The following is a 72089-nucleotide window of genomic DNA, read 5'->3' as shown; positions in this document are numbered from 1 at the left end:
ATGAACGACCATTTTCAATAATACCGTAGGCTAACACCTACGGATTTTTGACCAAGACATGGTCTCCACCAGAAATCCATGAATGTGATCTACGGCAAGGAAACATATGTGGGGTGAGGTTTATGAGCCTCTAATCGATGATAAATGGCCACACAACCCCCATTTTTTATGAAAATAGCAATGAGCGACCATTTTCAATAATACTAGAGGCTAACACCTACGGATTTTTGACCAAGAAATGGTCTCCACCATAAATCCAAGAATGTGATCTATGGCAAGGAAACATATGTGTAGTGAGGTGTATGAGCCTCTGGTCCAATATCAATGGCCACACAACCCCCATTTTTGTCGAAAATAGCCATGAACGACCATTTTCAATAGTTCCGAAGGCTAACACATTCGGATTTTTGACCAAGATATGGTCTCCACCAGAAATCAAAGAATGTGATCTATGGCAAGGAAACATTTGTGGGGTGAGGTGTACGATCCTTTGGTCGATGATCAATGTCCACACAACCCCCATTTTTGTCGAAAATAGCCATGAATGACCATTTTCAATAATACCGAAGGCTAACACCAACAGATTTTTGACCAAGAAATGGTCTCCACCAGAAATCCAAGAATGTGATATATGGCAAGAAAACATATGTGGGGTGAAGTGTACGAGCCTCTGGTCGATGATCAATGGCCACACAACCCCCATTTTTGTCGAAAATAGCCATGAACGACCATTTTCAATGACACTGAAGGCTAACACCTATGGATTTTTGACCAAGAAATGGTCTCCACCATAAATCCAAGAATTTGATCTATGGCAAGGAAACATATGTGGGGTGAGGTGTATGGGCCTCTGGTCGAAGATCAATGGCCACACAACCCCCATTTTTGTCGAAAATAGCCATGAATGACCATTTTCAAAAATACCGAAGGCTAACACATTCAGATTTTTGCCCAAGAAATGGTCTCCACCAGAAATCCAAGAATGTGATCTATGGCAAGGAAACATATGTGGGGTGAGGTGTACGAGCCTCTGGTCGATGATCAATGGCCACACAACCCCCATTTTGTCGAAAATAGCCATGAACGACCATTTTCAATAATACCGAAGGCTAACACGTACGAATTTTTTACCAAGAAATGGTCTCCACTAGAAATCCAAGAATGTGATCTATGGTAAGGAAACATATGTGGGTGAGGTTTACGAGCCTCTAGTCGATGATAGATGGCCACACAACCCCCATTTTTGATGAAAATAGCCATGAACGACCATTTTCAATAATACCAGAGGCTAACACCTACGAATTTTTTACCAAGAAATGGTCTCCACCAGAAATCCAAGAATGTGATCTATGGCAAGTAAACATATGTGGGGTGAGGTGTATGAGCCTCTGGTCGATGATAAATGGCCACACAACCCCCATTTTTGTCGAAAATAGCCATGAACGACCATTTTCAATAATACCAAAGGCTAACACCAACGGATTTTTGACCAAGAAATGGTCCCCACCAGAAATCCAAGAATGTGATCTATGGAAAGAAAACATATGTGGGGTGAAGTGTATGAGCCTCTGGTCGATGATCAATGGCCACACAAACCCCATTTTTGTCGAAAATAGCCATGAACGACCATTTTCAATGGCAATGAACGCTAACACCTACGGATTTTTGACCAAGAAATGGTCTCCACCATAAATCCAAGAATGTGATCTATGGAAAGGAAACATGTGTAGTGAGGTGTATGAGCCTTTGGTCGAATATCAATGGCCACACAACCCCCATTTTTGTCGAAAATAGTCATGAACGACCATTTTCAATAGTACCGAAGGCTAAAACATTCAGATTTTTGACCAAGAAATGGTCTCCACCAGAAATCAAAGAATGTGATCTATGGCAAGGAAACATATGTGGGGTGAGGTTTACGAGCATCTGGTCGATGATCAATGGCCACACAACCCCCATTTTTGTCGAAAATAGCCATGAACGACCATTTTCAATAATACCGTAGGCTAACACCTACGGATTTTTGACCAAGAAATGGTCTCCACCAGAAATCCATGAATGTGATCTACGGCAAGGAAACATATGTGGGGTGAGGTTTATGAGCCTCTAATCGATGATAAATGGCCACACAACCCCCATTTTTTATGAAAATAGCAATGAGCGACCATTTTCAATAATACTAGAGGCTAACACCTACGGATTTTTGACCAAGAAATGGTCTCCACCATAAATCCCAGAATGTGATCTATGGCAAGGAAACATATGTGTAGTGAGGTGTATGAGCCTCTGGTCCAATATCAATGGCCACACAACCCCCATTTTTGTCGAAAATAGCCATGAACGACCATTTTCAATAGTTCCGAAGGCTAACACATTCGGATTTTTGACCAAGATATGGTCTCCACCAGAAATCAAAGCATGTGATCTATGGCAAGGAAACATTTGTGGGGTGAGGTGTACGATCCTTTGGTCGATGATCAATGTCCACACAACCCCCATTTTTGTCGAAAATAGCCATGAATGACCATTTTCAATAATACCGAAGGCTAACACGTACGGATTTTTGACCAAGAAATGGTCTCCACTAGATATCCAAGAATGTGATCTATGACAAGGAAACATATGTGGGGTGAGGTGTATGAGCCTCTGGTCGATGATAAATGGCCACATAACCCCCATTTCAGTCAAAAATATCCATGAACGACCATTTTCAATAATACCGAAGGCTAACACCAACAGATTTTAGACCAAGAAATGGTCTCCACCAGAAATCCAAGAATGTGATATATGGCAAGAAAACATATGTGGGGTGAAGTGTACGAGCCTCTGGTCGATGATCAATGGCCACACAACCCCCATTTTTGTCGAAAATAGCCATGAACGACCATTTTCAATGACACTGAAGGCTAACACCTATGGATTTTTGACCAAGAAATGGTCTCCACCATAAATCCAAGAATTTGATCTATGGCAAGGAAACATATGTGGGGTGAGGTGTATGGGCCTCTGGTCGAAGATCAATGGCCACACAACCCCCATTTTTGTCGAAAATAGCCATGAATGACCATTTTCAAAAATACCGAAGGCTAACACATTCGGATTTTTGCCCAAGAAATGGTCTCCACCAGAAATCCAAGAATGTGATCTATGGCAAGGAAACATATGTGGGGTGAGGTGTACGAGCCTCTGGTCGATGATCAATGGCCACACAACCCCCATTTTGTCGAAAATAGCCATGAACGACCATTTTCAATAATAACGAAGGCTAACACGTACGAATTTTTGACCAAGAAATGGTCTCCACTAGAAATCCAAGAATGTGATCTATGGCAAGGAAACATATGTGGGGTGAGGTGTACGAGCATCTGGTCGATGATAAATGGCCACACAACCCCCATTTTTTATGAAAATAGCCATGAACGACCATTTTCAATAATACCAGAGGCTAACACCTACGGATTTTTACCAATAAATGGTCTCCACCAGAAATCCAAGAATGTGATCTATGGCAAGTAAACATATGTGGGGTGAGGTGTATGAGCCTCTGGTCGATGATAAATGGCCACACAACCCCCATTTTTGTCGAAAATAGCCATGAACGACCATTTTCAATAATACCGAAGGCTAACACCAACGGATTTTTGACCAAGAAATGGTCCCCACCAGAAATCCAAGAATGTGATATATGGAAAGAAAACATATGTGGGGTGAAGTGTATGAGCCTCTGGTCGATGATCAATGGCCACACAAACCCCATTTTTGTCGAAAATAGCCATGAACGACCATTTTCAATGACAATGAACGCTAACACCTACGGATTTTTTACCAAGAAATGGTCTCCACCATAAATCCAAGAATGTGATCTATGGAAAGGAAACATGTGTAGTGAGGTGTATGAGCCTTTGGTCGAATATCAATGGCCACACAACCCCCATTTTTGTCGAAAATAGTCATGAACGACCATTTTCAATAGTACCGAAGGCTAAAACATTCAGATTTTTGACCAAGAAATGGTCTCCACCAGAAATCAAAGAATGTGATCTATGGCAAGGAAACATATGTGGGGTGAGGTTTACGAGCATCTGGTCGATGATCAATGGCCACACAACCCCCATTTTTGTCGAAAATAGCCATGAACGACCATTTTCAATAATACCGTAGGCTAACACCTACGGATTTTTGACCAAGAAATGGTCTCCACCAGAAATCCATGAATGTGATCTACGGCAAGGAAACATATGTGGGGTGAGGTGTATGAGCCTCTGGTCAACGATCAATGGCCACACAACCCTAATTTTTGTCGAAAATAGCCATGAACGACCATTATCAATGACACTGAAGGCTAACACCTACGGATTTTTGACAAAGAAATGGTCTCCACCATAAATCCAAGAATGTGATCTATGGCAAGGAAACATATGTGTAGTGAGGTGTATGAGCCTCTGGTCCAATATCAATGGCCACACAACCCCCATTTTTGTCGAAAATAGCCATGAACGACCATTTTCAATAGTTCCGAAGGCTAACACATTCGGATTTTTGACCAAGAAATGGTCTCCACCAGAAATCAAAGAATGTGATCTATGGCAAGGAAACATTTGTGGGGTGAGGTGTACGAGCCTTTGGTCGATGATCAATGTCCACACAACCCCCATTTTTGTCGAAAATAGCCATGAATGACCATTTTCAATAATACCGAAGGCTAACACGTACGGATTTTTGACCAAGAAATGGTCTCCACTAGATATCCAAGAATGTGATCTATGGCAAGGAAACATATGTGGGGTGAGGTGTATGAGCCTCTGGTCGATGATAAATGGCGACATAACCCCCATTTCAGTCAAAAATATCCATGAACGACCATTTTCAATAATACCGAAGGCTAACACCAACAGATTTTTGACCAAGAAATGGTCTCCACCAGAAATCCAAGAATGTGATCTATGGCAAGAAAACATATGTGGGGTGAAGTGTAGGAGCCTCTGGTCGATGATCAGTGGACACACAACCCCCATTTTTGTCGAAAATAGCCATAAACGACCATTTTCAATGACACTGAAGGCTAACACCTATGGATTTTTGACCAAGAAATGGTCTCCACCATAAATCCAAGAATTTGATCTATGGCAAGGAAACATATGTGGGGTGAGGTGTATGGGCCTCTGGTCGAAGATCAATGGCCACACAACCCCCATTTTTGTCGAAAATAGCCATGAATGACCATTTTCAAAAATACCGAAGGCTAACACATTCGGATTTTTGCCCAAATAATGGTCTCCACCAGAAAGCCAAGAATGTGATCTATGGCAAGGAAACATATGTGGGGTGAGGTGTACGAGCCTCTGGTCGATGATCAATGGCCACACAACCCCCATTTTGTCGAAAATAGCCATGAACGACCATTTTCAATAATAACGAAGGCTAACACGTACGAATTTTTGACCAAGAAATGGTCTCCACCAGAAATACAAGAATGTGATCTATGGCAAGGAAACATATGTGGGGTGAGGTGTACGAGCATCTGGTCGATGATAAATGGCCACACAACCCCCATTTTTGATGAAAATAGCCATGAACGACCATTTTCAATAATACGAGAGGCTAACACCTACGGATTTTTTACCAAGAAATGGTCTCCACTAGAAATCCAAGAATGTGATCTATGGCAAGGAAACATATGTGGGGTGAGGTGTATGAGCCTCTGGTCGATGATCAATGGCCACACAAACCCCATTTTTGTCGAAAATAGCCATGAACGACCATTTTCAATGACACTGAACGCTAACACCTACGAATTTTTGACCAAGAAATGGTCTCCACCATAAATCCAAGAATGTGATCTATGGAAAGGAAACATGTGTAGTGAGGTGTATGAGCCTTTGGTCGAATATCAATGGCCACACAACCCCCATTTTTGTCGAAAATAGCCATGAACGACCATTTTCAATAGTACCGAAGGCTAAAACATTCAGATTTTTGACCAAGAAATGGTCTCCACCAGAAATCAAAGAATGTGATCTATTGCAAGGAAACATATGTGGGGTGAGGTTTACGAGCCTCTGGTCGATGATCAATGGCCACACAACCCCCATTTTTGTCGAAAATAGCCATGAATGGCCATTTTCAATAATACTGAAGGCTAACACGTACAGATTTTTGACCAATAAATGGTCTCCACCAGAAATCCAAGAATGTGATCTATGGCAAGGAAACATATGTGGGGTGAGGTGTACGAGCCTCTGGTCGATGATAAATGGCCACACAACCCCCATTTTAGTCGAAAATAGCCATGAACGACCATTTTCAATAATACCGAAGGCTAACACCAACAGATTTTTGACTAAGAAATGGTCTCCACCAGAAATCCAAGAATGTGATCTATGGCAAGAAAACCTATGTGGGGTGAAGTGTACGAGCCTCTGGTCGATGATCAATGGCCACACAACCCCCATTTTTGTCGGAAATATCCATGAACGACCATTTTCAATGGCACTGAAGGCTAACACCTACAGATTTTTTACCAAGAAATGGTCTCCACCATAAATCCAAGAATGTGATCTATGGCAAGGAAGCATATGTGTAGTGAGGTATATGAGCCTCTGGTCAAAGATCAATGGCCACACAACCCCCATTTTTGTCGAAAATAGCCATGAATGACAATTTTCAATAATACCGAAGGCCAACACATTCGGATTTTTGCCCAAGAAATGGTCTCCACTAGAAATCCAAGAATGTGATCTATGGCAAGCAAACATATCTGGGGTGAGGTGTACGAGCCTCTGGTCAATGATCAATGGCCACACAAGCCCCATTTTGTCGAAAATCGCCATGAACGATCATTTTCAATAATACTGAAGGCTAACACGTACGAATTTTTGACCTAGAAATGGTCTCCACCAGAAATCCAAGAATGTGATCTATAGCAAGGAAACATACGTGGGGTGAGGTGTACGAGCCTCTGGTCGATGATAAATGGCCACACAACCCCCATTTTTGATGAAAATAGCCATGAACGACCATTTTCAATAATACCGAAGGCTAACACCAACGGATTTTTGACCAAGAAATGGTCCCCACCAGAAATCCAAGAATGTGATCTATGGAAAGAAAACATATGTGGGGTGAAGTGTACGAGCCTCTGGTTGATGATCAATGGCCACACAAACCCCATTTTTGTCGAAAATAGCCTTGAACGACCATTTTCAATGACACTGAACGCTAACACCTACAGATTTTTGACCAAGAAATGGTCTCCACCATAAATCCAAGAATGTGATCTATGGAAAGGAAACATGTGTAGTGAGGTGTATGAGCCTTTGGTCGAATATCAATGGCCACACAACCCCCATTTTTGTCGAAAATAGCCATGAACGACCATTTTCAATAGTACCGAAGGCTAAAACATTCAGATTTTTTACCAAGAAATGGTCTCCACCAGAAATCAAAGAATGTGATCTATCGCAAGGAAACATATGTGGGGTGAGGTTTACGAGCCTCTGGTCGATGATCAATGGCCACACAACCCCCATTTTTGTCGAAAATAGCCATGAATGACCATTTTCAATAATACTGAAGGCTAACACGTACAGATTTTTGACCAATAAATGGTCTCCACCAGAAATCCAAGAATGTGATCTATGGCAAGGAAACATATGTGGGGTGAGGTGTACGAGCCTCTGGTCGATGATAAATGGCCACACAACCCCCATTTTAGTCGAAAATAGCCATGAACGACCATTTTCAATAATACCGAAGGCTAACACCAACGGATTTTTGACTAAGAAATGGTCTCCACCAGAAATCAAAGAATGTGATCTATGGCAAGAAAACCTATGTGGGGTGAAGTGTACGAGCCTCTGGTCGATGATCAATGGCCACACAACCCCCATTTTTGTCGGAAATATCCATGAACGACCATTTTCAATGGCACTGAAGGCTAACACCTACGGATTTTGGACCAAGAAATGGTCTCCACCATAAATCCAAGAATGTGATCTATGGCAAGGAAACATATGTGTAGTGAGGTGTATGAGCCTCTGGTCAAAGATCAATGGCCACACAACCCCCATTTTTGTCGAAAATAGCCATGAATGACAATTTTCAATAATACCGAAGGCTAACACATTCGGATTTTTGCCCAAGAAATGGTCTCCACTAGAAATCCAAGAATGTGATCTATGGCAAGCAAACATATCTGGAGTGAGGTGTACGAGCCTCTGGTCGATGATCAATGGCCACACAACCCCCATTTTGTCGAAAATAGCCATGAACGATCATTTTCAATAATACTGAAGGCTAACACGTACGAATTTTTGACCAAGAAATGGTCTCCACCAGAAATCCAAGAATGTGATCTATAGCAAGGAAACATACGTGGGGTGAGGTGTACGAGCCTCTGGTCGATGATAAATGGCCACACAACCCCCATTTTTGATGAAAATAGCCATGAACGACCATTTTCAATAATACCGAAGGCTAACACCAACGGATTTTTGACCAAGAAATGGTCCCCACCAGAAATCAAAGAATGTGATCTATGGCAAGAAAACATATGTGGGGTGAAGTGTACGAGCCTTTGGTCGATGATCAATGGCCACACAAACCCCATTTTTGTCGAAAATAGCCATGAACGACCATTTTCAATGACACTGAACGCCAACACCTACGGATTTTTGACCAAGAAATGGTCTCCACCATAAATCCAAGAATGTGATCTATGGAAAGGAAACATGTTTAGTGAGGTGTATGAGCCTTTGGTCGAATATCAATGGCCACACAACCCCCAGTTTTGTCAAAAATAGCCATGAACGACCATTTTCAATAGTACCGAAGGCTAAAACATTCAGATTTTTGACCAAGAAATTGTCTCCACCAGAAATCAAAGAATGTGATCTATCACAAGGAAACATATGTGGGGTGAGGTTTACGAGCCTCTGGTCGATGATCAATGGCCACACAACCCCCATTTTTGTCGAAAATAGCCATGAATGACCATTTTCAATAATACTGAAGGCTAACACGTACAGATTTTTGACCAATAAATGGTCTAAACCAGAAATCCAAGAATGTGATCTATGGCAAGGAAACATATGTGGGGTGAGGTGTACGAGCCTCTGGTCGATGATAAATGGCCACACAACCCCATTTTAGTCGAAAATAGCCATGAACGACCATTTTCAATAATACCGAAGGCTAACACCAACGGATTTTTGACTAAAAAATGGTCTCCACCAGAAATCCAAGAATGTGATCTATGGCAAGAAAACCTATGTGGGGTGAAGTGTACGAGCCTCTGGTCGATGATCAATGGCCACACAACCCCCATTTTTGTCGGAAATATCCATGAACGACCATTTTCAATGGCACTGAAGGCTAACACCTACAGATTTTTGACCAAGAAATGGTCTCCACCATAAATCCAAGAATGTGATCTATGGCAAGGAAACATATGTGTAGTGAGGTGTATGAGCCTCTGGTCAAAGATCAATGGCCACACAACCCCCATTTTTGTCGAAAATAGCCATGAATGACAATTTTCAATAATACTGAAGGCTAACACATTCAGATTTTTGGCCAAGAAATGGTCTCCACTAGAAATCCAAGAATGTGATCTATGGCAAGCAAACATATCTAGGGTGAGGTGTACGAGCCTCTGGTCGATGATCAATCGCCACACAACCCCCATTTTGTCGAAAATAGCCATGAACGATCATTTTCAATAATACTGAAGGCTAACACGTACGAATTTTTGACCAAGAAATGGTCTCCACCAGAAATCCAAGAATGTGATCTATAGCAAGGAAACATACGTGGGGTGAGGTGTACAAGCCTCTGGTCGATGATAAATGGCCGCACAACCCCCATTTTTGATGAAAATAGCCATGAACGACCATTTTCAATAATACCGAAGGCTAACACCTACGGATTTTTGACCAAGAAATGGTCTCCACCAGATATCCAAGAATGTGATCTATGGAAAGGAAACATATGTGGGGTGAGGTGTATGGGCCTCTGGTCGTTGATCAATGGCCACACAACGCCCATTTTTTGTCGAAAATAGCGATCAACGACCATTTTCAATAATACAGAAGGCTAACACGTATGGATTTTTGACCAAGAAATGGTCTCCACCAGAAATCCGAGAATGTGATATATGGCAAGGAAGCATATGTGGGGTGAGGTGTACAAGCCTCTGGTCGATGATCAATGGCCACACAACCCCCATTTTTGTCGAAAATAGCCATGAACGACCATTTTCAATAATACCGAAGGCTAACACATTCAGATTTTTGCCCAAGAAATGGTCTCCACCAGAAATCCAAGAATGTGATATATGGCAATGAAACATATGTGGGGTGAGGTGTACGAGCCTCTGGTCGATGATCAACGGCCACACAACCCCCATTTTTGTCGAAAATAGCCATGAACGACCATTTTCAATAATACCGAAGGCTAACACCTATGGATTTTTGACCAAGAAACGGTCTCCACTGGAAATCCAAGAATGTGATATATGGCAAGAAAACATATGTGGGGTGAGGTGTAGGAGCCTCTGGTCGATGATCAATGGCCACACAACCCCCATTTTTGTCGAAAATAGCCATGAACGACCATTTTCAAAAATTCCGACCAAAGGCTCATACACCTCACCCCACATATGTTTCCTTTCCATAGATCACATTCTTGGATTTCTGGTGGAGACCATTTCTTGGTCAAAAATCCGTAGGTGTTAGCCTTCGGTATTATTGAAAATGGTCGTTCATGGCTATTTTCATCAAAAATGGGGGTTGTGTGGCCATTTATCATCGACCAGAGGCTCGTACACCTCACCCCACATATGTTTCCTTGCTATAGATCACATTCGTGGATTTCTGGTGGAGACCATTTCTTGGTCAAAAATTCGTACGTATGTGGGGTGAGGTGTATGGGCCTCTGGTCGTTGATCAATGGCCACACAACACCCATTTTTTTGTCGAAAATAGCGATCAAGGACCATTTTCAATCATACAGAAGGCTAACACGTATGGATTTTTGACCAAGATATGGTCTCCACCAGAAATCCGAGAATGTGATATATGGCAAGGAAACATATGTGGGGTGAGGTGTACGAGCCTCTGGTCGATGATCAATGGCCACACAACCCCCATTTTGTCGAAAATAGCCATAAACGACTATTTTCAATAATACCGAAGGCTAAGGAAACATATGTTAGCCTTCAGTATTATTGAAAATGATCGTTCATGGCTATTTTCGACAAAATGGGGGCTGTGTGGCCATTGCTCATCGACCAGAGGCTCGTACACCTCACCCCACATATTTTTCCTTGCCATAGATCACATTCTTGGATTTCTAGTGGAGACCATTTCTTGGGCAAAAATCAGAATGTGTTAGCCTTCGGTATTATTGAAAATTGTCATTCATGGCTATTTTCGACAAAAATGGGGGTTGTGTGGCCATTGATCTTTGACCAGAGGCTCATACACCTCACTACACATATGTTTCCTTGCCATAGATCATATTATTGGATTTATGGTGGAGACCATTTCTTGGTCAAAAATCCGTAGGTGTTAGCCTTCAGTGTCATTGAAAATGGTCGTTCATGGCTATTTTCGACTAAAATGGGGGTTGTGTGGCCATTTATCATCGTCCAGAGGCTCGTACACCTCACCCCACATATGTTTCCTTGCCATAGATCACATTCTTGGATTTCTGGTGGAGACCATTTATTGGTCAAAAATCTGTACGTGTTAGCCTTCAGTATTATTGAAAATGGTCATTCATGGCTATTTTCGACAAAAATGGGGGTTGTGTGGCCATTGATCGTCAACTAGAGGCTCGTAAACCTCACCCCACATATGTTTCCTTGCCATAGATCACATTCTTTGATTTCTGGTGGAGACCATTTCTTGGTCAAAAATCTGAATGTTTTAGCCTTCGGTTCTATTGAAAATGGTCGTTCATGGCTATTTTCGACAAAAATGGGGTTTGTGTGGCCATTGATCATCGACCACAGGCTCGTACACTTCACCCCACATATGTTTTCTTGCCATAGATCACATTCTTTGATTTCTGGTGGGGACCATTTCTTGGTCAAAAATCCGTTGGTGTTAGCCTTCGGTATTATTGAAAATGGTCGTTCATGGCTATTTTCGACAAAAATGGGGGTTGTGTGGCCATTTATCATCGACCAGAGGCTCATACACCTCACCCCACATATGTTTCCTTGCCATAGATCACATTCTTGGATTTCTGGTGGAGACCATTTCTTGGTAAAAAATCCGTAGGTGTTAGCCTCTGGTATTATTGAAAATGGTCGTTCATGGCTATTTTCATCAAAAATGGGGGTTATGTGTCCATTTATCATCGACTAGAGGCTCGTACACCTTACCCCACATATGTTTCCTTGCCATAGATCACATTCTTGTATTTCTGGTGGAGACCATTTCTTGGTCAAAAATTCATACGTGTTAGCCTTCGGTATTATTGAAAATGGTCGTTCTTGGCTATTTTTGATAAAATGGGGGTTGTGTGGCCATTGATCATCGACTAGAGGCTCGTACACCTCACCCCACATATGTTTCCTTGCCATAGATCACATTCTTGGATTTCTGGTGGAGACCATTTCTTGGGCAAAAATCCGAATGTGTTAGCCTTCGGTATTTTTGAAAATGGTCATTCATGGCTATTTTCGACAAAAATGGGGGTTGTGTGGCCATTGATCTTCGACCAGAGGCTCATACACCTCACTACACATATGTTTCCTTGCCGTAGATCAAATTCTTGGATTTATGGTGGAGACCATTTCTTGGTCAAAAATCCATAGGTGTTAGCCTTCAGTGTCATTGAAAATGGTCGTTCATGGCTATTTTCGACAAAAATGGGGGTTGTGTGGCCATTGATCATCGACCAGAGGCTCGTACACTTCACCCCACATATGTTTTCTTGCCATAGATCACATTCTTGGATTTCTGGTGCAGACCATTTCTTAGTCAAAAATCTGTTGGTGTTAGCCTTCGGTATTATTGAAAATGGTCGTTCATGGCTATTTTCGACTGAAATAGGGGTTGTGTGGCAATTTATCATCGACCAGAGGCTCATACACCTCACCCCACATATGTTTCCTTGCCATAGATCACATTCTTGGATTTCCGGTGGAGAACATTTATTGGTCAAAAATCTGTACGTGTTAGCCTTCAGTATTATTGAAAATGGTCATTCATGGCTATTTTCGACAAAAATGGGGGTTGTGTGGCCATTGATCATCGACCAGAGGCTCGTAAACCTCACCCCACATATGTTTCCTAGCCATAGATCACATTCTTTGATTTCTGGTGGAGACCATTTCTTGGTCAAAAATTTGAATGTTTTAGCCTTCGGTACTATTGAAAATGGTCATTCATGGCTATTTTCGACAAAAATGGGGGTTGTGTGGCCATTGATATTCGACCAAAGGCTCATACACCTCACTACACATATGTTTCCTTGCCATAGATCACATTCTTGGATTTATTGTGGAGACCATTTCTTGGTCAAAAATCCGTTGGTGTTAGCCTTCAGTGTCATTGAAAATGGTCGTTCACGGCTAGTTTCGACAAAAATGGGGTTTGTGTGGCCATTGATCATCGACCATAAGCTCGTACACTTCACCCCACATATGTTTTCTTGCCAGAGATCACATTCTAGGATTTCTGGTGGAGACCATTTCTTGGTCAAAAATCCGTTGGTGTTAGCCTTCGGTATTATTGAAAATGGTCGTTCATGGCTATTTTCGACTAAAATGGGGGTTGTGTTGCCATTTATCATCGACCAGAGGCTCATACACCTCACCCCACATATGTTTCCTTGCCATAGATCACATTCTTGGATTTCTGGTGGAGACCATTTCTTGCTCAAAAATCCGTACGTGTTAGCCTTTGGTATTATTGAAAATGGTCATTCATGGCTATTTTCGACAAAAATGGGGGTTGTGTGGCCAATGATCATCAACCAGAGGCTCGTAAACCTCACCCCACATATGTTTCCTTGCCATAGATCACATTCTTTGATTTTTGGTGGAGACCATTTTTTGTCAAAAATCCGAATGTGTTAGCCTTCAGTGTCATTAAAAATGGTCGTTCATGGCTATTTTCGACAAAAATTAGGGTTGTGTGGCCATTGATCATCGACTAGAGGCTCGTACACCTCACCCCACATATGTTTCCTTGTCGTAGATCACATTCTTGGATTTCTGGTGAAGACCATTTCTTGGTCAAAAATCCGTAGGTGTTAGCCTTCGGTGTTATTGAAAATGGTCGTTCATGGCTATTTTCGACAAAAATGGGGGTTGTGTGGCCATTGATCATCAACTAGAGGCTCATACACCTCACCCCACATATGTTTACTTGCCATAGATCACATTCTTGGATTTCTGGTGGAGACCATTTGTTAGTCAAAAATATGTAGGTGTTAGCCTCTAGTATTATTGAAAATGGTCGCTCATGGCTATTTTCATCAAAAATGGGGGTTGTGTGGCCATCTATCATCGACTAGAGGCTCGTAAACCTCACCCACATATGTTTCCTTACCATAGATCACATTCTTGGATTTCTAGTGGAGACCATTTCTTGGTAAAAAATTCGTACGTGTTAGCCTTCGGTATTATTGAAAATGGTCGTTCATGGCTATTTTCGACAAAATGGGGGTTGTGTGGCCATTGATCATCGACCAGAGGCTCGTACACCTCACCCCACATATGTTTCCTTGCCATAGATCACATTCTTGGATTTCTGGTGGAGATCATTTCTTGGGAAAAAATCTGAATGTGTTATCCTTCGGTATTTTTGAAAATGGTCATTCATGGCTATTTTCGACAAAAATGGGGGTTGTGTGGCCATTGATCTTCGACCAGAGGCTCATACACCTCACTACACATATGTTTCCTTGCCATAGATCACATTCTTGGATTTATGGTGGAGACCATTTCTTGGTCAGAAATCCATAGGTGTTAGCCTTTAGTGTCATTGAAAATGGTCGTTCATGGCTATTTTTGACAAAAATGGGGGTTGTGTGGCCATTGATCATCGACCAGAGGCTCGTACACTTCACCCCACATATGTTTTCTCGCCATAGATCACATTCTTGGATTTCTGGAGGAGACCATTTCTTGGTCAAAAATCTGTTGGTGTTAGCCTTCGGTATTATTGAAAATGGTCGTTCATGGCTATTTTCGACTAAAATGGGGGTTGTGTGGCCATTTATCATCGACCAGAGGCTCGTACAATTCACCCCACATTTGTTTCCTTGTCATAGATCACATTCTTGTATTTCTGGTGGAGACCATTTCTTGGTCAAAAATCCGTATGTGTTAGCCTTCGGTATTATTGAAAATGGTCATTCATGGCTATTTTCGACAAAAATGGGGGTTGTGTGGCCATTGATCTTCGACCAGAGGCTCATACACCTCACTACACTTATGTTTCCTTGCCATAGATCACATTCTTGGATTTATGGTGGAGACCATTTCTTGGTCAAAAATCCATAGGTGTTAGCCTTCAGTGTCATTCAAAATGGTCGTTCATGGCTATTTTCGACAAAAATGGGGGTTGTGTGGCCATTGATCATCGACTAGAGGCTCGTACACTTCACCCCACATATGTTTTCTTGCCATAGATCACATTCTTGGATTTCTAGAGGAGACCATTTCTTGGTCAAAAATCTGTTGGTGTTAGCCTTCGGTATTATTGAAAATGGTCGTTCATGGCTATTTTTGACTAAAATGGGGGTTGCGTGGCCATTTATCATCAACCGGAGGCTCTTACAGTTCACCCCACATATGTTTCCTTGCCATAGATCACATTCTTGGATTTCTGGTGGAGACCATTTCTTGGTCAAAAATCCGTACGTGTTAGCCTTCGGTGTTATTGAAAATGGTCATTCATGGCTATTTTCGACACAAATGGGGGTTGTGTGGCCATTGATCTTCGACCAGAGGCTCATAAACCTCACTACACATATGTTTCCTTGCCATAGATCACATTCTTTTATTTATGGTGGAGACCATTTCTTGGTCAAAAATCCATAGTTGTTAGCCTTCAATGTCATTGAAAATGGTCGTTCATGGCTATTTTCGACAAAAATGGGGGTTGTGTGGCCATTGATCATCGACTAGAGGCTCGTACACTTCACCCCACATATGTTTTCTTGCCATAGATCAGAATCTTGGATTTCTCGTGGAGACCATTTGTTGGTCAAAAATTCGTAGGTGTTAGCCTTCAGTGTCATTGAAAATGGTCATTCATGGCTATTTTCGACAAAAATGGGGGTTATGTCGCCATTGATCATCGACCAGAGGATCGTACACCTCACCCCACATAAGTTTCCTTGCCATATATCACATTCTTGGATTTCTGGTGGTGACCATTTCTTGGTCAAAAATCCGTAGGTGTTAGCCTTCGGTATTATTGAAAATGGTCGTTCATGGCTATTTTCGACAAAAATGGGGGTTGTGTGGCCATTGATCATCGACCAAAGGCTCATACACCTCACCCCGCATATGTTTCCCTGCCATAGACCACATTCTTGGATTTCTGGTGGAGACCATTTGTTGGTCAAAAATCCGTTGGTGTTAGTTTTCGGTATTATTGAAAATGGTCGTTCATGGCTATTTTCATCAAAAATGGGGGTTGTGTGGCCATTTATAATCGACCAGAGGCTCGTACACCTCACCCCACATATGTTTCCTTGCCATAGAGCACACTCTTGGATTTCTAGTGGAGACCATTTCTTGGTCCAAATTTCGTACGGGTTAGCCTTCGGTATTATTGAAAATGGTTGTTCATGGCTATTTTCGACAAAATGGGGGTTGTGTGGCCATTGATCATCGACCAGAGGCTCGTACACCTCACCCACATATGTTTCCTTGCCGTAGATCACATTCTTGGATTTCTGGTGGAGACCATTTCTTGGTCAAAAATCTGTACGTGTTAGCCTTCGGTATTATTGAAAATGGTCGTTCATGGATATTTTTGACAAAATAGAGGTTCTGTGGCCATTGATCATCGACCAGAGGCTCATACACCTCACCCCACATATTTTACCTTGACATAGATCACATTTTTGGATTTCTGGTGGAGACCATTTCTTGGGCAAAAATCCGAATGTGTTAGCCTTCGGTATTATTGAAAATGGTCATTCATGGCTATTTTCGACAAAAATGGGGGTTGTGTGGCCATTTATCTTCAACCAGAGGCTCATACACCTCACTACACATATGTTTTCTTGCCATAGATCACATTCTTTGATCTATGGTGGAGACCAGTTCTTGGTCAAAAATCCATAGGTGTTAGCCTTCAGTGTCATTGAAAATAGTCGTTCATGGCAATTTTCGACAAAAATGGGGGTTGTGTGGCCATTGATAATCGACCAGGGGCTCGTACACCTCACCCCACATATGTTTCCTTGCCATAGATCACATTCTTGGATTTCTGGTGGAGACCATTTCTTGGCCAAAAATCCGTAGGTGTTAGCCTTCGGTATTATTGAAAATGGTCGTTCATGGCTGTTTTCGACAAAAATGGGGGTTGTGTGGTCATTGATCGTCGACCAGAGGCTCGTACACCACACCCCAAATATGTTTCCTTGCCATAGATCATATTCTTGGATTTCTGGTGGAGACGATTTCTTGGTCAAAAATCGTAGGTGTTAGCCTTCGGAATTATTGAAAATGGTCGTTCATGGCTATTTTCGACAAAAATGGGGGTTGTGTGGCCATTGATCATCGATCAGAGGCTCGTAACCTCATCCCACATATGTTTCCTTACCATAGATCACATTCTTGGATTTCTGGTGGAGACCATTTCTTGGTCAAAAATCTATAGGTGTTAGCCTTCGGTATTATTGTAAATGGTCGTTCATGGCTATTTTCAACAAAAATGGGGGTTGTGTGGCCATTGATCATCGACTAGAGGCTCATACACCTCACCCCACATATGTTTCCTTGCCATAGATCACATTCTTGGATTTCTGGTGGGGAACATTTCTTGGTAAAAAATCCGTACGTGTTAGCCTTCGGTATTATTGAAAATGGTCATTCATGGCTATTTTCGACACAAATGGGGGTTGTGTGGCCATTGATCTTCGACCAGATGCTCATACACCTCACTACACATATGTTTCCTTGCCATAGATCACATTCTTGGATTTATGGTGGAGACCATTTCTTGGTCAAAAATCCATAGGTGTTAGCCTTCAGTGTCATTGAAAATGGTCGTTCATGGCTATTTTCGACAAAAATGGGGGTTGTGTGGCCATTGATCATCGACCAGAGGCTCGTACACTTCACCCCACAAATGTTTTCTTGCCATAGATCACAATCTTGGATTTCTCGTGGAGACCATTTGTTGGTCAAAAAATCGTTGGTGTTAGCCTTCAGTGTCATTGAAAATGGTCGTTCATGGCTATTTTCGACAAAAATGGGGGTTGTGTGGCCATTGATCATCGACCAGAGGCTCGTACACTTCACCCCACAAATGTTTTTTGCCATAGATCACAATCTTGGATTTCTCGTGGAGACCATTTGTTGGTCAAAAAATCGTTGGTGTTAGATTTCAGTGTCATTGAAAATGGTCGTTCATGGCTATTTTCGACAAAAATGGGGGTTGTGTCGCCATTGATCATCGACCAGAGGCTCGTACACCTCACCCCACATAAGTTTCCTTTCCATAGATCACATTCTTGGATTTCTGGTGGAGACCATTTCTTGGTCAAAAATCCATAGGTGTTAGCCTTCAGTGTCATTGAAAATGGTCGTTCATGGCTATTTTCGACAAAAATGGTGGTTGTGTGGCCATTGATCATCGACCAGAGGCTCATACACTTCACCCCACATATGTTTTCTTGCTATAGATCACATTCTTGTATTTCTGGTGGAGACCATTTCTTGGCCAAAAATCTATAGGTGTTAGCCTTCGGTATTATTGAAAATGGTCGTTCATGGCTGTTTTCGACAAAAATGGGGGTTGTGTGGCCATTGATCATCGACCAGAGGCTCATACACCTCACCCCAAATATGTTTCCTTGCCATAGATCATATTATTGGATTTCTGGTGGAGACGATTTCTTGGTCAAAAATTCGTAGGTGTTAGCCTTCGGAATTATTGAAAATGGTCGTTCATGGCTATTTTCGACAAAAATGGGGGTTGTGTGGCCATTGATCATTGATCAGAGGCTCGTACACCTTAGCCCACATATGTTTCCTTGCCATAGATCACATTCTTGGATTTCTGGTGGAGACCATTTCTTGGTCAAAAATCTATAGGTGTTAGCCTTCGGTATTATTGTAAATGGTCGTTCATGGCTATTTTCAACAAAAATGGGGGTTGTGTGGCCATTGATCATCGACCAGAGGCTCATACACCTCACCCCACATATGTTTCCTTGCCATAGATCACATTCTTGGATTTTTGGTGGAGAACATTTCTTGGTAAAAAATCCATACGTGTTAGCCTTCGGTATTATTGAAAATGGTCATTCATGGCTATTTTCGACACAAATGGGGGTTGTGTGGCCATTGATCTTCGACCAGAGGCTCATACACCTCACTACACATATGTTTCCTTGCCATAGATCACATTCTTGGTTTATGGTGGAGACCATTTCTTGGTCAAAAATCCATAGGTGTTAGCCTTCAGTGTCATTGAAAATGGTCGTTCATGGCTATTTTCGACAAAAATGGGGGTTGTGTGGCCATTGATCATCGACCAGAGGCTCGTACACTTCACCCCACAAATGTTTTCTTGCCATAGATCACAGTCTTGGATTTCTCGTGGAGACCATTTGTTGGTCAAAAAATCGTTGGTGTTAGCCTTCAGTGTCATTGAAAATGGTCGTTCATGGCTATTTTCGACAAAAATGGGGGTTGTGTCGCCATTGATCATCGACCAGAGGCTCGTACACCTCACCCCACATAAGTTTCCTTGCCATAGATCACATTCTTGGATTTCTGGTGGAGACCATTTCTTAGTAAAAAATCCGTAGGTGTTAGCCTTCGGTATTATTGAAAATGGTCGTTCATGGCTATTTTCTACAAAAATGGGGGTTGTGTGGAAATTGATCATCGACCAAAGGTTCATACACCTCACCCCACATATGTTTCCTTGCCATAGACCACATTCTTGGATTTCTGGTGGAGACCATTTCTTGGTCAAAAATCCGTAGGTGTTAGCCTTCGGTATTATTGAAAATGGTCGTTCATGGCTATTTTCATCAAAAATGGGGGTTGTGTGGCCATTTATTATCAACCAGAGGCTCGTACACCTCACCCCACATATGTTTCCCTGCCATAGATTACATTCTTGGATTTCTAGTGGAGACCATTTCTTGGTCAAAAATTCGTATGTGTTAGCCTTCGATATTATTGAAAATGGTCGTGGTCGTTCATGGCTATTTTCGACAAAATGTGAGTTGTGTGGCCATTGATCATCGACAGAGGCTCGTACACCTCACCCCACATATGTTTAATTTCCATAGATCATAATCTTGGATTTCTCGTGGAGACCATTTCTTGGTCAAAAATCCGTACGTGTTAGCCTTCGGTATTATTGAAAATGGTCGTTCATGGCTGTTTTCGACAAAAATGGGGGTTGTGTGGCCATTGATCATCGACCAGAGGCTCGTACACCTCACCCCAAATATGTTTCCTTGCCATAAATCATATTCTTGGATTTCTGGTGGAGACGATTTCTTGGTCAAAAATCCGTAGGTGTTAGCCTTCGGAATTATTGAAAATGGTCGTTCATGGCTATTTTCGACAAAAATGGGGGTTGTGTGGCCATTGATCATCGATCAGAGGCTCGTACACCTCAGCCCACATATGTTTCCTTGCCATAGATCACATTCTTGGATTTCTGGTGGAGACCATTTCTTGGTCAAAAATCTGTAGGTGTTACCCTTCGGTATTATTGTAAATGGTCGTTCATGGCTACTTTCAACAAAAATGGGGGTTGTGTGGCCATTGATCATCGACCAGAGGCTCATACACCTCACCCCACATATGTTTCCTTGCCATAGATCACATTCTTGGATTTCTGGTGGAGAACATTTCTCGGTAAAAAATCCGTACGTGTTAGCCTTCAGTATTATTGAAAATGGTCATTCATGGCTATTTTCGACACAAATGGGGGTTATGTGGCCATTGATCTTCGACCAGAGGCTCATACACCTCACTACACATATGTTTTCTTGCCATAGAACACATTCTTGGATTTATGGTGGAGACCATTTGTTGGTCAAAAATCCATAGGTGTTAGCCTTTAGTGTCATTGAAAATGGTCGTTCATGGCTATTTTCGACAAAAATGGGGGTTGTGTGGCCATTGATCATCGACCAGAGGCTCATACACTTCACCCCACAAATGTTTTCTTGCCATAGATCACAATCTTGGATTTCTTGTGGAGACCATTTGTTGGTCAAAAAATCGTAGGTGTTAGCCTTCAGTGTCATTGAAAATGGTCATTCATGGCTATTTTCGACAAAAATGGGGGTTGTGTCGCCATTGATCATCGACCAGAGGCTCGTACACCTCACCCCACATAAGTTTCCTTGCCATAGATCACATTCTTGGATTTCTGGTGGAGACCATTTCTTGGTCAAAAATCCGTAGGTGTTAGCCTTCTGTATTATTGAAAATGGTCGTTCATGGCTATTTTCGACAAAAATGGGAGTTGTGTGGCAATTGATCATCGACCAAAGGCTCATACACCTCATCCCACATATGTTTCCTTGCCATAGACCACATTCTTGGATTTCTGGTGGAGACCATTTCTTGGTCAAAAATCCATAGGTGTTAGCCTTCAGTGTCATTGAAAATGGTCGTTCATGGCTATTTTCGACAAAAATGGGGGTTGTGTGGCCATTGATCATCGACCAGAGGCTCGTACACCTCACCCCACATATGTTTTATTGCCATAGATCAAAATCTTGGATTTCTCGTGGAGACCATTTCTTCGTCAAAAATCCGTATGTGTTAGCCTTCGGTATTATTGAAAAAGGTCGTTCATGGCTATTTTCGACAAAAATGGGGGTTGTGTGGCCATTGATCATCGACAAGAGGCTCGTACACCTCACCCGACATATAATTCCTTGCCATAGATCATATTCTTGGATTTCTGGTGGAGACGATTTCTTGGTCAAAAATCCGTAGGTGTTAGCCTTCGGTATTATTGAAAATGGTCGTTCATGGCTATTTTCGACAAAAATGGGGGTTGTGTGGCCATTGATCATCGACCAGATGCTCGTACACCTCACCCCACATATGTTTCCTTGCCATATATCAAATTCTTGGATTTCTGGTGGAGACCATTTCTTGGTCAAAAATTTGTAGGTGTTAGCCTTCGATATTATTGTAAATGGTCGTTCATGACTATTTTCGACAAAAATGGGGGTTGTGTGGCCATTGATCATCGACCAGAGGCTCATACACCTCACCCCACATATGTTTCCTTGCCATAGATCACATTCTTGGATTTCTGGTGGAGACCATTTCTTGGTCATAAATCTGTAGGTGTTAGCCTCTGGTATTATTGAAAATGGTCGTTCATGGCTATTTTGATAAAAAATTGGGGTTGTATGGCCATTTATCATCGACCAGAGGCTCGTACACCTCACCCCACATATGTTTCTTGCCATAGATCACATTCTTGGATTTCTGGTGGAGACCATTTCTTGGTCAAAATTTCGTACGTGTTAGCCTTCGGTATTATTAAAAACGGTCGTTCATGGCTATTTTCGACAAAATGGGGGTTGTGTGGCCATTGATCATCGACCAGAGGCTCGTACACCTCACCCCACATATGTTTCCTTGCCATAGATGACATTCTTGGATTTCTGGTGGAGACCATTTCTTGGGCAAAAATCCGAATGTGTTAGCGTTCGGTATTTTTGAAAATGGTCATTCATGGCTATTTTCGATAAAAATGGGGGTTGTTTCGCCATTGATCTTCGACCAGAGGCTCATACACCTCACTACACATTTGCTTCCTTGCCATATATCACATTCTTGGATTTATGGTGGAGACCATTTCTTGGTCAAAAATCCATAGGTGTTAGCCTTCAGTGTCATTGAAAATGGTCGTTCATGGCTATTTTCGACAAAATAGAGGTTCTGTGGCCATTGATCATCGACCAGAGGCTCATACACCTCACCCCACATATGTTTCCTTGCCATAGATCACATTCTTGGATTTCTGGTGGAGACCATTTCTTGGTCAAAAATCCGTAGGTGTTAGCCTTCGGTATTATTGAAAATGGTCATTCATGGCTATTTTCGACAAAAATGGGGGTTGTGTGGCCATTTATCTTCAACCAGAGGCTCATACACCTCACTACACATATGTTTTTTGCCATATATCACATTCTTGGATCTATGGTGGAGACCAGTTCTTGGTCAAAAATCTGTAGGTGTTAGCCTTCAGTGTCATTGAAAATAGTCGTTCATGGCTATTTTCGACAAAAATGGGGGTTGTGTGGCCATTGATAATCGACCAGAGGCTCGTACACCTCACCCCACAAATGTTTCCTTGCCATAGATCACATTCTTGGATTTCTGGTGGAGACCATTTCTTGGTCAAAAATCCATAGGTGTTAGCCTTCGGTATTATTGAAAATGGTCGTTCATGGCTATTTTCGACAAAAATGGGGGTTGTGTGGCCATTTATCTTCGACCAGAGGCTCGTACACCTCACCCCACATATGTTTCATTACCATAGATCACATTCTTGGATTTCTCGTGGAGACCATTTCTTGGTCAAAAATCCGTACGTGTTAGCCTTCTGTATTATTGAAAATGGTCGTTCATGGCTAGTTTCGGCAAAAATGGGGGTTGTGTGGCCATTGATCATCGACTAGAGGCTCGTACACCTCACCCACATATGTTTCCTTGCCATAGATAATATTCTTGGATTTCTGGTGGAGACGATTTCTTGGTCAAAAATCCGTAGGTGTTAGCCTTCTGTATTATTGAAAATGGTCGTTCATGGCTATATTCGACAAAAATGGGGGTTGTGTGGCCATTGATCATCGACTAGAGGCTCGTACACCTCACCCCACATATGTTTCCTTGCCATAGATCACATTCTTGGATTTCTCGTGGAGACCGTTTCTTGGTCAAAAATCCGTAGGTGTTAGCCATCGGTATTATTGAAAATGGTCGTTCATGGCTATTTTCGACAAAAATGGGGGTTGTGTGGCCATTGATCATCGACCAGAGGTACACAAACCTCACCCCATATATGTTTCCTTGTCATAGATCACATTCTTGGATTTCTGGTGGAGACCATTTCTTTGTCAAAAATTCGTAGGTGTTAGCCTCTGGTATTATTGAAAATGGTCGTTCATTTTTTACCAAGAAATGGTCTCCACCAGAAATCCAAGAATGTGATCTATGGCAAGGAAACATTTGTGGGGTGAGGTGTACGAGCCTCTGGTCGATTATCAATGGCCACACAACCCCCATTTTTGTCGAAAATAGCCATGAACGACTATTTTCAATGACACTGAAGGCTAACACCTACGGATTTTTGACCAAGAACTGGCCTCCACCATAGATCCAAGAATGTGATATATGGCAAGAAAACATATGTGTAGTGAGGTGTATGAGCCTCTGGATGAAGATAAAAGGCCACACAACCCCCATTTTTGTCGAAAATAGCCATGAATGACCATTTTCAATAATACCGAAGGCTAACACCTACGAATTTTTGACCAAGAAATGGTCTCCACCAGAAATCCAAGAATGTGATCTATGGCAAGGAAACATATGTGGGGTAAGGTTTATGAGCCTCTGGTCAATGATCAATGGCTACAGAACCTCTATTTTGTCGAAAATAGCCATGAACGATCATTTTCAATGACACTGAAGGCTAACACCTATGGATTTTTGACCAAGAAATGGTCTCCACCATAAATCCAAGAATGTGATATATGGCAAGGAAACATATGTGTAGTGAGGTGTATGAGCCTCTGGTCGATGATAAATGGCCACACAACCCCCATTTTTATCAAAAATAGCCATGAATGACCATTTTCAAAAATACTGAAGGCTAACACATTCGGATTTTTGCCCAAGAAATGGTCTCCACCAGAAATCCAAGAATGTGATCTATGGCAAGGAAACATATGTGGGGTGAGGTGTACGAGCCTCTGGTCGATGATCAATGGCCACACAACCCCCATTTTGTCGAAAATAGCCATGAACGACCATTTTCAATAATACCGAAGGCTAACACGTACGAATTTTTGACCAAGAAATGGTCTCCACCAGAAATCCAAGAATGTGATCTATGGAAAGAAACATATGTGGAGTGAGGTGTACGAGCCTCCGGTCGATGATAAATGGCCATACAACCCCCATTTTTTATCAAAATAGCCATGAACGACCATTTTCAATAATACCAGAGGCTAACACCTACAGATTTTTGACCAAGAAATGGTCTCCACCAGAAATCTAAGAATGTGATCTATGGCAAGGAAACATATGTGGGGTGAGGTGTATGAGCCTCTGGTCAATGATCAATGGCCACACAACCCCCATTTTTATCGAAAATAGCCATGAACGAAAATTTACAATAATATCGAAGGCTAACACCTACGGATTCTTGACCAAGAAATGGTCTCCACCAGAAATCCAAGAATTTGATCTATGGCAAGGAAACATATGTGGGGTGAGGTGTACGAGCCTCTGGTTGATGATCAATGGCCACAGAACCCCCATTTTTGTCAAAAATAGCCATGAACGACCATTTTCAATAATACCGAAGGCTAACACCTACGGATTTTTGACCAAGAAATCGTCTCCACCAGAAATCCAAGAATATGATCTATGGCAAGGAATTATATGTCGGGTGAGGTGTACGAGCCTCTGGTCGATGATCAATGGCCACACAACCCCCATTTTTGTCGAAAATAGCCATGAACGACCATTTTCAATAATACAGAAGGCTAACACGTACGAATTTTTGACCAAGAAATGGTCTCCACGAGAAATCCAAGATTTTGATCTATGGCAATAAAACATATGTGGGGTGAGGTGTACGAGCCTCAGGTCGATGATCAATGGCCACACAACCCCCATTTTTGTCGAAAATAGCCATGAACGACCATTTTCAATAATACCGAAGGCTAACACCTACGGATTTTTGACCAAGAAATGGTCTCCACCAAAAATCCAAGAATGTGATCTATGGCAAGGAAACATATGTGGGGTGAGGTGTATGAGCCTCTGGTCGATGATCAATGGCCACACAACCCCCATTTTTGTCGAAAATAGCCATGAACGACCATTTACAATAATACCGAAGGCTAACACCTACGGATTTTTGACCAAGAAATGGTCTCCACCAGAAATCCAAGAATGTGATCTATGGCAAGGAAACATATGTGGGGTGAGGTGTACGAGCCTCTGGTCGATGATCAATGGCCACACAACCCCCATTTTTGTCGAAAATAGCCATGAACGACCATTTTCAATAATTCCGAAGGCTAACACCTACGGATTTTTGACCAAGAAATCGTCTCCACTAGAAATCCAAGAATGTGATCTATGGCAAGGAAACATATTTGGGGTGAGGTGTACGAGCCTCTGGTCGATGATCAATGGCCACACAACCCCCATTTTTGTCGAAAACAGCCATGAACGACCATTTTCAATAATACCGAAGGCTAACACGTACGGATTTTTGACCAAGAAATGGTCTCCACGAGAAATCCAAGATTGTGATCTATGGCAATTAAACATATGTGGGGTGAGGTGTACGAGCCTCTGCTCGATGATAAATGGCCACACAACCCCCATTTTTGTCGAAAATAGCCATGAACGACCATTTTCAATAATATCGAAGGCTAACACCTACGGATTTTTGACCAAGAAATGGTCTCCACCAGAAATCCAAGAATGTGATCTATGGCAAGGAAACATATGTGGGGTGAGGTGTACGAGCCCCTGGTCGATTATCAATGGCCACACAACCCCCATTTTTGTCGAAAATTGCCATGAACGACTATTTTCAATGACACTGAAGGCTAACACCTATGAATTTTTGACCAAGAACTGGTCTCCACCGAAGATCCAAGAATGTGATCTATGGCAAGAAAACATATGTGTAGTGAGGTGTATGAGCCTCTAGTTGAAGATAAATGGCCACACAACCCCCATTTTTGTCAAAAATAGCCATGAATGACCATTTTCAATAATACCGAAGGCTAACACATTCGGATTTTTGCCCAAGAAATGGTCTCCACCAGAAATCCAAAAATGTGATCTATGTCAAGGAAACATATGTGGGGTGAGGTGTATGAGCCTCTGGTCGATGATCAATGGCCACAGAACCTCTATTTTGTCAAAAATAGCCTTGAACGACCATTTTCAATAATATCGAAAGCTAACACCTACGGATTTTTGACCAACAAATGGTCTCCACCAGAAATCCAAGAATGTGGTCTATGGCAAGGAAACACATGTGGGGTGAGGTGTATGAGCCTTTGGTCGATGATCAATGGCCACACAACCACCATTTTTGTCGAAAATAGCCATGAACGACCATTTTCAATAATACCGAAGGCTAACACCTACGGATTTTTGACCAAGAAATGGTCACCCCCAGAAATCCAAGAATGTGGTCTATGGCAAGGAAACACATGTGGGGTGAGGTGTATGAGCCTTTGGTCAATGATCAATTGCCACAGAACCCCCATTTTTGTCGAAAGTAGCCATGAACGACCATTTTCAATAATACCGAAGGCTAACACCTACGGATTTTTGACCAAGAAATGGTCTCCACCAGAAATCCAAGAATGTGATATATGGCAAGGAAACTTATGTGGGGTGAGGTGTACGATCCTCTGGTCGATGATCAATGGCGACACAACCCCCATCTTTGTCGAAAATAGCGATGAATGACCATTTTCAATGACACTGAAGGCTAACACCTACGAATTTTTGACCAACAAATGGTCACCACGAGAAATCCAAGATTCTGATCTATGGCAAGAAAACATATGTGGGGTGAAGTGTACGAGCCTCTAGTCGATGATCAATGGCCACACAACCCCCATTTTTGTCGAAATAGCCATGAACGACCATTTTCAATGACACTTAAGGCTAACACCTATGGATTTTTGACCAAGAAATGGTCTCCACCATAAATCCAAGAATGTGATCTATGGCAATGAAACATAAGTGTAGTGAGGTGTATGAGCCTCTGGTTGAAGATCAATGGCCACACAACCCCCATTTTTGTCGAAAATAGCCATGAATGACCATTTTCAATAATACCGAAGGCTAACACGTACGGATTTTTGACCAAGAAATGGTCTCCACCAGAAATCCAAGAATTTGATCTATGGCAAGGAAACATATGTGGGGTGAATTGTACGAGCCTCTGGTCGATGATAAATGGCCACACAACCCCCATTTTAGTCGAAAATTGCCATGAACGACCATTTTCAATGACACTAAAGGCTAACACCTATGGCAAGGAAACATATGTGGGGTGAGGTTTACGAGCCTCTGGTTGATGATCATTGTCCACACAACCCCCATTTTTGTTGAAAATAGCCATGAATGACCATTTTCAATAATACCGAAGGCTAACACGTACTGATTTTTGACCAAGAAATGGTCTCCACCAAAAATCCAAGAATGTGATCTATGGCAAGGAAACATATGTGGGGTGAGGTGTATGAGCCTCTGGTCGATGATAAATGGCCACACAACCCCCGTTTTAGTCGAAAATAGCCATGAACGACCATTTTCAATAATACCGAAGGCTAACACCAACGGATTTTTGACCAAGAAATGGTCTCCACCAGAAATCCTAGAATGTGATCTCTAGCAAAAAAAAATGTGGGGTGAAGTGTACGAGCCTCTGGTCGATGATCAATGGCCACACAAACCCCATTTTTGTCAAAAATAGCCATCAACGACCATTTTCAATGACACTGAAGGCTAACACCTACGGATTTTTGACCAAGAAATGGTCTCCACAATAAATCCAAGAATGTGATCTATGTCAAGGAAACATATGTGTAGTGAGGTGTATGAGCCTTTGGTCGAATATCAATGGCCACACAACCCCCATTTTTGTCGAAAATAGCCATGAACGACCATTTTCAATAGTACCGAAGGCTAAAACATTCAGATTTTTGACCAAGAAATGGTCTCCACCAGAAATCAAAGAATGTGATCTATGGAAATGAAACATATGTGGGGTGAGGTTTACGAGCCTCTGTTCGATGATCAATGGCCACACAACCCCCATTTTTTGTCGAAAATAGCCTTGAATGACCATTTTCAATAATACTGAAGGCTAACACGTACAGATTTTTGACCAATAAATGGTCTCCACCGGAAATCCAAGAATGTGATCTATGGCAAGGAAACATATGTGGGGTGAGGTGTACGAGCCTCTGGTCGATGATCATTGGCCACACAACCCCCATTTTTGTCGAAAATAGCGATGAATGACCATATTCAATAATACCGAAGGCTAACACGTACGGATTTTTGACCAAGATATGGTCTCCACCAGAAATCCAAGAATGTGATCTATGGCAAGGAAACATATGTGGGGTGAATTGCACGAGCCTCTGGTCGATGATAAATGGCCACACAACCCCCAGTTTAGTCGAAAATAGCCATGAACGACCATTTTCAATAATACCGAAGGCTAACTCCAACAGATTTTTGACCAAGGAACGGTCTCCTCCAGAAATCCAAGAATGTGATCTATGGAAAGAAAACATATGTGGGGTGAAGTGTATGAGCCTTTGGTCGATGATCAATGGCCACACAACCCAATTTTTTGTCGAAAATAGCCATTAACGGCCATTTTCAATGACACTAAAGGCTAACACCTATGGATTTCTGACCAAGAAATGGTCTCCACCATAAATCCAAGAATGTGATCTATGGCAAGGAAACATATGTGTTGTGAGGTGTATGAGCCTCTAGTCGAAGATCAATGGCCACACAACCCCCATTTTTGTCGAAAATAGCCATGAATGACCATTTTCAAAAATACCAAAAGCTAACACATTCAGATTTTTGCCCAAGAAATGGTCACCACCAGAAATCCAAGAATGTGATCTATGGCAAGCAAACATATGTGGGGTGAGGTGTACGAGCCTCTGGTCGATGATCAATGGCCACACAACCCCCATTTTGCCGAAAATAGCCATGAACGACCATTTTCAATAATACCGAAGGCTAACACGTACGAGTTTTTGACCAAGAAATGGTCTTCACAAGAAATCCAAGAATGTGATCTATGGCAAGGAAACATATGTGGGGTGAGGTTTATGAGCCTCTAGTCGATGATAAATGGCCACATAACCCCTATTTTTTATGAAAATAGCCATGAGCGACCATTTTCAATAATACTAGAGGCTAACACCTACGGATTTTTGACCAAGAAATGGTCTCCACCAGAAATCCAAGAATGTGATCTATGGCAAGGAAACATATGTGGGGTGAGGTGTACAATCCTCTGGTCGATGATCAATGGCCACACAACCCCCATTTTGTCGAAAATAGCCATGAACGACCATTTTGAATAATACCGAAGGCTAACACATACGAATTTTTGACCAAGAAATGGTCTCCACCAGAAATCCAAGAATGTGATCTATGGCAAGGAAACATATGTAGTGTGAGGTGTACGAGCCTCTGGTCGACGATCAATGGCCACACAACCCCCATTTTTGATGAAAATAGCCATGAACGACCATTTTCAATAATACCAGAGGCTAACACCTGGATTTTTTACCAAGAAATGGTCTCCACCAGAAATCCAAGAATGTGATCTATGGCAAGGAAACATATGTGGGGTGAGGTGCATGAGCCTCTGGTCGATGATAAATGGCCACACAACCCCCATTTTTGTCGGAAATAGCCATGAACGACCATTTTCAATGACACTGAAGGCTAACACCTACGGATTTTTTGACCAATAACTGGTCTCCACCATAAATCCAAGAATGTGATCTATGGCAAGGAAACAGATGTGTAGTGAGGTGTATGAGCCTCTGGTCAAAGATCAATGGCCACACAACCCCCATTTTTGTCGAAAATAGCCATGAATGACAATTTTCAATAATACCGAAGGCTAACACATTCGGATTTTTGCCCAAGAAATGGTCTCCACTAGAAATCCAAGAATGTGATCTAAGGCAAGGAAACATATGTGGGGTGAGGTGTACGAGCCTCTGGTCGTTGATCAATGGCCACACAACCCCCCATTTTGTCGAAAATAGCCATGAACGATCATTTTCAATAATACTTAAGGCTAACACGTACGAATTTTTGACCAAGAAATGGTCTCCACCAGAAATCCAAGAATGTGATCTATAGCAGGGAAACATATGTGGGGTGAGGTGTACGACCCTGTGGTCGATGATAAATGGCCACACAACCCCCATTTTTGATGAAAATAGCCATGAACGACCATTTTCAATAATACCGAAGGCTAACACCTACGGATTTTTGACCAAGAAATCGTCTCCACCAGAAATACAAGAATGTGATCTATGGAAAGGAAACATATGTGGGGTGAGGTGAATGAGCCTCTGGTCGATGATCAATGGCCAAAGAACCCCCATTTTTGTCAAAAATAGCCATGAACGACCATTTTCAATAATACCGAAGGCTAACACCTACGGATTTTTTACCAAGAAATGGTCTCCACCAGAAATCCAAAATGTGATCTATGGCAAGGAAACATATGTGGGGTGAGGTGTACGAGCCTTTGGTCGATGATCAATGGCCACATAACCCCCATTTTTGTCGAAAATAGCCATGAACGACCATTTTCAATGACACTGAAGGGTAACACCTACGGATTTTTGACCAAGAAATGGTCTCCACCATAAGTCCAAGAATGTGATCTATGACAAGGAAACATATGTGGGGTGAGGTGTATGGGCCTCTGGTCGTTGATCAATGGCCACACAACGCCCATTTTTTGTCGAAAATAGTGATCAACGACCATTTTCAATAATACAGAAGGCTAACACGTATGGATTTTTGACCAAGAAATGTTCTCCACTAGAAATCCGAGAATGTGATATATGGCAAGGAAACATATGTGGGGTGAGGTGTACGAGCCTCTGGTCGATGATCAATGGCCACACAACCCCCATTTTTGTCGAAAATAGCCATGAACGACCATTTTCAATGACACTGAAGGCTAACACCTACGGAATTTTGATGAAGAAATGGTCTCCACCATAAATCCAAGAATGTGATCTATGGCAAGGAAACATATTTGTAGTGAGGTGTATGAGCATCTGGTCGAAGATCAATGGCCACACAACACCCATTTTTATCGAAAATCGCCATGAATGACCATTTTCAATAACACCGAAGGCTAACACATTCAGATTTTTGCCCAAGAAATGGTCTCCACCAGAAATCCAAGGATGTGATCTATGGAAATGAAACATATGTGAGGTGAGGTGTACGAGCCTCTGGTCGATGATCAATGGCCACACAACACCCATTTTTGTCAAAAATAGCCATGAACGACCATTTTCAATGACATTGAAGGCTAACACTCACGGATTTTTGACCAAGAAATGGTCTCCACCATAAATCCAAGAATGTGATCTATGGAAAGGAAACATATGTGTAGTGAGGTGTATGAGCCTCTGGTCGAATATCAATGGCCACACAACACTTATTTCTGTCGAAAATAGCCATGAACGACCATTTTCAATAGTACCGAAGCTAACACATTCGGATTTTTGACCTAATGGTCTCCACCAGAAATCAAAGAATGTGATCTGTGGCAAGGAAACATATGTGGGGTGAGGTTTATGAGCCTCTGGTCGATGATCAATGGCCACACAACCCCCATTTTTGTCAAAAATAGCCATGAATGGCCATTTTCAATAATACCGAAGGCTAACACGTACGGATTTTTGACCCAGAAATGGTCTCCACCAAAAATCCAAGAATGTGATCTATGGCAAGGAAACATATGTGGGGTGAGGTGTACGAGCCTCTAGTCGATGATAAATGGCCACACAACCCCCATTTTAGACGAAAATAGCCATGAACGACCATTTTCAATAATACCGAAGGCTAACACCAACGGATTCTTGACCAAGAAATGGTCTCCACTAGAAATCCAAGAATGTGATCAATGGCAAGAAAACATATGTGGGGTAAAGTGTACGAGCCTCTGGTCGATGATCAATGTCCACACAACCCCCATTTTGTCAAAAATTGCCATGAACGACCATTTTCAATGACACGGAAGGCTAACACCTACGGATTTTTGCCCAAGAAATGGTCTCCACCATAAATCCAAGAATGTGATCTATGGCAAGTAAACATATGTGAGGTGAGGTGTATGAGCCTCTGGTCGATGATAAATGGACACTTTTTACGAAAATAGCCATGAACGACCATTTTCAATAATACCGAAGGCTAACACCTACGGATTTTTGATCAAGAAATGGTCTCCACCAGAAATCCAAGAATGTGATCTATGGCAAGGAAACATACATGGGGTGAGGTGTATGAGCCTCTGGTCGATGATCCATGGCCACACAACCCCCATTTTTGTCGAAAATAGCCATGAACGACCATTTTCAATAATAGCGAAGGCTAACACCTACGGATTTTTGACCAATAAATGTTCTCCACCAGAAATCCAAAATGTGATCTATGGCAAGGAAACATATGTGGGGTGAGGTGTACGAGCCTCTGGTCGATGATCAATGGCCACACAACCCCCATTTTTGTCGAAAATAGACATGAACGACCATTTTCAATGACACTAAAGGCTACCACCTACGGATTTTTGACCAAGAAATGGTCTCCACTAGAAATCCAAGAATGTGATCTATGGCAAGAAAACATATGTGGGGTGAGGTGTATGGGCCTCTGGCCGATGATCAATGGCCACACAACGCCCATTTTTATCGAAAATAGCGATCAACATCGGCCCTTCGGTATTATTGAAAATGGTCGTTGATCGCTATTTTCGATAAAAATGGGCGTTGTGTGGCCATTAATCATCGGCCAGAGGCCCATACACCTCACCCCACATATGTTTTCTTGCCATAGATCACATTCTTGGATTTCTAGTGGAGACCATTTCTTGGTCAAAAATCCGTAGGTGTTAGCCTTCAGTGTCATTGAAAATGATCGTTCATGTCTATTTTCGACAAAATTGGGGGTTGTGTGGCCATTGATCATTGACCAGAGGCTCGTACACCTCACTCCACACATGTTTCCTTGCCATAGATCACATTTTGGATTTCTGGTGGAGAATATTTCTTGGTCAAAAATCCGTAGGTGTTAGCCTTCGGTATTATTGAAAATGGTCGTTCATGGCTATTTTCGACAAAAATGGGGGTTGTGTGGCCATTGATCATCGACCAGAGGCTCATACACCTCACCCCACGTATGTTTCCTTGCCATAGATCACATTCTTGGATTTCTGGTGGAGACCATTTCTTGATTCCGTAGGTGTTAGCCTTCGGTATTATTGAAAATGGTCGTTCATGGCTATTTTCGTAAAAAACGGGGGTTGTGTGGCCATTTATCATCGACCAGAGGCTCATACACCTCACCTCACATATGTTTCCTTGCCATAGATCACATTCTTGGATTTATGGTGGAGACCATTTCTTGGGCAAAAATCAGCAGGTGTTAGCCTTCCGTGTCATTGAAAATGGTCGTTCATGGCAATTTTCGACAAAATGGGGGTTGTGTGGCTATTGATCATCGACCAGAGGCTTGTACACTTTACCCCATATATGTTTTCTTGCCATTGATCACATTCTTGGATTTCTGGTGGAGACCATTTCTTGGTCAAGAATCCGTTGGTGTTAGCCTTCGGTATTATTGAAAATGGTTGTTCATGGCTATTTTCGTCTAAAATGGGGGTTGTGTGGCCATTTATCATCGACCAGAGGCTCGTACACCTCACCCCACATATGTTTCCTTGCCATAGATCACATTCTTGGGTTTTTGGTGGAGACCATTTCTGGGTCAAAAATCTGTACGTGTTAGCCTTCGGTATTATTGAAAATGGCCATTCATGGGTATTTTCGACAAAAATGGGGGTTGTGTGGCCATTGATCATCGACCAGAGCCTCATAAACCTCACCCCACATATGTTTCCCTGCCATAGATCACATTCTTTGATTTCTGGTGGAGACCATTTCTTGGTCAAAAATTCGAATGTGTTAGCTTCAGTACTATTGAAAATGGTCGTTCATGGCTATTTTCGACAGAAATAAGGGTTGTGTGGCCATTGATATTCGACCAGAGGCTCATACACCTCACTACACATATGTTTCCTTGCCATAGATCACATTCTTGGATTTATGGTGGAGACCATTTCTTGGTCAAAAATCAGTGAGTGTTAGCCTTCAGTGTCATTGAAAATGGTCGTTCATGGCTATTTTTGACAAAAATGGGGGTTGTGTGGCCATTGATCATCGACTAGAGGATCGTACACCTCACCTCACATATGTTTCATTGCCATAGATCACATTCTTGGATTTCTGGTGGAGACCATTTCTTGGGCAAAAATCTGAATGTGTTAGCCTTTGGTATTATTGAAAATGGTCATTCATGGCGATTTTCGACAAAAATGGGTGTTGTGTGGCCATTGATCTTCGACCAGAGGCTCATACACCTCACAACACATATGTTTCCTTGCCATAGATCACATTCTTGGATTTATGGTGGAGACCATTTCTTCGTCAAAATTCCGTAGGTGTTAGCCTTCAGTGTCATTGAAAATGGTCGTTCATGGCTATTTTCGACAAAAATGGGGGTTATGTGGCCATTAATCATCGACCAAAGGCTGGTACACCTCACTACACATATGTTTCCTTGCCATAGATCACATTCTTGGATTTCTGGTGGAGACCATTTCTTGGTCAAAAACTCGTACGTGTTAGCCTTCGGTATTATTGAAAATGGTCGTTCATGGCTATTTTCGGCAAGATGGGGGTTGTGTGGCCATTGATCATCGACCAGAGGCTCATACACCTCACCCCACATATTTTTCCTTGCCATAAATCACATTCTTGGATTTCTGGTGGAGACCATTTCTTGGGCAAAAATCCGAATGTGTTAGCCTTTGGTATTTTTGAAAATGGTCATTCATGGCTATTTTCGACAAAAATGGGGGTTGTGTGGCCATTGATCTTTGACCAGAGGCTCATACACCTCACTACACATATTTTTCCTTGCCATAGATCACATTCTTGGATTTATGGTGGAGACCATTTCTTGGTCAAAAATCCGTAGGTGTTAGCCTTCAGTGTCATTGAAAATGGTCGTTGATGGCTATTTTCGACAAAAATTAGGGTTGTGTGGCCATTGATCGTCGACCAGAGGCTCATACACCTCACCCCACGTATGTTTCCTTGCCGTAGGTCACATTCTTGGATTTCTGGTGGAGACCATTTCTTGGTCAAAAATCCGTAGGTGTTAGCCTTCGGTATTATTGAAAATGGTCATTCATGGCTATTTTCGACAAAAATGGGGGTTGTGTGGCCATTGATCATCGACCAGAGGCTCATACACCTCACCCCACATATGTTTACTTGCCACAGATCACATTCTTGGATTTCTGGTGGAGACCATTTCTTGGTCAAAAATCCGTAGGTGTTAGCTTCTAGTATTATTCAAAATGGTCGCTCATGGCTATTTTCATAAAAAATGGGGGTTGTGTGGCCATTTATCATCGACTAGAGGCTCATAAACCTCACCCCACATATGTTTCCTTGCCATAGATCACATTCTTGGATTTCTGGTGGAGACCATTTCTTGGTCAAAAACTCGTACGTGTTAGCCTTCTGTATTATTGAAAATGGTCGTTCATGGCTATTTTCGGCAAAATGGGGGTTGTGTGGCCATTGATCATCGACCAGAGGCTCGTAAACCTCACCCCACATATGTTTCCTTGCCATAGATCACATTCTTGGATTTCTAGTGGAGACCATTTCTTGGGCAAACATCCGAATGTGTTAGCCTTTGGTATTTTTGAAAATGGTCATTCGTGGCTATTTTCGACAAAAATGGGGGTTGTGTGGCCATTGATCTTCGACCAGAGGCTCATACACCTCACTACACATATGTTTCCTTGCCATAGATCACATTCTTGGATTTATGGTAGAGACCATTTCTTAGTCAAAAATCCGTAGGTGTTAGCCTTCAGTGTCATTGAAAATGGTCGTTCATGGCTATTTTCGACAAAATTTAGGGTTGTGTGGCCATTGATCGTCGACCAGAGGCTCATACACCTCACCCCACATATGTTTCCTTGTCGTAGATCACATTCTTGGATTTCTGGTGGAGACCATTTCTTGGTCAATAAACCGTAGGTGTTAGCCTTCGGTATTATTGAAAATGGTCGTTCATGGCTATTTTCGACAAAAATGGGGGTTGTGTGACCATTGATCATCGCCAGAGGCTCATACACCTCACCCCACATATGTTTCCTTGCCATAGATCACATTCTTGGATTTCTGGTGGAGACCATTTCTTGGTCAAAAATCCGTAGGTGTTAGCCTCTAGTATTATTGAAAATGGTCGCTCATGGCTATTTTCATAAAAAATGGGGATTGTGTGGCCATTTATCATCGACTAGAGGCTCATAAACCTCACCCCACATATGTTTCCTTAAAATAGATTACATTCTTGGATTTCTGGTGGAGACCATTTCTTGGTCAAAAACTCGTACGTGTTAGCCTTCGGTATTATTGAAAATTGTCGTTCATGGCTATTTTCGGCAAAATGGGGGTTGTGTGGCCATTGATCATCGACCAGAGGCTCGTACACCTCACCCTACATATGTTTCCTTGCCATAGATCACATTCTTGGATTTCTGGTGGAGACCATTTCTTGGGCAAAAATCCGAATGTGTTAGCCTTTGGTATTTTTGAAAATGGTCATTCATGGCTATTTTCGACAAAAATGGGGGTTGTGTGGCCATTGATCTTCGACCAGAGGCTCATACACCTCACTACACATATGTTTCCTTGCCATAGATCACATTCTTGGATTTATGGTGGAGACCATTTCTTGGTCAAAAATCTGTAGGTGTTAGCCTTCAGTGTCATTGAAAATGGTCGTTCATGGCTATTTTCGACAAAAATTAGGGTTGTGTGGCCATTGATCGTCGACCAGAGGCTCATACACCTCACCCACATATGTTTCCTTGCCGTAGATCACATTCTTGGGTTTCTGGTGGAGACCATTTCTTGGTCAAAAATCCGTAGGTGTTAGCCTTCGGTATTATTGAAAATGGTCGTTCATGGCTATTTTCGACAAAAATGGGGGTTGTGTGACCATTGATCATCGCGAGAGGCTCATACACCTCACCCCACATATGTTTCCTTGCCATAGATCACATTCTTGGATTTCTGGTGGAGACCATTTCTTGGTCAAAAATTCGTAGGTGTTAGCCTCTAGTATTATTGAAAATGGTCGCTCATGGCTATTTTCATAAAAATGGGGGTTGTGTGGCCATTTATCATCGACTAGAGGCTCATAAACCTCACCCCAAATATGTTTCCTTGCCATAGATTACATTCTTGGATTTCTGGTGGAGACCATTTCTTGGTCAAAAACTCGTACGTGTTAGCCTTCGGTATTATTGAAAATGATCGTTCATGGCTATTTTCGGCAAAATGGGGGTTGTGTGGCCATTGATCATCGACCAGAGGCTCATACACCTCACCCCACATATGTTTCCTTGCCATAGATCACATTCTTGGATTTCTGGTGGAGACCATTTCTTGGGCAAAAATCCGAATGTGTTAGCCTTTGGTATTTTTGAAAATGGTCATTCATGGCTATTTTCGACAAAAATGGGTGTTGTGTGGCCATTGATCTTCGACCAGAGGCTCATACACCTCACTACACATATGTTTCCTTGCCATAGATCACATTCTTGGATTTCTGGTGGAGACCATTTCTTGGTCAAAAATCCGTAGGTGTTAGCCTTCGGTATTATTGAAAATGGTCGTTCATGGCTTTTTTTGACAAAAATGGGGGTTGTGTGGCCATTTATCATCGACCAGAGGCTCGTACACCTCACCCCACATATGTTTAATTACCATAGATCAAAATCTTGGATTTCTCATGGAGACCATTTCTTGGTCAAAAATTCGTACGTGTTAGCGTTCGATATTATTGAAAATGGTCGTTCATGGCTGTTTTCGACAAAAATGGGGGTTGTGTGGCCATTGATCATCGACCAGAGGCTCGTACACCTCACCAAAAATATGTTTCCTTGCCATAGATCATATTCTTAGATTTCTGGTGGAGACGATTTCTTGGTTAAAAATCCGTAGGTGTTAGCCTTCAGAATTATTGAAAATGGTCGTTCATGGCTATTTTCAACAAAAATGGGGGTTGTGTGGCCATTGATCATCGATCAGAGGCTCGTACACCTCACCCCACATATGTTTCCTTGCCATAGATCACATTCTTGGATATCTGGTGGAGACCATTTCTTGGTCAAAAATCCGTAGGTGTTAGCCTTCGGTATTATTGTAAATGGTCGTTCATGGCTATTTTCGACAAAAATGGGGGTTGTGTGGCCATTGATCATCGACCAGAGGCTCATACACCTCACCCCACATATGTTTCCTTGCCATAGATAACATTCTTGAATTTCTGGTGGAGACCATTTCTTGGTCAAAAAATCTGTACGTGTTAGCCTTCGGTATTATTGAAAATGGTCATTCATGGCTATTTTCGACAAAATGGGGGTTGTGTGGCCATTGATCTTCGACCAGAGGCTCATACACCTCACTACACATATGTTTCCTTGCCATAGATCACATTCTTGGATTTATGGTGGAGACCATTTCTTGGTCAAAAATCCATAGGTGTTAGCCTTCAGTGTCATTGAAAATGGTCGTTCATGGCTATTTTTGACAAAAATGGGGGTTGTGTGGCCATTGATCATCGACCAGAGGCTCGTACACTTCACCCCACATATGTTTTCTTGCCATAGATCACAATCTTGGATTTCTCGTGGAGACCATTTGTTGGTCAAAAATTCGTAGGTGTTAGCCTTCAGTGTCATTGAAAATGGTCATTCATGGCTATTTTTCGACAAATATGGGGGTTGTGTCGCCATTGATCATCAACCAGAGGCTCGTACACCTCACCCCACATAAGTTTCCTTGCCATAGATCACATTCTTGGATTTCTGGTGGAGACCATTTCTAGGTCAAAAATCCGTAGGTGATAGCCTTCGGTATTATTGAAAATGGTCGTTCATGGCTATTTTCGACAAAATGGGGGTTGTGTGGCAATTGATCATCGACCAAAGGCTCATACACCTCACCCCACATATGTTTCCTTGCAATAGACCACATTCTTGGATTTCTGGTGGAGACCATTTCTTGGTCAAAAATCCATAGGTGTTAGCCTTCAGTGTCATTGAAAATGGTCGTTCATGGCTATTTTCGACAAAAATGTGGGTTGTGTGGCCATTGATCATCGACCAGAGGCTCATACACTTCACCCCACATATGTTTTCTTGCTATAGATCACATTCTTGGATTTCTGTTGGAGACCATTTCTTGGTCAAAAATCTGTTGGTGTTAGCCTTCGGTATTATTGAAAATGGTCGTTCATGGCTATTTTCGACTAAAATGGGGGTTGTGTGGCCATTTATCATCGACCAGAGGCTCGTACACCTCACCCACATATGTTTACTTGCCATAGATCACATTCTTGGGTTTCTGGTGGAGACCATTTCTTGGTTAAAAATGCGTACGTGTTAGCCTTCGGTATTATTGAAAATGGTCATTTACGGCTATTTTCGACAAAAAATGGGGGTTGTGTGGCCATTGATTATCGACCAGAGGCTCGTACACCTCACCCCACATATGTTTCCTTGCCATAGATCACATTCTTGGATTTCTGGTGGTGACCATTTCTTGGTCAAAAAACTGTAGGTGTTAGCCTTCGGTATTATTGAAAATGGTCGTCCATGGCTATTTTCGACAAAAATGGGGGTTGTGTGGCCATTGATCATCAACCAAAGGCTCGTACACCTCACCCCACATATGTTTTATTGCCATAGATCAAAATCCTGGATTTCTCGTGGAGACCATTTCTTGGTCAAAAATCCGTACTTGTTAGCCTTCGGTATTATTGAAAATGGTCGTTCATGGCTATTTTCGACAAAAATGGGGGTTGTGTGGCCATTGATCATCGACCAGAGGCTCGTACACCTCACCCGACATATAATTCCTTGCCATAGACCATATTCTTGGATTTCTGGTGGAGACGATTTCTTGGTCAAAAATCTGTAGGTGTTAGCCTTCGGTATTATTGAAAATGGTCGTTCATGGCTATTTTCGACAAAAATGGGGGTTCTGTGGCCATTGATCATCGACCAGAGGCTCGTACACCTCAACCCACATATGTTTCCTTGCCATAGATCAAATTCTTGGATTTCTGGTGCAGACCATTTCTTGGTCAAAAATCCGTAGGTGTTAGCCTTCGATATTATTGTAAATGGTCGTTCATGGCTATTTTCGATAAAAATGGGGGTTGTGTGGCCATTGATCATCGACCAGAGGCTCATACACCTCACCCAACATATATTTCCTTGCCATAGATCACATTCTTGGATTTCTGGTGGAGACCATTTCTTGGTCAAAAATCCATAGGTGTTAGCCTTCAGTGTCATTGAAAATGGTCATTCATGGCTATTTTTGACAAAAATGGGGGTTGTGTGGCCATTGATCATCGACCAGAGGCTCATACACCTCACCCCACATATGTTTCCTTGCCATAGATCAGATTCTTGGATTTCTGGTGGAGACCATTTCTTGGTCAAAAAACTGTAGGTGTTAGCCTTCGGTATTATTGAAAATGGTCGTCCATGGCTATTTTCGACAAAAATGGGGGTTGTGTGGCCATTCATAATCGACCAGAGGCTCATACACCTCACCCCACATATGTTTCCTTGCCATAGATCAGATTCTTGGATTTCTGGTGGAGACCATTTCTTGGTCAAAAAACTGTAGGTGTTAGCCTTCGGTATTATTGAAAATGGTCGTCCATGGCTATTTTCGACAAAAATGGGGGTTGTGTGGCCATTGATCATCAACCAAAGGCTCGTACACCTCACCCCACATATGTTTTATTGCCATAGATCAAAATCCTGGATTTCTCGTGGAGACCATTTCTTGGTCAAAAATCCGTACTTGTTAGCCTTCGGTATTATTGAAAATGGTCGTTCATGGCTATTTTCGACAAAAATGGGGGTTGTGTGGCCATTGATCATCGACCAGAGGCTCGTACACCTCACCCGACATATAATTCCTTGCCATAGACCATATTCTTGGATTTCTGGTGGAGACGATTTCTTGGTCAAAAATCTGTAGGTGTTAGCCTTCGGTATTATTGAAAATGGTCGTTCATGGCTATTTTCGACAAAAATGGGGGTTCTGTGGCCATTGATCATCGACCAGAGGCTCGTACACCTCAACCCACATATGTTTCCTTGCCATAGATCAAATTCTTGGATTTCTGGTGCAGACCATTTCTTGGTCAAAAATCCGTAGGTGTTAGCCTTCGATATTATTGTAAATGGTCGTTCATGGCTATTTTCGATAAAAATGGGGGTTGTGTGGCCATTGATCATCGACCAGAGGCTCATACACCTCACCCAACATATATTTCCTTGCCATAGATCACATTCTTGGATTTCTGGTGGAGACCATTTCTTGGTCAAAAATCCATAGGTGTTAGCCTTCAGTGTCATTGAAAATGGTCATTCATGGCTATTTTTGACAAAAATGGGGGTTGTGTGGCCATTGATCATCGACCAGAGGCTCATACACTTCACCCCACATATGTTTTCTTGCTATAGATCACATTCTTGGATTTCTGGTGGAGACCATTTCTTGGTCAAAAATTTGTTGGTGTTAGCCTTCGGTGTTATTGAAAATGGTCGTTCATGGCTATTTTCGACTAAAATGGGGGTTGTGTGGCCATTTATCATCGACCAGAGGCTCGTACACCTCACCCCACATATGTTTACTTGCCATAGATCACATTCTTGGATTTCTGGTGGAGACCATTTCTTGGTTAAAAATCCGTACGTGTTAGCCTTCGGTATTATTGAAAATGGTCATTTATGGCTATTTTCGACAAAACTGGGGGTTGTGTGGCCATTGATTATCGACCAGAGGCTCATACACCTCACCCCACATATGTTTCCTTGCCATCGATCACATTCTTGGATTTATGGTGGTGACCATTTCTTGGTCAAAAATTCGTAGGTGTTAGCCTTCGGTATTATTGAAAATGGTCGTTCATAGCTATTTTCGACAAAAATGGGGGTTGTGTGGCCATTGATCATCGACCAAAGGCTCATACACCTCACCCCACATATGTTTCCTTGCCATAGACCACATTCTTGGATTTCTGGTGGAGACCATTTGTTGGTCAAAAATCCGTAGGTGTTAGCCTTCGGTATTATTGAAAATGGTCGTTCATGGCTATTTCATCAAAAATGGGGGTTGTGTGGCCATTTATCATCAACTAGAGGCTCGTACACCTCACCCCACATATGTTTCCTTGCCATAGATCACATTCTTGGATTTCTAGTGGAGACCATTTCTTGGTCAAAAATTCGTACGTGTTAGCCTTCGGTATTATTGAAAATGGTCGTGGTCGTTCATGGCTATTTTCGACAAAATGGGGGTTGTGTGGCCATTGATCATCGACTAGAGGCTCGTACACCTCACCCACATATGTTTCCTTGCCGTAGATCACATTCTTGGATTTCTGGTGGAGACCATTTCTTGGTCAAAAATCCATACGTGTTAGCCTTCGGTATTATTGAAAATGGTCGTTCATGGCTATTTTCGACAAAATAGAGGTTCTGTGGCCATTGATCATCGACCAGAGGCTCATACACCTCACCCACATATGTTTCCTTGCCGTAGATCACATTCTTGGATTTTTGGTGGAGACCATTTCTTGGGCAAAAATCCGAATGTGTTAGCCTTCGGTATTATTGAAAATGGTTATTCATGGCTCTTTTCGACAAAAATGGGGGTTGTGTGGCCATTTATCTTCAACCAGAGGCTCATACACCTCACTACACATACGTTTTCTTGCCATAGATCACATTCTCGGATCTATGGTGGAGACCAGTTCTTGGTCAAAAATCCATAGGTGTTAGCCTTCAATGTCATTGAAAATAGTCGTTCATGGCTATTTTCGACAATAATGGGGGTTGTGTGGCCATTGATAATCGACCAGAGGCTCATACACCTCACCCCACATATGTTTCCTTGCCATAGATCAGATTCTTGGATTTCTGGTGGAGACCATTTATTGGTCAAAAATTCGTAGGTGTTAGCCTTCGGTATTATTGAAAATGGTCGTTCATGGCTATTTTCGACAAAAATGGGGGTTGTGTGGCCATTGATCATCGACCAGAGGCTCGTACACCTCACGCCACATATGTTTTATTGCCATAGATCAAAATCTTGGATTTCTCGTGGAGACCATTTCTTGGTCAAAAATCCGTACGTGTTAGCCTTCGGTTTATTGAAAATGGTCGTTCATGGCTATTTTGGACAAAAATGGGGGTTGTGTGGCCATTGATCATCGACCAGAGGCTCGTACACCTCACCCGACATATAATTCCTTGCCATAGATCATATTCTTTGATTTCTGGTGGAGACGATTTCTTGGTCAAAAATCCGTAGGTGTTAGCCTTCGGTATTATTGAAAATAGTCATTCATGGCAATTTTCGACAAAAATGGGGGTTCTGTGGCCATTGATCATCGACCAGAGGCTCGTACACCTCACCCGACATATGTTTCCTTGCCATAGATCAAATTCTTGGATTTCTGGTGGAGACCATTTCTTGGTAAAAAATCCGTAGGTGTTAGCCTTCGATATTATTGTAAATGGTCGTTCATGGCTATTTTCGATAAAAATGGGGGTTGTGTGGCCATTGATCATCGACCAGAGGCTCATACACCTCACCCCACATATGTTTCCTTGCCATAGATCACATTCTTGGATTTCTGGTGGAGACCATTTCTTGGTCAAAAATCTGTAGGTGTTAGCCTCTAGTATTATTGAAAATGGTCGTTCATGGCTCTTTTGATAAAAATGGGGGTTGTATGGCCATTTATCATCGACTAGAGGCTCGTACACCTCACCCCACATATGTTTCTTGCCATAGATCACATTCTTGGATTTCTGGTGGAGACCATTTCTTGGTCAAAAATTCGTACGTGTTAGCCTTCGGTATTATTGAAAATGGTCGTTCATGGCTATTTTCGACAAAATGGGGGTTGTGTGGCCATTGATCATCGACCAGAGGCTCGTACACCTCACCCCACATATTTTTCCTTGCCATAGATCACATTCTTGGATTTCTGGTGGAGACCATTTCTTGGGAAAAAATCCGAATGTGTTAGCCTTCGGTATTTTTGAAAATGGTCATTCATGGCTATTTTCGATAAAAATGGGGGTTGTTTTGCCATTGATCTTCGACCAGAGGCTCATACACCTCACTACACATATGTTTCCTTGCCATATATCACATTCTTGGATTTATGGTGGAGACCATTTCTTGGTCAAAAATCCATAGGTGTTAGCCCTCAGTGTCATTGAAAATGGTCGTTCATGGCTATTTTCGACAAAATAGAGGTTCTGTAGCCATTGATCATCGACCAGAGGCTCATACACCTCACCCCACATATGTTTCCTTGCCATAGATCACATTCTTGGATTTCTGGTGGAGACCATTTCTTGGTCAAAAATCCGTAGGTGTTAGCCTTCGGTATTATTGAAAATGGTCATTCATGGCTATTTTCGACAAAAATGGGGGTTGTGTGGCCATTTATCTTCAACCAGAGGCTCATACACCTCACTACACATATGTTTTCTTGCCAGTTCTTGGTCAAAAATCCGTAGGTGTTAGCCTTTAGTGTCATTGAAAATAGTCGTTCATGGCTATTTTCGACAAAAATGGGGGTTGTGTGGCCATTGATAATCGACCAGAGGCTCGTACACCTCACCCCACAAATGTTTCCTTGCCATAGATCACATTCTTGGATTTCTGGTGGGGACCATTTCTTGGTCAAAAATGAACGACCATTTTCAATAATATTACAGAGGCTAACACCTACGGATTTTTGACAAAGAAATGGTCTCCACCAGAAATCCAAGAATGTGATCTATGTCAAGGAAACATATGTGGGGTGAGGTGTGTGAGCCTCTGGTCAATGATCAATGGCCACACAACCCCCATTTTTGTCGAAAATAGCCATGAACGACCATTTTCAATAATACCGATGGCTAACACCTGCGGATTTTTGACCAAGAAACGGTCTCCACCAGAAATCCAAGAATGTGATCTATGGCAAGGAAACTTATGTGGGGTGAGGTGTACGATCCTCTAGTCGATGAACAATGGCCACACAACCCCCATTTTTTTCGAAAATAGCCATGAATGACCATTTTCAATGACACTGAAGGCTAACACCTACGAATTTTTGACCAACAAATGGTCTCCACGAGAAATCCAAGATTCTGATCTATGGCAAGAAAACATATGTGGGGTGAGGTGTACGAGCCTCTGGTCGATGATCAATGGCCACACAACCCCCATTTTTGTCGAAACTAGCCATGAACGACCATTTTCAATAATACAGAAGGCTAACAAGTACGAATTTTTGACCAAGAAATGGTCTCCACAAGAAATCCAAGATTGTGATCTATGGTAATGAAACATATGTGGGGTGAGGTGTACGAGCCTCAGGTCGAAGATAAATGGCAACACAACCCCCATTTTTGTCGAAAATAGCCATGAACGACCATTTTCAATAATACCGAAGGCTAACACATACGGATTTTTGACCAAGAAATGGTCTCCACCAGAAATCCAAGAATGTGATCTATGGCAAGGAAACATTTGTGGGGTGAGGTGTACGAGCCTCCGGTCGATGATAAATGGCCACACAACCCCCATTTTAGTCAAAAATAGCCATGAACGACCATTTTCAATAATACCGAAGGCTAACACCAACAGATTTTTGACCAAAAAATGGTCTCCTCTAGAAATCCAAGAATGTGATCTATGGCAAGAAAACATATGTGGGGTGAAGTGTACGAGCCTCTGGTCGATGATCAATGGCCACACAACCCCAGTTTTGTCGAAAATAGCCATGAACGACCATTTTCAATGACACTGAAGGCTAACACCTATGGATTTTTGACCAAGAAATGGTCTCCACCATAAATCCAAGAATGTGATATATGGCAAGGAAACATAAGTGTAGTGAGGTGTATGAGCCTCTGGTCGAAGATCAATGGCCACACAACCCACATTTTTGTCGAAAATAGCCATGAATGACCATTTTCAATAATACCGAAGGCTAACACGTACGGATTTTTGACCAAGAAATGGTCTCCACCAGAAATCCAAGAATGTGATCTATGGCAAGGAAACATATGTGGGGTGAATTGTACAAGCCTCTGGTCGATGATAAATGGCCACACAACCCCCATTTTAGTCGAAAATAGCCATGAACGACCATTTTCAATAATACCGAAGGCTAACACCAACAGATTTTTGACCAAGAAATGGTATCCTCCAGAAGTCTAAGAATGTGATCTATGGCAAGAAAACATATGTGGGGTGAAGTGTACGAGCCTCTGGTCGATGATCAATGGCCACACAACCCCCATTTTTGTCGAAACTAGCCATGAACGACCATTTTCAATAATACAGAAGGCTAACAAGTACGAATTTTTGACCAAGAAATGGTCTCCACAAGAAATCCAAGATTGTGATCTATGGTAATGAAACATATGTGGGGTGAGGTGTACGAGCCTCAGGTTGAAGATAAATGGCAACACAACCCCCATTTTTGTCGAAAATAGCCATGAACGACCATTTTCAATAATACCGAAGGCTAACACATACGGATTTTTGACCAAGAAATGGTCTCCACCAGAAATCCAAGAATGTGATCTATGGCAAGGAAACATTTGTGGGGTGAGGTGTACGAGCCTCCGGTCGATGATAAATGGCCACACAACCCCCATTTTAGTCAAAAATAGCCATGAACGACCATTTTCAATAATACTGAAGGCTAACACCAACAGATTTTTGACCAAAAAATGGTCTCCTCTAGAAATCCAAGAATGTGATCTATGGCAAGAAAACATATGTGGGGTGAAGTGTACGAGCCTCTGGTCGATGATCAATGGCCACACAACCCCAGTTTTGTCGAAAATAGCCATGAACGACCATTTTCAATGACACTGAAGGCTAACACCTATGGATTTTTGACCAAGAAATGGTCTCCACCATAAATCCAAGAATGTGATCTATGGCAAGGAAACATAAGTGTAGTGAGGTGTATGAGCCTCTGGTCGAAGATCAATGGCCACACAACCCACATTTTTGTCGAAAATAGCCATGAATGACCATTTTCAATAATACCGAAGGCTAACACGTACGGATTTTTGACCAAGAAATGGTCTCCACCAGAAATCCAAGAATGTGATCTATGGCAAGGAAACATATGTGGGGTGAATTGTACGAGCCTCTGGTCGATGATAAATGGCCACACAACCCCCATTTTAGTCGAAAATAGCCATGAACGACCATTTTCAATAATACCGAAGGCTACACCAACAGATTTTTGACCAAGAAATGGTATCCTCCAGAAGTCCAAGAATGTGATCTATGGCAAGAAAACATATGTGGGGTGAAGTGTACGAGCCTCTGGTCGATGATCAATGGCCACACAACCCCCATTTTTGTCGAAAATAGCCATGAACGACCATTTTCAATGACACTAAAGGCTAACACCTATGGATTTCTAACCAAGAAATGGTCTCCACCATAAATCCTAGAATGTGATCTATGGCAAGGAAACATATGTTTAGTGAGGTGTATGAGCCTCTGGTCGAAGATCAATGGCCACACAACCCCCATTTGTGTCGAAAATAGCCATGAATGACCATTTTCAAAAATACCGAAGGCTAACACATTCGGATTTTTTACCAAGAAATGGTCTCCACCAGAAATCCAAGAATGTGATCTATGGCAAGGAAACATATGTGGGGTGACGTGTACGAGCCTCTGGTCGATGATCAATGGCCACATAACCCCCATTTTGTCAAAAATAGCCATGAACGACCATTTTCAATAATACCGAAGGCTAACACGTACGAATTTTTGACCAAGAAATGGTCTCCACCAGAAATCCAAGAATGTGATCTATGGCAAGGAAACATATCTGGGTGAGTTTTACGAGCCCCTAGTCGATGATAGATGGCCACACAACCCCCATTTTTGATGAAAATAGCCATGAGCGACCATTTTCAATAATACTAGAGGCTAACACCTACGGATTTTTGACCAAGAAATGGTCTCCACCAGAAATCAAAGAATGTGATCTACGACAAGGAAACATATGTGGGGTGAGGTGTACGAGCCTCTAGTCGATGATCAATGGCCACACAACCCCTATTTTTGTCGAAAATAGCCATGAACAACCATTTTCAATGACATTGAAGGCTAACAACTACGGATTTTTGACCAAAAAATGGTCTCCACCATAAATCCAAGAATGTGATCTATGGCAAGGAAACATATGTGGGTTGAGGTGTACGAGCCTCTGGTCGATGATCAATGGCCACACAACCCTAATTTTTGTCGAAAATAGCCATGAACGACCATTTTCAATGACACTGAAGGCCAACACATTCGGATTTTTGACCAAAAAATGGTCTCCACCAGAAATCAAAGAATGTGATCTATGGCAAGGAAACATATGTGGGGTGAGGTTTACGAGCCTCTGGTTGATGATCATTGGCCACACAACCCCCATTTTTGTCGAAAATAGCCATGAATGACCATTTTTCAATAATACCGAAGGCTAACACGTACGGATTTTTGACCAAGAAATGGTCTCCACCATTAATCCAAGAATGTGATCTATGGCAAGGAAACATATGTGGGGTGAGGTGTATGAGCCTCTGGTCGATGATAAATTGCCACACAACCCCCATTTTAGTCGAAAATAGCCATGAACGACCATTTTCAATAATACTGAAGGCTAACAACAACGGATTTTTGACCAAGAAATGGTCTCCACCAGAAATCCTAGAATGTGGTCTCTGGCAAGAAAACATATGTGGGGTGAAGTGTACGAGCCTTTGGTCGATGATCAATGGCCACACAAACCCCATTTTTGTCGAAACTAGCCATGAACGACCATTTTCAATGACACTGAAGGCTAACACCTACGGATTTTTGACCAAGAAATGGTCTCCACAATAAATCCAAGAATGTGATCTATGGCAAGGAAACATATGTGTAGTGAGGTGTATGAGCCTTTGGTCGAATATCAATGGCCACACAACCCCCATTTTTGTCGAAAATAGCCATGAACGACCATTTTCAATAGTACCGAAGGCTAAAACATTCAGATTTTTGACCAAGAAATGGTCTCCACCAGAAATCAAAGAATGTGATCTATGGCTAGGAAACATATGTGGGGTGAGGTTTACGAGCCTCTTGTCAATGATCAATGGCCACACAACCCCCATTTTTGTCGAAAATAGCCATGAATGACCATTTTCAATAATACTGAAGGGTAACACGTACAAATTTTTGACCAATAAATGGTCTCCACTGGAAATCCAAGAATGTGATCTATGGCAAGAAAATATATGTAGGGTGAGGTGTACGAGCCTCTGGCCGATGATCATTGGCCACACAACCCCCATTTTTGTCGAAAATAGCCATGAATGACCATATTCAATAATACCGAAGGCTAACACGTACAGATTTTTGACCAAGAAATGGTATCCACCGGAAATCCAAGAATGTGATCTATGGCAAGGAAACATATGTGGGGTGAATTGCACGAGCCTCTGGTCGATGATAAATGGCCACACAACCCCTATTTTAGTCGAAAATAGCCATGAACGACCATTTTCAATAATACCGAAGGCTAACACCAACAGATTTTTGACCAAGAAATGGTCTCCTCCAGAAATCCAAGAATGTGATCTATGGAAAGAAAACATTTGTGGGGTGAAGTGTATGAGCCTCTGGTCGATGATCAATGGCCACACAACCCCCATTTTGTCGAAAATAGCCATGAACGACCATTTTCAATGACACTAAACACTAACACCTATGGATTTCTGACTAGGAAATGGTCTCCACCATAAATCTAAGAATGTGATCTATGGCAAGGAAACATATGTGTAGTGAGGTGTATGAGCCTCTGGTCGAAGATCAATGGCCACACAACCCCCATTTTTGTCGAAAATAGCCATGAATGACCATTTTCAAAAATACCAAAGGCTAACACATTCGGATTTTTGCCCAAGAAATGGTCTCCACCAGAAATCCAAGAATGTGATCTATGGCAAGGAAACATATGTGGGGTGAGGTGTACGAGCCTCTGGTCGATGATCAATGGCCACACAACCCCCATTTTGCCGAAAATAGCCATGAAAGACCATTTTCAATAATACCGAAGGCTAACACGTACGAGTTTTTAACCAAGAAATGATCTCCACCAGAAATCCAAGAATGTGATCTATGGCAAGGAAACATATGTGGGGTGAGGTTTATGAGCCTCTAGTCGATGATAAATGGTCACACAACCCCCATTTTTTATGAAAATAGCCATGAGCGACCATTTTCAATAATACTAGAGGCTAACACCTACGGATTTTTGACCAAGAAATGGTCTCCACTAGAAATCCAAGAATGTGATCTATGGCAAGGAAACATATGTGGGGTGAGGTGTATGAGCCTCTGGTCGATGATCAATGGCCACACAACCCCCATTTTTGTCGAAAATAGCCATGAACGACCATTTTCAATAATACCGAAGGATAACACCTACGGATTTTTGACCAAGAAATGGTCTCCACCAGAAATCCAAGAATATGATCTATGGCAAGAAAACATATGTGGGGTGAGGTGTAAGAGCCTTTGGTCGATGATCAATGGCCACATAACCCCCATTTTTGTCGAAAATAGCCATGAATGACCATTTTTAATAATACCGAAGGCTAACACGTACGGATTTTTTACCAAGAAATGGTCTCCACCAGATATCCAAGAATGTGATCTATGGCAAGGAAACATATGTGGGGTGAGGTGTATGAGCCCATGGTCGATGATAAATGGCCACACAACCCCCATTTTTGTCGAAAATAGCCATGAACGACCATTTTCAATGACACCGAAGGCTAACACCAACAGATTTTTGACCAAGAAATGGTCTCCACCATAAATCCAAGAATTTGATCTATGGCAAGAAAACATATGTGTAGTGAGGTGTATGAGCCTCTGGTCGAAGATCAATGGCCACACAACCCCCATTTTTGTCGAAAATAGCCATGAATGACCATTTTCAAAAATACCGAAGGCTAACACATTCAGATTTTTGCCCAAGAAATGGTCTCCACCAGAAATCCAAGAATATGGTCTATGGCAAGGAAACATATGTGGGGTGAGGTGTACGAGCCTCTGGTCGATGATCAATGGCCACACAACCCCCATTTTGTCGAAAATAGCCATGAACGACCATTTTCAATAATACCGAAGGCTAACACGTACGAATTTTTGACCAAGAAATGGTCTCCACCAGAAATCCAAGAATGTGATCTATGGAAAGGAAACATATGTGGGTTTGAGGTGTACGAGCCTCTGGTCGATGATAAATGGCCACACAACCCCCATTTTTGATGAAAATAGCCATGAACGACCATTTTCAATAATACCAGAGGCTAACACCTACGGATTTTTTACCAAGAAATGGTCTCCACCAGAAATCCAAGAATGTGATCTATGGCAAGGAAACATATGTGGTGTGAGGTGTATGAGCCTCTGGTCGATGATAAATGGCCACACAACCCCCATTTTTGTCGAAAATAGCCATGAACGACCATTTTCAATAATACCGAAGGCTAACACCAACGGATTTTTGACCAAGAAATGGTCCCCACCAGAAATCCAAGAATGTGATCTATGGCAAGAAAACATATGTGGGGTGAAGTGTATGAGCCTCTGGTCGATGATCAATGGCCACACAAACCCCATTTTTGTCGAAAATAGCCATGAACAACCATTTTCAATGACCCTGAATGCTAACACCTACGGATTTTTGACCAAGAAATGGTCTCCACCATAAATCCAAGAATGTGATCTATGGAAAGGAAACATGTGTAGTGAGGTGTATGAGCCTTTGGTCGAATATCAATGGCCACACAACCCCTATTTTTGTCGAAAATAGCCATGAACGACCATTTTCAATAGTACTGAAGGCTAAAACATTCAGATTTTTGACCAAAAAATGGTCTCCACCAGAAATCAAAGAATGTGATCTATGGCAAGGAAACATATGTGGGGTGAGGTGTACGAGCCTCTGGTCGATGATAAATGGCCACACAACGCCCATTTTAGTCGAAAATAGCCATGAACGCCATTTTCAATAATACCGAATGCTATCACCAACGGATTTTTGACTAAGAAATGGTCTCCACCAGAAATCCAAGAATGTGATCTATGGCAAGAAAACCTATGTAGGGTGAAGTGTACGAGCCTCTGGTCGATGATCAATGGCCACACAACCCCCATTTTTTCGGAAATAGCCATGAACGACCATTTTCAATGACACTGAAGCCTAACACCTACGGATTTTTGACCAAGAAATGGTCTCCACCATAAATCCAAGAATGTGATCTATGGCAAGGAAACATATGTGTAGTGAGGTGTATGAGCCTCTGGTCAAAGATCAATGGCCACACAACCCCCATTTTTGTCAAAAATAGCCATGAATGACAATATTCAATAATACCGAAGGCTAACACATTCGAATTTTTGCCCAAGAAATGGTCTCCAGTAGAAATCCAAGAATGTGATCTATGGCAAGGAAACATATGTGGGGTGAGGTGTACGAGCCTCTGGTCAATGATCAATGGCCACACAACCCCCATTTTGTCGAAAATAGCCATGAACGATCATTTTCAATAATACTGAAGGCTAACATATGTTTCCTTAGCCTTCGGTATTATTGAAAATGGTCGTTCATGGCTATTTTCGACAAAATGGGGGTTGTGTGGCCATTGATCATCGACCAGAGGCTCGTACACCTCACCCCACATATTTTTCCTTGGCATAGATCACATTCTTGGATTTCTGGTGGAGACCATTTCTTGGTCAAAAATTCGTACGTATGTGGGGTGAGGTGTATGGGCCTCTGGTCGTTGATCAATGGCCACACAACGCCCATTTTTTGTCGAAAATAGCGATCAACGACCATTTTCAATAATATAGAAGGCTAACACGTATGGATTTTTGACCAAGAAATGGTCTCTACCAGAAATCCGAGAATGTGATATATGGCAAGGAAACATATGTGGGGTGAGGTGTACGAGCCTCTGGTCGGAATTATTGAAAATGGTCGTTCATGGCTATTTTCGACAAAAACGGGGGTTGTGTGGCCATTGATCATCGACCAGAGGCTCCTACAACTCACCCCACATATGTTTTCTTGCCATATATCACATTCTTGGATTTCCAGTGGAGACCGTTTCTTGGTCAAAAATCCGTAGGTGTTAGCCTTCGGTATTATTGAAAATGGTCGTTCATGGCTATTTTCGACAAAAATGGGGGTTGTGTGGCCGTTGATCATCGACCAGAGGCTCGTACACCTCACCCCACATATGTTTCATTGCCATAGATCACATTCTTGGATTTTTGGTGGAGACCATTTCTTGGGCAAAAATCTGAATGTGTTAGCCTTCGGTATTATTGAAAATGGTCATTCATGGCGATTTTCGATAAAAATGGGTGTTGTGTGGCCATTGATCTTCGACCAGAGGCTCATACACCACACTACACATATGTTTCCTTGCCATAGATCACATTCTTGGATTTATGGTGGAGACCATTTCTTCGTCAAAATTTCGTAGGTGTTAGCCTTCAGTGTCATTGAAAATGGTCGTTCATGGCTATTTTCGACAAAAATGGGGGTTGTGTGGCCATTGATCATCGACCAGAGGCTCGTACACCTCACCCCACATATGTTTCCTTGCCATATATCATATTCTCGGATTTCTGGTGGAGACCATTTCTTGGTCAAAAATCCATATGTGTTAGCCTTCTGTATTATTGAAAATAGTCGTTGATCGCTATTTTCGACAAAAAATGGGCGTTGTGTGGCCATTGATCAACGACCAGAGGCCCATACACCTCACCCCACATATGTTTCCTTGCCATAGATCACATTCTTGGACTTATGGTGGAGACCATTTCTTGGTCAAAAATCCGTAGGTGTTACCCTTCAGTGTCATTGAAAATGGTCGTTCATGGCTATTTTCGACAAAAATGGGGGTTATGTGGCCATTGATCATCGACCAAAGGCTCGTACACCTCACCCCACATATGTTTCCTTGCCATAGATCACATTTTGGATTTCTGGTGGAGACCATTTCTTGGTCAAAATCCGTAGGTGTTAGCCTTCGGTATTATTGAAAATGGTCGTTCATGGCTATTTTTGACAAAAATGGGGGTTCTTTGGCCATTGATCATCGACCAGAGGCTCATACACCTCACCCCACATATGTTTCCTTTCCATAGATCACATTCTTGGATATCTAGTGGAGACCATTTCTTGGTCAAAAATCCGTAGGTGTTAGCCTTCAGTATTATTGGAAATGGTCGTTCATGGCTATTTTCATCAAAAATGGGGGTTGTGTGGCCATTTATCATCGACCAGAGGCTCGTACACCTCACCCCACATATGTTTCCTTGCTATAGATCACATTCTTGGATTTCTGGTGGAGACCATTTGTTGGTCAAAAATTCGTACGTGTTAGCCTTCAGTATTATTGAAAATGATCGTTCACGGCTATTTTCGACAAAATGGGGGTTGTGTGGCCATTGATCATCGACCAGAGGCTCGTACACATGACCCCAGATATGTTTCCTTTCCATAGATCACATTCTTGGATTTCTAGTGGAGACTATTTCTTGGGCAAAAATCTGAATGTGTTAGCCTTCGGTATTATTGAAATTTGTCATTCATGGCTATTTTCGACAAAAATGGGGGTTGTGTGGCCATTGATCTTTGACCAGAGGCTCATACACCTCACTACACATATGTTTCCTTGCCATAGATCACATTCTTGGATTTATGGTGGAGACCATTTCTTGGTCAAAAATTCGTACGTATGTGGGGTGAGGTGTATGGGCCTCTGGTCGTTGATCAATGGCCACACAACGCCCATTTTTTTGTCGAAAATAGTGATCAACGACCATTTTCAATAATACAGAAGGCTAACACGTATGGATTTTTGACCAAGAAATGGTCTCTACCAGAAATCCGAGAATGTGATATATGGCAAGGAAACATATGTGGGGTGAGGTGTACGAGCCTCTGGTCGGAATTATTGAAAATGGTCGTTCATGGCTATTTTCGACAAAAACGGGGGTTGTGTGGCCATTGATCATCGACCAGAGGCTCCTACAACTCACCCCACATATGTTTTCTTGCCATATATCACATTCTTGGATTTCCAGTGGAGACCGTTTCTTGGTCAAAAATCCGTAGGTGTTAGCCTTCGGTATTATTGAAAATGGTCGTTCATGGCTATTTTCGACAAAAATGGGGGTTGTGTGGCCGTTGATCATCGACCAGAGGCTCGTACACCTCACCCCACATATGTTTCATTGCCATAGATCACATTCTTGGATTTTTGGTGGAGACCATTTCTTGGGCAAAAATCTGAATGTGTTAGCCTTCGGTATTATTGAAAATGGTCATTCATGGCGATTTTCGATAAAAATGGGTGTTGTGTGGCCATTGATCTTCGACCAGAGGCTCATACACCACACTACACATATGTTTCCTTGCCATAGATCACATTCTTGGATTTATGGTGGAGACCATTTATTCGTCAAAATTTCGTAGGTGTTAGCCTTCAGTGTCATTGAAAATGGTCGTTCATGGCTATTTTCGACAAAAATGGGGGTTGTGTGGCCATTGATCATCGACCAGAGGCTCGTACACCTCACCCCACATATGTTTCCTTGCCATATATCATATTCTCGGATTTCTGGTGGAGACCATTTCTTGGTCAAAAATCCATATGTGTTAGCCTTCTGTATTATTGAAAATGGTCGTTGATCGCTATTTTCGACAAAAAATGGGCGTTGTGTGGCCATTGATCAACGACCAGAGGCCCATACACCTCACCCCACATATGTTTCCTTGCCATAGATCACATTCTTGGACTTATGGTGGAGACCATTTCTTGGTCAAAAATCCGTAGGTGTTACCCTTCAGTGTCATTGAAAATGGTCGTTCATGGCTATTTTCGACAAAAAAGGGGGTTATGTGGCCATTGATCATCGACCAAAGGCTCGTACACCTCACCCCACATATGTTTCCTTGCCATAGATCACATTTTGGATTTCTGGTGGAGACCATTTCTTGGTCAAAAATCCGTAGGTGTTAGCCTTCGGTATTATTGAAAATGGTCGTTCATGGCTATTTTTGACAAAAATGGGGGTTCTTTGGCCATTGATCATCGACCAGAGGCTCATACACCTCACCCCACATATGTTTCCTTTCCATAGATCACATTCTTGGATATCTGGTGGAGACCATTTCTTGGTCAAAAATCCGTAGGTGTTAGCCTTCGGTATTATTGGAAATGGTCGTTCATGGCTATTTTCATCAAAAATGGGGGTTGTGTGGCCATTTATCATCGACCAGAGGCTCGTACACCTCACCCCACATATGTTTCCTTGCTATAGATCACATTCTTGGATTTCTGGTGGAGACCATTTCTTGGTCAAAAATTCGTACGTGTTAGCCTTCAGTATTATTGAAAATGATCGTTCACGGCTATTTTCGACAAAATGGGGGTTGTGTGGCCATTGATCATCGACCAGAGGCTCGTACACATCACTCCAGATATGTTTCCTTTCCATAGATCACATTCTTGGATTTCTAGTGGAGACTATTTCTTGGGCAAAAATCTGAATGTGTTAGCCTTCAGTATTATTGAAAATTGTCATTCATGGCTATTTTCGACAAAAATGGGGGTTGTGTGGCCATTGATATTTGACCAGAGGCTCATACACCTCACTACACATATGTTTCCTTGCCATAGATCACATTCTTGGATTTATGGTGGAGACCATTTCTTGGTCAAAAATCCGTAGGTGTTAGCCTTCAGTGCCATTGAAAATGGTCGTTCATGGCTATTTCCGACAAAAATGGGGGTTGTGTGGCCATTGATCATCGACCAGAGGCTCGTACACTTCACCCCACATAGGTTTTCTTGCCATAGATCACATTCTTGGATTTCTAGTGGGGACCATTTCTTAGTCAAAAATCCATTGGTGTTAGCCTTCGGTATTATTGAAAATGGTCGTTCATGGCTATTTTCGACTAAAATGGGGGTTGTGTGGCCATTTATCATCGACCAGAGGCTCGTACACCTCACCCCACATATGTTTCCTTGCCATAGATCACATTCTTGGATTTCTGGTGGAGACCATTTATTGGTCAAAAATCTGTACGTGTTAGCGTTCAGTATTATTGAAAATGGTCATTCATGGCTATTTTCGACAAAAATGGGGGTTGTGTGGCCATTGATCATCGACCAGAGGCTCGTAAACCTCACCCCACATATGTTTCCTTGCCATAGATCACATTCTCTGATTTCTGGTGGAGACCATTTCTTGGTCAAAAATCTGAATGTTTTAGCCTTCGGTACTATTGAAAATGGTCGTTCATGGCTATTTTCGACAAAAATGGGGGTTGTGTGGCCATTGATATTCGACCAAAGGCTCATACACCTCACTACACATGTTTCCTTTCCATAGATCACATTCTTGGATTTATGGTGGAGACCATTTCTTGGTCAAAAATCCGTAGGTGTTAGCGTTCAGGGTCATTGAAAATGGTCGTTCATGGCTATTTTCGACAAAAATGGGGTTTGTGTGGCCATTGATCATCGACCAGAGGCTCGTACACTTCACCCCACATATGTTTTCTTGCCATAGATCACATTCTTGGATTTCTGGTGGGGACCATTTCTTGGTCAAAAATCCGTTGGTGTTAGCCTTCGGTATTATTGAAAATGGTCGTTCATTGCTATTTTTGACAAAAATGGGGGTTGTGTGGCCATTTACCATCGACCAGAGGCTCATACACCTCACCCCACATATGTTTCCTTGCCATAGATCATATTCTTGGATTTCTGGTGGAGACCATTTCTTGGTAAAAAATCCGTAGGTGTTATCCTCTGGTATTATTGAAAATGGTCGTTCATGGCTATTTTCATCAAAAATGGGTGTTGTGTGGCCATTTATCATCGACCAGAGGCTCGTACACCTCACCCCACATATGTTACCTTGCCATAAATCACATTCTTGGATTTCCGGTGGAGACCATTTCCTGGTCAAAAATTCGTACGTGTTAGCCTTCGGTATTATTGAAAATGGTCGTTCATGGCTATTTTCGATAAAATGGGGGTTGTGTGGCCATTGATCATCGACCAGAGGCTCGTACACCTCACCCCACATATGTTTCCTTGCCATAGATCACATTCTTGGATTTCTGGTGGAGACCATTTCTTGGTCAAAAATTCGTACGTGTTAGCCTTCGGTATTATTGAAAATGGTCATTCATGGCTATTTTCGACAAAAATGGGGGTTGTGTGGCCATTGATCTTCGACCAGAGGCCCATACACCTCACCCCACATATGTTTCCTTGCCATAGATATAATTCTTGGATTTATGGTGGATACCATTTCTTGGTCAAAAATCCATAGGTGTTAGCCTTCAGTGTCATTGAAAATTGTCGTTCATGGCTATTTTCGACAAAAATGGGGGTTGTGTGGCCATTGATCATCGACCAGAGGCTCGTACACTTCACCCCACATATGTTTTCTTGCCATAGATCACATTCTTGGATTTCTGGTGGAGACCATTTCTTGGTCAAAAATCTGTTGGTGTTAGCATTCGATATTATTGAAAATGGTCGTTCATGGCTATTTTTGACTGAAATGGGGGTTGTGTGGCCATTTATCATCGACCAGAGGCTCATACACCTCACCCCACATATGTTTCTTTGCTATAGATCACATTCTTGGATATTTGGTGGAGACCATTTCTTGGTCAAAAATCCGTACGTGTTAGCCTTCGGTATTATTGAAAATGATCATTCATGGCTATTTTTGACAAAAATGGGAGTTGTGTGGCCATTGATCATCGACCAAAGGCTCGTACACCTCACCCCACATATGTTTCCTTGCCATAGATCACATTCTTTGATTCCTGGTGGAGACCATTTCTTGGTCAAAAATCCGAATGTGTTAGCCTTCGGAACTATTGAAAATGGTCGTTCATGGCTATTTTCGACAAAAATGGGGGTTGTGTGGCCATTGATATTGGACCAGAGGCTCATACACCTCACGACACATATGTTTCCTTGCCATAGGTCACATTCTTGGATTTATGGTGGAGACCATTTCTTGGTCAAAAATTCGTAGGTGTTAGCCTTCAGTGTCATTGAAAATAGTCGTTCATGACTATTTTCGACAAAAATTAGGGTTGTGTGGCCATTGATCGTCGACCAGAGGCTCATACACCTCACCCCACATATGTTTCCTTGCCGTAGATCACATTCATGGATTTCTGGTGGAGACCATTTCTTGGTCAAAAATCCGTAGGTGTTAGCCTTCGGTATTATTGAAAATGGTCATTCATGGCTATTTTCGACAAAAATGGGGGTTGTGTGGCCATTGATCATCGACCAGAGGCTCAAACACCTCAACCCACATATGTTTCCTTGCCATAGATCACATTCTTGGATTTCTGGTGGAGACCATTTCTTGGTCAAAAATCCGTAGGTGTTAGCCTCTAGTATTATTGAAAATGGTCGCTCATGGCTATTTACATAAAAAATGGGGGTTGTGTGGCCATTTATCATCGACTAGAGGCTCATAAACCTCACCCCACATATGTTTCCTTGCCATAGATCACATTCTTGGATTTCTGGTGGAGACCATTTCTTGGTCAAAAACTTGTATGTGTTAGCCTTCGATATTATTGAAAATGGTCGCTCATGGCTATTTTCGGCAAAATGGGGGTTGTGTGGCCATTGATCATCGACCAGAGGCTCGTACACCTCACCCCACATATGTTTCCTTGCCATAGATCACATTCTTGGATTTCTGGTGGAGACCATTTCTTGGTCAAAAATCCGTAGGTGTTAGCCTTCGGTATTATTGAAAATGGTCGTTCATGGCTATTTTCGACAAAAATGGGAGTTGTGTGGCCATTGATCATCGACCAGAGGCTCATACACCTCACCCCACATATGTTTCCTTGCCATAGATCACATTCTTGGATTTCTGGTGGAGACCATTTCTTGGTCAAAAATCCGTAGGTGTTAGCCTTCGGTATTATTGAAAATGGTCGTTCATGGCTATTTTCGACAAAAATAGGAGTTGTGTGGCCATTGATCATCGACCAGAGGCTCATACGCCTCACCCCACATATGTTTCCTTGCCATAGATCACATTCTTGGATTTCTAGTGGAGACCATTTCTTGGTCAAAAATCCGTAGGTGTTAGCCTCTAGTATTATTGAAAATGGTCGCTCATGGCTATTTTCATAAAAATGGGGGTTATGTGGCCATTTATCCTCGACTAGAGGCTCATAAACCTCACCCCACATATGTTTCCTTGCCATAGATCACATTCTTGGATTTCTGGTGGAGACCATTTCTTGGGCAAAAATCCGAATGTGTTAGCCTTTGGTATTTTTGAAAATGGTCATTCATGGCTATTTTCGACAAAAATGGGGGTTGTGTGGCCATTGATCTTCGACCAGAGGCTCATACACCAGAAATCCAATAAATGGTCGATGATCAATGGCCACACAACCCCCATTTTTGTCGAAAATAGCCATGAATGACCATTTTCAATAATACTGAAGCCTAACACGTACAGATTTTTGACCAATAAATGGTCTCCACTGGAAATCCAAGAATGTGATCTATGGCAAGGAAACATATGTGGGGTGAGGTGTACGAGCCTCTGGTCGATGATCATTGGCCACACAACCCCCATTTTTGTCGAAAATAGCCAGGAACGACCATTTTCAATAATACCGAAGGCTAACACGTACGAATTTTTGACCAAGAAATGGTCTCCACCAGAAATCCAAGAATGTGATCTATGGCAAGGAAACATATGTGGGGTGAGGTGTACGAGCCTCTGGTCGATGATAAATGGCCACACAACCCCCTATTTAGTCGAAAATAGCCATGAACTACTATTTTCAATAATACCGAAGGCTAACACCAACAGATTTTTGACCAAGGAATGGTCTCCTCCAGAAATCCAAGAATGTGATCTATATAAAGAAAACATATGAGGGGTGAAGTGTACGAGCCTCTGGTCGATGATCAATGGCCACACAACCCCCATTTTTGTCGAAAATAGCCATGAACGACCATTTTCAATGACACTAAAGGCTAACACCTATGGATTTCTGACCAAGAAATGGTCTCCACCATAAATCCAAGAATGTGATCTATGGCAAGGAAACATATGTGTAGGTGTATGAGCCTCTGGTCTAAGATCAATGGCCACACAACCCCCATTTTTGTCGAAAATAGCCATGAATGACCATTTTCAAAAATAACAAAGGCTAACACATTCGGATTTTTGCCCAAGAAATGGTCTCCACCAGAAATCCAAGAATGTGATCTATGGCAAGGAAACATATGTGGGGTGAGGTGTACGAGCCTCTGGTCGATGATCAATGGCCACACAACCCCCATTTTTGTTGAAAATAACCATGAACGACCATTTTCAATAATACCGAAGGCTAACACCTACGGATTTTTGACCAAAAAATGGTCTCCACCAGAAATCCAAGAATGTGATCTACAGCAAGGAAACATATATGGGGTGAGGTATATGAGCCTCTGGTCGACGACCAATGGCCACACAACCCTAATTTTTGTCGAAAATAGCCATAAACGACCATTTTCAATGACAGTGAAGGCTAACACCTACGGATTTTTGACCAAGAAATGGTCTCCACCATAAATCCAAGAATGTGATCTATGGCAAGGAAACATATGTGTCGTGAGGTGTATGAGCCTCTGGTCGAAGATCAATGGCCACACAACCCCCATTTTTGTCGAAAATAGCCATGAATGACCATTTTCAAAAATACCAAAGGCTAACACATTCGGATTTTTGCCCCAGAAATGGTCTCCACCAGAAATCCATGAATGTGATCTATGGCAAGGAAACATATATGGGGTGAGGTGTACGAGACTCTGGTCGATGATCAATGGCCACACAACCCCCATTTTGCCGAAAATAGCCATGAACGACCATTTTCAATAACACCGAAGGCTAACACGTTCGAGTTTTTGACCAAGAAATGGTCTCCACCAAAAATCCAAGAATGTGATCTATGGCAAGGAAACATATGTGGGGTGAGGTTTTTGAGATTCTAGTCGATGATAAATGGCCACACAACCCCCATTTTTTATGAAAATAGCCATGAGCGACCATTTTCAATAATACTAGAGGCTAACACCTACGGATTTTTGACCAAGAAATGGTCTCCACCAGAAATCCAAGAATGTGATCTATGGCAAGGAAACATATGTGGGGTGAGGTGTATGAGCCTCTGGTCGATGATCAATGGCCACACAACCCCCATTTTTGTCGAAAATAGCCATGAACGACCATTTTCAATAATACCGAAGGATAACACCTACGGATTTTTGACCAAGAAATGGTCTCCACCAGAAATCCAAGAATGTGATCTACGACAAGGAAACATATGTGGGGTGAGGTGTATGAGCCTCTGGTCGACGATCAATGGCCACACAACCCTAATTTTTGTCGAAAATAGACATGAACGACCATTTTCAATGACACTGAAGGCTAACACCTACGGATTTTTGACCAAAAATGGTCTCCACCATAAATCCAAGAATGTGATCTATGGCAATGAAACATATGTTTAGTGAGGTGTATGAGCCTCTGGTCGAAGATCAATGGCCACACAACCCCCATTTTTGTCGAAAATAGCCATGAATGAACATTTTCAAAAATACCAAAGGCTAACACATTCGGATTTTTGCCCAAGAAATGGTCTCCACCAGAAATCCAAGAATGTGATCTATGGCAAGGAAACATATGTGGGGTGAGGTGTACGAGCCTCTGGTCGATGATCAATGGCCACACAAGCCCCATTTTGCCGAAAATAGCCATGAACGACCATTTTCAATAATACCGAAGGCTAACACGTACGAGTTTTTGACCAAGAAATGGTCTCCACCAGAAATCCAAGAATGTGATCTATGGCAAGGAAACATATGTGGGGTGAGGTGTATGAGCCTCTGGTCGAAGATCAATGGCCACACAACCCCAATTTTTGTCGAAAATAGCCATGAATGACCATTTTCAAAAATACCAAAGGCTAACACATTCGGATTTTTGACCAAGAAATGGTCTCCACCAGAAATCCAAGAATGTGATCTATGGCAAGGAAACATATGTGGGGTGAGGTGTACGAGCCTCTGGTCGATGATCAATGGCCACACGACCCCCATTTTGCCGATAATAGCCATGAACGACCATTTTCAATAATACCGAAGGCTAACACGTACGAGTTTTTGACCAAGAAATGGTCTCCACCAGAAATCCAAGAATGTGACTTATGGAAAGGAAACATATGTGGGGTGAGGTGTATGAGCCTCTGGTCGATGATCAATGGCCACACAACCCCCATTTTTGTCGAAAATAGCCATGAACGACCATTTTCAATAATACCGAAGGCTAACACCTACGGATTTTTGACCAAGAAATGGTCTCCACCAGAAATCCAAGAATGTGATCTACGGCAAGGAAACATATGTGGGGTGAGGTGTATGAGCCTTTGGTCGACGATCAATGGCCACACAACCCTAATTTTTGTTGAAAATAGCCATGAACGACCATTTTCAATGACACTGAAGGCTAAGACCTATGGATTTTTGACCAAGAAATGGTCTCCACCATAAATCCAATAATGTGATCTATGGCAAGGAAACATATGTGTAGTGAGGTGTATGAGCCTCTGGTCCAATATCAATGGCCACACAACCCCCATTTTTGTCGAAAATAGCCATGAACGACCATTTTCAAGTGTTCCGAAGGCTAACACATTCGGATTTTTGACCAAGAAATCGTCTCCACCAGAAATCAAAGAATGTGATCTATGGCAAGGAAACATATGTGAGGTGAGGTGTACGAGCCTTTGGTCGATGATCAATGGCCACACAACCCCCATTTTTGTCGAAAATAGCCATGAATGACCATTTTCAATAATACCGAAGGCTAACACGTACGGATTTTTGACCAAGAAATGGTCTCCACCAGATATCCAAGAATGTGATCTATGGCAAGGAAACATATGTGGGGTGAGGTGTATGAGCCTCTGGTCGATGATAAATGGCCACACAACCCCCATTTCAGTCGAAAATAGCCATGAACGACCATTTTCAATAATACCGAAGGCTAACACCAACAGATTTTTGACCAAGAAATGGTCTCCACCAGAAATCCAAGAATGTGATCTGTGGCAAGAAAACATATGTGGGGTGAAGTGTACGAGCCTCTGGTCGATGATCAATGGCCACACAACCCCCATTTTTGTCGAAAATAGCCATGAACGACCATTTTCAATGACACTGAAGGCTAACACCTATGGATTTTTGACCAAGAAATGGTCTCCACTATAAATCCAAGAATTTGATCTATGGCAAGGAAACATATGTGTAGTGAGGTGTATGAGCCTCTGGTCGAAGATCAATGGCCACACAACCCCCATTTTTGTCGAAAATAGCCATGAATGACCATTTTCAAAAATACCGAAGGCTAACACATTCGGATTTTTGCCCAAGAAATGGTCTCCACCAGAAATCCAAGAATGTGATCTATGGCAAGGAAACATATGTGGGGTGAGGTGTACGAGCCTCTGGTCGATGATCAATGGCCACACAACCCCCATTTTGTCGAAAATAGCCATGAACGACCATTTTCAATAATACCGAAGGCTAACACGTACGAATTTTTAACCAAGAAATGGTCTCCACCAGAAATCCAAGAATGTGATCTATGGCAAGGAAACATATGTGGGGTGAGGTATACGAGCCTCTGGTTCATGATAAATGGCCACACAACCCCCATTTTTGATGAAAATAGCCATGAACGACCATTTTCAATAATACCAAAGGCTAACACCTACGGATTTTTTGCCAAGAAATGGTCTCCACCAGAAATCCAAGAATGTGATCTATGGCAAGGAAACATATGTGGGTTGAGGTGTATGAGCCTCTGGTCGATGATAAATGGCCACACAACCCCTATTTTTGTCGAAAATAGCCATGAACGACCATTTTCAATAATACCGAAGGCTAACACCAACCGATTTTTGACCAAGAAATGGTCCCCACCAGAGATACAAGAATGTGATCTATGGCAAGAAAACATATGTGGGGTGAAGTGTACAAGCCTCTGGTCGATGATCAATGGCCACACAAACCCCATTTTTTGTCGAAAATAGCCATGATCCATTTTCAATGACACTGAACGCTAACACCTACGGATTTTTGTCCAAGAAATGGTCTCCACCATATATCCAAGAATGTGATCTATGGAAAGGAAACATGTGTAGTGAGGTGTATGAGCCTTTGGTCGAATATCAATGGCCACACAATCCCCATTTTTGTCGAAAATAGCCATGAACGACCATTTTCAATATTACCGAAGGCTAAAACATTCAGATTTTTGACCAAGAAATGGTCTCCACCAGAAATCAAAGAATGTGATCTATGGCAAGGAAACATATGTGGGGTGAGGTTTATGAGCCTCTGGTCGATGATCAATGGCCACACAACCCCCATTTTTGTCGAAAATAGCCATGAATGACCATTTTCAATAATACTGAAGGCTAACACGTACAGATTTTTGACCAATTAATGGTCTCCACAAGAAATCCAAGAATGTGATCTATGGCAAGGAAGCATATGTGGGGTGAGGTGTACGAGCCTCTGGTCGATGATAAATGGCCACACAACCCCCATTTTAGTTGAAAATAGCCATGAACGACCATTTTAAATAATACCGAAGGCTAACACCAATGGATTTTTGAGTAAGAAATGGTCTCCACCAGAAATACAAGAATGTGATCTATGGCAAGAAAACCTATGTGGGGTGAAGTGTACGAGCCTCTGGTCGATGATCTATGGCCACACAACCCCCATTTTTTTGGAAATAGCCATGAACGAACCATTTTCAATGACACTAAAGGCTAACACCTACGGATTTTTGACCAAGAAATGGTCTCCACCATAAATCCAAGAATGTGATCTATGGCAAGTAAACATATGTGTAGAGAGGTGTATGAGCCTCTGGACAAAGATCAATGGCCACACAACCCCCATTTTTGTCGAAAATAGCCATGAATGACAATTTTCAATAATACCGAAGGCTAACACATTCGGATTTTTGCCCAAGAAATGGTCTGCACTAGAAATCCAAGAATGTGATCTATGGCAAGGAAACATGTGTGGGGTGAGGTGTACGAGCCTCTGGTCGATGATCAATGGCCACACAACCCCCATTTTGTCGAAAACAGCCATGAACGGTCATTTTCAATAATACTGAAGGCTAACACGTACGAATTTTTGACCAAGAAATGGTCTCCACCAGAAATCCAAGAATGTGATCTATAGCAAGAAAACATATGTGGGGTGAGGTGTACGAGCCTCTGGTCGATGATAAATGGCCACACAACCCCCATTTTTGATGAAAATAGCCATGAACGACCATTTTCAATAATACAGAAGGCTAACACCTACGGATTTTTGACCAAGAAATGGTCTCCACCAGAAATCCAAGAATGTGATCTATGGAAAGGAAACATATGTGGGGTGAGGTGTATGAGCCTCTGGTCGATGATCAATGGCCAAAGAACCCCCATTTTTGTCAAAAATAACCATGAACGACCATTTTCAATAATACCGAAGGCTAACACCTACGGATTTTTGACCAAGAAATGGTCTCCACCAGAAATCCAAAATGTGATCTATGGCCATGAAACATATATGGGGTGAGGTGTACGAGCCTTTGGTCGATGATCAATGGCCACATAACCCCCATTTTTGTCGACCATTTTCAATGACACTTAAGGGTAACACCTGTGGATTTTTGACCAAGAAATGGTCTCCACCATAAGTCCAAGAATGTGATCTATGCCAAGGAAACATATGTGGGGTGTGGTGTATGGGCCTCTGGTCGTTGATCAATGGCCACACAACGCCCATTTTTTGTCAAAAATAGCGATCAACGACCATTTTCAATAATACAGAAGGCTAACACGTATGGATTTTTGACCAAGAAATGGTCTCCACCAGAAATCCGAGAATGTGATATATGGCAAGGAAACATATGTGGGGTGAGGTGTACAAGCCTCTGGTCGATGATCAATGGCCACACAACCCCCATTTTTGTGGAAAATAGCCACGAACGACCATTTTCAATGACACTGAAGGCTAACACATACAGAATTTTGACAAAGAAATGGTCTCCACCATAAATCCAAGAATGTGATCTATGGCAAGGAAACATATGTGTAGTGAGGTGTATGAGCCTCTGGTCGAAGATCAATGGCCACACAACACCCATTTTTGTCGAAATTCGCCATGAATGACCATTTTCAATAATACCGAAGGCTAACACATTCAGATTTTTGCCCAAGAAATGGTCTCCACCAGAAATCCAAGAATGTGATCTATGGCAATGAAACATATGTGGGGTGAGGTGTACGAGCCTCTGGTCGATGATCAACGGCCACACAACCCCCATTTTTGTCGAAAATAGCCATGAACGACCATTTTCAATAATACCGAAGGCTAACAACTACAGATTTTTGGTGGAGACCATTTCTTGGTCAAAAATCCGTAGGTGTTAGCCTTCGGTATTATTGAAAATGGTCATTCATGGCTATTTTCGACAAAAATGGGGGTTCTGTGGCCATTGATCATCGACCAGAGGCTCATACACCTCACCCCACATATGTTTCCTTGCCATAGATCACATTCTTGGATTTCTGGTGGAGACCATTTCTTGGTCAAAATTCCATAGGTGTTAGCCTCTAGTATTATTGAAAATGGTCGCTCATGGCTATTTTCATAAAAAATGGGGGTTGTGTGGCCATTTATCATCGACTGGAGGCTCATAAACCTCACCCCACATATGTTTCCTTGCCATAGATCACACTCTTGGATTTCTGGTGGAGACCATTTCTTGGTCAAAAACTCATACGTGTTAGCCTTCGGTATTATTGAAAATGGTCGTTCATGGCTATTTTCGGCAAAATGGGGGTTGTGTGGCCATTGATCATCGACCAGAGGCTCGTACACCTCACCCCACATATGTTTCCTTGCCATAGATCACATTCTTGGATTTCTGGTGGAGACCATTTCTTGGGCAAAAATCCGAATGTGTTAGCCTTTGGTATTTTTGAAAATGGTCATTCATGGCTATTTTCGACAAAAATGGGGGTTGTGTGGCCATTGCTCTTCGACCAGAGGCTCATACACCTCACTACACATATGTTTCCTTGCCATAGATCACATTCTTGGATTTGTGGTGGAGACCATTTCTTGGTCAGAAATCCATAGGTGTTAGCCTTTAGTGTCATTGAAAATGGTCGTTCATGGCTATTTTTGGCAAAAATGGGGGTTGTGTGGCCATTGATCATCGACCAGAGGCTCGTACACTTCACCCCACATATGTTTTCTTTCCATAGATCACATTCTTGGATTTCTGGAGGAGACCATTCCTTGGTCAAAAATCTGTTGGTGTTAGCCTTCGGTATTATTGAAAATGGTCGTTCATGGCTATTTTCGACTAAAATGGGGGTTGTGTGGCCATTTATCATCGACCAGAGGCTCGTGCAAATCACCCCACATATGTTTCCTTGCCATAGATCACATTCTTGGATTTCTGGTGGAGACCATTTCTTGGTCAAAAATCCGTACGTGTTAGCCTTCGGTATTATTGAATATGGTCATTCATGGCTATTTTCGACAAAAATGGGGGTTGTGTGGCCAATGATCATCGACCAGAGGCTCGTACACCTCATCCCACATATGTTTCCTTGCCATAGATCACATTCTTGGATTTCCGGTGGAGACCATTTATTGGTCAAAAATCTGTACGTGTTAGCCTTTAATATTATTGAAAATGGTCATTCATGGCTATTTTCGACAAAAATGGGGGTTGTGTGGCCATTGATCATCGACCAGAGGCTCGTAAACCTCACCCCATATATGTTTCCTTGCCATAGATTACATTCTTTGATTTCTGGTGGAGACCATTTCATGGTCAAAAATCTGAATGTTTTAGCCTTCGGTACTATTGAAAATGGTCGTTCATGGCTATTTTCGACAAAAATGGGGGTTCTGTGGCCATTGATATTCGACCAAAGGCTCATACACCTCACTACACATATGTTTACTTGCCATAGATCACATTCTTGGATTTATTGTGGAGACCATTTCTTGGTCAAAAATCCGTAGGTGTTAGCCTTCAATGTCATTGAAAATGGTCGTTCATTGCTATTTTCGACAAAAATGGGGTTTGTGTGGCCATTGATCATCGACCAGAGGCTCGTACACTTCACCCCACATATGTTTTCCTGCCAGAGATCACATTCTAGGATTTCTGGTGGAGACCATTTCTTGGTCAAAAATCCGTTGGTGTTAGCCTTCGGTATTATTGAAAATGGTCGTTCATGGCTATTTTCGACTAAAATGGGGGTTGTGTGGCCATTTATCATCGACCAGAGGCTCATACACCTCACCCCACATATGTTTCCTTGCCATAGATCACATTCTTGGATTTCTGGTGGAGACCATTTCTTGGTCAAAAATCCGTACGTGTTAGCCTTCGGTATTATTGAAAATGGTCGTTGATCGCTATTTTCGACAAAAAATGGGCGTTGTGTGGCCATTGATCAACGACTAGAGGCCCATACACCTCACCCCACATATGTTTCCTTGCCATAGATCACATTCTTGGACTTATGGTGGAGACCATTTCTTGGTCAAAAATCCATAGGTGTTACCCTTCAGTGTCATTGAAAATGGTCGTTCATGGCTATTTTCGACAAAAATGGGGGTTATGTGGCCATTGATCATCGACCAAAGGCTCGTACACCTCACCCCACATATGTTTCATTGCCATAGATCACATTTTGGATTTCTGGTGGAGACCATTTCTTGGTCAAAAATCCGTATGTGTTAGCCTTCGATATTATTGAAAATGGTCGTTCATGGCTATTTTTGACAAAAATGGGGGTTCTTTGGCCATTGATCATCGACCAGAGGCTCATACACCTCACCCCACATATGTTTCCTTTCCATAGATCACATTCTTGGATTTCTGGTGGAGACCATTTCTTGGTCAAAAATCTGTAGGTGTTAGCCTTCTGTATTATTGAAAATGATCGTTCATGGCTATTTTCATCAAAAATGGGGGTTGTGTGGCCATTTATCATCGACCAGAGGCTCGTACACCTCACCCCACATATGTTTCCTTGCTATAGATCACATTCTTGGATTTCTGGTGGAGACCATTTCTTGGTCAAAAATTCGTACGTGTTAGCCTTCAGTATTATTGAAAATGATCGTTCATGGCTATTTTCGACAAAATGGGGGTTGTGTGGCCATTGATCATCGACCAGAGGCTCGTACACCTCACCCCACATATGTTTCCTTGCCATAGATCACATTCTTGGATTTCTAGTAGAGACCATTTCTTGGGCAAAAATATGAATGTGTTAGCCTTCGGTATTATTGAAAATTGTCATTCATGGCTATTTTCGACAAAAATGGGGGTTGTGTGGCCATTGATCTTTGTCCAGAGGCTCATACACC

The sequence above is a fragment of the Zea mays genome, chromosome 6 (genome assembly GCF_902167145.1).
Source record: "Zea mays cultivar B73 chromosome 6, Zm-B73-REFERENCE-NAM-5.0, whole genome shotgun sequence".
Lineage (NCBI taxonomy): Eukaryota > Viridiplantae > Streptophyta > Magnoliopsida > Poales > Poaceae > Zea > Zea mays.
The sequence above is the reverse complement of the archived record's forward strand: the minus strand, read 5'-3'. Positions refer to the sequence as shown.